At 47.7% G+C, this 72,089-nt stretch overlaps 1 protein-coding gene across 1 annotated transcript; it reads right to left on the bottom strand.

Moving 5' to 3' along the window:
- Window positions 1-20,051: 20,051 nt before the first annotated feature.
- LOC146808664 (C-X-C chemokine receptor type 3-like) lies at window positions 20,052-61,635 on the bottom strand. The gene is made up of 2 exons (XM_085615457.1): window positions 58,867-61,635; window positions 20,052-21,503 (listed from the first exon to the last, which is right to left on the bottom strand). Exons 1-2 carry the CDS (start codon window positions 58,915-58,917, stop codon window positions 20,439-20,441), a joined length of 1,116 nt encoding a protein of 371 aa, XP_085471583.1. The 5' UTR covers window positions 58,918-61,635; the 3' UTR covers window positions 20,052-20,438.
- Between the last annotated feature and the right edge of the window lie 10,454 nt (window positions 61,636-72,089).

Raw genomic sequence — 72,089 nt, 5'->3', positions numbered from 1 at the left:
ATTGGCAATTCCCGCAACAATATCTACCGCACCTGGCTGGGGAAGCAGATGATGCTTACCCAACCCCGCCCGCAGCTATGGTGCTTTATAATAGACCTATGAACTCTAGACTGCAAAAAAGCACCGTGAACAGCACTTCACGTACCTGGAAAGAGTTGTGTGTTAGGGCGGGTGGGGAAAACATATATGCACCAGCCCTGACGGTGGCGGCTCATCCTAACATATCAGTCACACATGAACAAAGGGCACTGGGAAATCTGAGAGAAACTGGTGTAACCACACTGAGTGACCTATACGCTGAGGGCAGTTTATAACATTGGAAGCTCTCATTGCTCAGCAGCCTTACACGACGATGCTAGGTTTTGTATATACTAGACAACGTGCAGCCGTGAGGGTGATATCCCCTGAGTTCCCAAGTGAACCGCTGGTTTTGAATGCACTTCAGATGCTATTGTCCACCGGGGATAAAAAGGGTTTGATAACCAGATTATACAATGCTTTACTCAAGGAAAATTCACTTGATAGTTGCATGAATAATGTAGGAGTGGCCACCGCCCCTGATGTAGCAGTCATTAATAACTAAACTGGGCTAGATGTGCTGTGCGGCACGGTTGGGTAGTGTGAGAAGTTGGCCTGCTATATGATGTTCACTGGTTAAAGTGACCACCTTGTACCATGCCAAGCAACCCTTATGGTGTGGTTGTAAGTCAACCTTTTCGGACTAGCTGCCCTAGTGGTAGCGTAGGCTAAGCAGTCTTTGAGGCTAAACTCGTTAAAGCGTGTTAAGCAAGCTGTTTTACCATATGTAACCCCCCTTTATATCAATGAAAGGACACCACACAGATATATATTTAAAATATATATGTATTTATTACTCAAAGTATCCCCTAGACTCTTTATGAGCACAGGAGCACAAATCGTTAAACAAGAAAGTATTACAATATACAGAAGTTGCACTTTATATGGTTGGGCCCTGGTGGCCACTCAAACCATATACTAAAATAGTGGTATAAGTACCACCACTAGGAAAGGGTAAAGGCCTAGGGCCTCTAGAATCGCTGGGCCTACAAGGAGCTAACTTCAGTTAGTGACCAGGAGGTCCACGGGTCGCGTGTGCAGTGAGGAAAGTTACACGCGGGCTCCCATAGGTTTTCAATGGGTGCGTAAAAGTTCAAATGTTACTGCTAGAAGGGTCTTCTGGATGGGCTACGAACTTAAGACTTAAAACACAGACACTAGAGATGTTTCTCTACACTTGGGCACCGGAGTGCCAGCTTTACCTCACCCACAGGAAGCGGGTGCATAGGTCTCGAAGTGCGTCGGGTTTCGTCTATCTGTTCAATGGGCCCTGATGACAAAGATGCTGCAGGCGGCCGGTCCAGAAGAGATGCGGTGGATCCAAGGGTGGATCGGAGTTGTAGAAGACCTGAAAGCAGAGGGGACAGTGTTCACAGTCACTAGCCAGTGACCGGCGTGGCACCAGGTAGGTACCAGGCGATGTCGGGTGCAAACAGGTGAAGAGGTGCAGCTTGTCTCCGCAGCCACGTGGTCCCTGAAGGTCGACGATGTCCAGGAGTTGGTTCACGAGCTGTCCCACGCAGGCTCTCGCTGTCGGCAGTGTCGGCAACTCGAAGGAAGCAAACAAGCTTTGGCAAAGGCAGGAGTCATGGAAAATGAAGAAAGCTGATTGTTCTAACCAGCAAGGTCAGAGGGGCTGCTCCTTTGGAGGGCAGCAGAGGCCAGGCTGCGGCAACCAGACCAGCATTGTAGTTTTCAAGTTAAGTCACCAAAATGGCCACTAGCCAACGGGCCAGGGACCGGGCAGGCGCGTCGAGATGCAAAGTGCAGAGGGGCCCCACGCAGATCGTGGAGATGCTGGAGGGCTCACCTTTGGTGCAGATGCTGCTCGGCTGTTGGGCTTCTCAGGACCCAAAGCACAACTTGGAGGGAGCCTCTGTTGTTGCGCTTGCAGCTTGTCAAGTGTCTTTTCAAGATGGGTGGCTCCACGTGTCTCGGTGCCTCCACGGGTTCCTTCTTTTCAGGGACTGTGGATCGGGCGGTGAGAGGTCTGGAGGTCTAGGTCTTGTTGGTCTCTGGGCTCGGGCTCCGGCAGGAGGCAGCGGCAAAGCAGACGTCGAGTAGCTGGTTGGTGCTTGCGTTAGCAAGATGGTCACTCCCTGACCATAGGGGAGATTTCCTTCTGTCCTCTGTGCAGCAGAGCGTCTAAGTTCCCGTCTTCTTCCTTGTAGTAAGTTGATTCCAGGATGTCTGAAGTCTTAGGACACAGCTCCTACCTTTAAGTGGTTTCTAGGGGCCGGACTACCTGCTAGGTCCCTCCCTAAGGGTGGGACCAGGAAGGGGGGTGGTTACACCCCCAATCCTTAGTCCAGCTCGCCCCAGGTCCGGGGCTGGTGTGCCCCAGGACCGGTTTGAACTGGCATATGCACCGAGGCTCCTTGTGAGCCTCAGGCATGTCTGATTCTATTCAAGCCCTACCTGACCAATACACAAAATCCTGTCTGGGGTGGTGCACGCACCTCCCCTGGCAGGAAACCCTTTGTCCACGTCTCCCAAGCTGGAAGGACTCCCAGCAGCAGGAGGGCAGACTTGTGTCTGTGGTGGCAGCATCCATTTTGTGGAGCTGAGGCTATGTCTGATTTTACCCGGGTTTCAGGTACTGTACATGTCGTGTCCCTCTAGAAGGGTGGAATGCTAACCCCGTCGCCAGAACTGGCGAGGGGTTAGTATTCCAATTCGTATGACACCTTACTCGACATGTTTTGATAAAGCCAAACCAAAGATAGCATTTAACCGCAAGGTTCATAATGCACTTAAGAGTATATGGTATGGCGATATCTGGAAACGGTAGAAGGAAGTAGTTCCGACCACTGCAGACAGGCTCAACTCATGCCAGAGCACCATCTCACATGGAACCAAGCACTCTGCCTTCAGGATTGTTAAGGCCTGCCATAGGAGTGACTTATAGGTTAACATGTGTCCCATTTAAGGTTAGGTATAGGTATACTACACCTAAGTTAGAGGTGGTTACACCAACTTACCCCAGCTGAGTGATCAGCCAGTTGTGTCAAATTGCTAGGCCAGGCCAGGGGTGGCATAATACATGCTTCAGCCCCTGGTAGGCCTTAGATACACCAATGCCCTGGGTACCTAGTGTACACTGGTACAGGGGCTCACAGGGTGATCCAATTCCAATTGGTTATGCACCTAGAGTGCATATTGTCAATTTAGTAGAGAGAACAGCAGGCTGGGGGTCTGATTAGCAGGCCCACAGCCTCAATATGTCAAAAACCAGTGAAGCAAAAAGCAAAAATTTGGGGTGACCATAGGATAGCAGACCCTACTCTCCTACAGGTAGTTTAATGTATGTTGTTACTTCTCTTATTTTTTTTGCATTAACCTTTGATGCCAAACGCATGTGTATTAAGTAATGATGGAATTAATAAAATAATCATACTTTTAAACAAAGCTCTTCATCCTAAGCATTACTTGATCTACCAATCATGGCGCCCCAGCCTCCAAAGGCTAGTTCACCAGTGTTAGAAGGACATGTTTCACCTGTCTTCTTCCACAGTTCTCAAGCTCTCCATTCTAAGCCTTACCTGATCTATTAGTCATGGCACTCCAGCACCACAATCTTCACAGAACACGGCTCGAGGGTCTTCATCCTAAGCCTTACTTGATCTATTAATCAAGGCACCCCAACCTCCAAAGGCCGTTGCACCACAGTCTTAGAAGGACATGGTTTACCGATCTTAATTTGACAGATTTCAAGCTCTCTATCCTAAGCCTTATTTGATCTACTTGCCATGGCATCCCAGCCTCCAAATGCCAGTCCATCACAGTCCTAGAAGTACACAGTATATCGTTCTTCTTACAACAGGTCTCAAGCTTTCCCTACTAAGCTGTACTTGGTCTGCTAGTCATGGAGCCAAAGCCTCCAAAGGCCAGTCCAACACAGTCTTAGAAGTACAAGGCATCAAGCTCTTGGTCCGAAGCCTTACTTGATCTACTTGTGGACAGAGTTCGCGCAGTTCCACGTTCAGGTGGATGTTTGCTGGCATGCCTGTTCGATTTGTGTTGGGAACACGGAGTGCATCTGCGGGCCTCAAAATCATGCGGGAAAGGCACTATGCAGTCCTGAAATGTGCTTGCGTTCCACATCATATGCTAACACCACCAAGCGGTCCGCATTGGCGCAGCCATCTTGATTTTCTGCTCTTATGGTACGAGGCCTAATTTTTATCTCTTGTTAATCTTTGTCATCCTCCTCCTTTATTACTTTTCTACCCCAAATTTTTACTTTTTACAATAGTGTGTGCCTTTGTGTTTGTGTATTTTATGTTTTTATTTACATTGTTTGTGTTTTTGTGACTTTTTGACATAGTTTATTTACCCTTCTTTCCTTCTTTCTTTCTTCTTCACCTCACCTTCATTTCCCTTCAAAGTTTATTCCCCCATCCAGCGCCATGGCAGCGGGGCATCTTCCATGCGGGCGCCACCACCGCCCAGGTGTGCAGCCCCGGGCGATGTTTGGAGAGAAGGAGGTGGCAGCACTAGTTTTGCTGTGCAGCGCCACCTCCCCTTTATGCTGGCAGCAAGCAGCGGACCCGGTAGCGGCTACTCCCTGAGGGCGTGTCAGCAGCGCTGGGGGCCAGTGTGCTGGTGCGAGCGGCGCACCAGCCAGGTTTGACGTACTGCCCAGCAGATGAGGCATTGCTGGGCAGACATTCTCAACTGGGAACAAGCCCTGCTCGAACTGCTTGGCATCGAGATTCCTGGGCTCAGCGAATTCATTATTTGTTGTGTTTGTGTTCTACAATGAAAAAAAAAAAATCAGAATAGCATGCTGCTCACACTCAGAGGTAAGTTACCAGCTTACGGTGGTATATTATTGTGTGATCCAGTTTTTAGTTTCTGCTAGGCAGGTGCCGCTACCTAATTTATCAGGTGGTCTCTTTGGCTGATTAATTAAGAAGACATTGACAACTGTTATCTTGTCACTTTAGTGAATCACTGAGTAGATCGCTCTCTCTGTGAGCTTGTTTATGTAGCTTGTACAGTTCCATGTTTCTCAATTGAATTCACTGTGATGATGTAAAGTATGTATCTAAAAAGAACTATTGATTGACAGAATGCAGAACAATGTCATACATTCACCCCAGTACAGAGATCTGGGCCTAAATCCATAATTTTTTTGCTCACCATGCCATTCCAGTTTCGACCCAGCCATATGCACATCAGTCTTGACCCTGTGCCCAATGGGAACAGTCCAGCCCGAACTGCCAGGCCAGGTCCTCTATGGACTGGAAACAAGCATCCTAGGACCGGTTTCGGTGTTTCACCCCTCTTCAGCTAAGATAGCTTGATTCCAGTGGCATGGAGAGCACGGGACTCACGTCTGAGCATACCCGTCCCACTCGGAGTGACAAATGCAAAAAGAACTATTGAAGGACAGAATGCAGAACAATGTCATAAATTCACCGCAGTACAGAGATCTGGGCCTAAATCCATCATTTTTTTGCTCATCATGCCATTCCTGTTTGGACCCAGCCATATGCAAATCAGTCTTGACCCTGTGCCCAATGGGAACAGTCCAGCCCGAACTGCCAAGCCAGGTCCTCTCTGGACTGGAAACAAGCATCCTAGGACCGGTTTTGGGATTTCACCCCTCTTCAGCCAAGATAGCTTGATTCCAGTGGCATGGAGAGCACAGGACTCACATTGTGTGTGTAATGTTTCATATTCTAGCCACACAGAGCATCGGTGATGTGACTCCAGTGCCGCTGCCGGCGGAGGCAGCGACGGCTCAGTTCTTACAGGGGGAGAAGCAGCAGCCGGGACGGGCACTGGTAAGTCACATATTTCTTGCAATTACTATGCTCACTAGCTATTGCCATGGTGTCACTCATCGTCGTCATCAAAAATGACTGTGAGGTGAAACCACCCCCAGCGTTACCAGCCACAGCAATGGTTGAGTTATTAAGGACTCTTCTATCTGCAAATGGCTTGAGGGAGACACGAAAGAACGGAAGGTAAATTAAAAGAAAGGAAATGGTATATGAGTGAAAGGGTGGGTGGGCCATTCTTGGCATGTGCCACATTAAAACATGCGATTCCCATGTGAAGTGATTTCAGAACATATATCATAGTTTCCCATAACAGATTAATTTACACTTGTTCTGATTTTTCCCTTGTGAATTGAACCGCGAGTAAATAGGCCAAAGATGATGAATCGATGATCAGTGCAGTGGCCCCTCTATTATATATAAAAAAAGGTCTACCCTACCTGTCAAAATCCCTCTACCCTACCCCCTGCAGTAGAGCAAATCAAGTTTCCTTTCCTTGGTTCCTGTCCAGAAAATGAAATTCTAAAACGCGATGGCGGGCGTGGCCACAGAATAAAGTGGGAGTAAATGCATGATTTGATATCAAGTTTGAGATATGGGATAAACTGTGACAAATGTGCAACTAAAATCTATATAATCCGTTCCTCTGCCTGTAGTGCAGTCCATTGGGTTCAATTTCCTCAACGTCTAATTTAATGCAGACAGGATAGTATATTAATATCCGCATTTCATACATGAGGTGTGTGACTGACGTAGTATCTTATTTATTATTCATCTACCTCTTTGGAGACAGGATAAAAAGAGAAACACATTTGGCGAAGAGCAGGGCCATTGGAAGTAGCTAATTGTGAACTACAGCTGCAGCCAGTAGCAAACTAGCAGAGGCGCTGGCTAGCAATGAGCATGGCTTCATTGTTTTACCATCACACACAACTTTTACTCCATAATAGTAAATAATGCTTGACACATCAATGGATAGAAAAATAAATCCAATCACTATTTTTTAATCCTGTGATGTTATTCTCTGCCAGTCTGCCTGTTACTTTTCTACCACACAGTCACTGCTTTCTAATGTTTGGCAACATGTTTGGGTAAAATAAAATAGAAAATTGGCCGTGTGATTCTCCTAATCATAATTTTCACATCAAATAAATTCCAATGGCCCCAGGGGACCAGCAATGTACTGCTACTGTGCCACCCAGTTATTTAAAACAATTGTTTGCCCAGAGCATTCTTTACAATTTGTCTTTTTTATTTTTCTCAATATAGCTGCTCCTGCTGGTCCAGTCGGACCACCTGACAGGCAGGAGAGAGTGGCCCGTTTGTGGTAGCAGAGGCTGGATCATATCCATTTGGAATACCGGTGGCCGGTGGTCCTAGAAAAGGAGGAGGTTAATGCTCAGCGCCAGGGTTCCAGTGCAGCCGGGCCCCCTCAGCCTCCAGTCTCCCAGCCATCCCACCGCCAGGGCCGCTGCCAGCCAACTGCTGCCAGCCCCACCAGAATGGCAACAGGCCATTTCTAGCCACACCCTGCAGAGGCTGGACAGTATCGAGGGCTGGCTCACCTCAATGGAGCAGAGCATGGACCAGCTCCGGACCGACGTTCATAATGCCCTCTTCTGACCCTTTTTAAAAATATTTTGTTTTGGAGGGAGGGATTTGTTATTTGTTGGGGCTGGGTGGGGTGGATGGGAAGGTTGTGGGACTCAAGAGAGTTTCTTGGAACATTTTAAGTTTTGGGGCTTCGGTCAGTTTTGTTTGGGAGAGGGGTGGGCATGTTGTTTGGGTGGAGAGGGTGGGTAAGTTTGTAAATAAATAAAAGGGGAAACTATTTTTTATAATCAATATGTATGCCTGAAGCAGTTTATTTTACTTTTACTTTCCACTGCTGCTTTCAAGTAGTTTTTCCGCAGCCTGTTTATGTGCTTGTAATTTCACTTACTCACTTCGGTATTCACAGAAGTTAGGAGTCCTAAATGCCTTCTGTGAATACTGAAAGTCTTCAAGTTAGGATTTTTCTCAGTTTAGGAGTAGTAAAGTTAGGACTCCTAACTTCAAGACTTTCGGTATTCACAGAAGGCATTTAGGAGTCCTAAAGTTAGGACTCCTAACTTCTGTGCATACCGAAATGAGTAAGTGCCTTCTGTGAATACCGAAATGAGTAAGTGCCTTCTGTGAATACCAAAATGGTAGTAAGTTTAGGATTTTGTCTTAAGTTAGTTCTGTGAATCGGGCGCTAACAGTTGAAAAGTGAAAATGAGTTGAAAAAAACAGCCGTTTGTGCTAACGTTTTCACATGTAACTTGTTCTAAATATGACAGCTGTGTGAAAGCAGTATACCGTTACATCCGCTGGACCTTTCTGGTTGTGGTGATATATAGGACTTGGAGGTCCCAGAACCCGAGGAACCCAGAGCCAATAACTGAGCAGCGTCTTGCAATGGTTTTTCATTGGGTACCGGGTATATAGCAAGTCATTTGGGAAAATATAAAGGGTGAAAAATAGGTATCAAGGATACCTATGTATTTATGAAATGGGAACAAAATATAGAGTTTAGAAGCAGTAGCCATTTGCACAAATCAGAAATTGTGGGTACCCATACTAGCATGTGAATTATAGGACATATTTCAAAGTGACTTCTTTTTTTACACATTGTTGTACATTTGGAAGGCAGAAATGCAAAGAAAGTAATTTGGTAATAACACTTGTTCTACTATTCTGTGTTCCCCATAGTTTCCTGATAAAAATGTTACATCACTTGTGTGAGTAGACCTAGTGCCCGCGACAGTATACGGGTCAAAACGCAACGTGGACACACAACGTTTTCATAATGAAAACTGACCCTTTTTTTGCAAAGTGTCTAGCTGTGGATTTGAACCCTAGCTCAGCTGGCACCTAAGGAAACCTACCAAACGTATACATTCTTGAAATTTAGATACCCAGAGGAATCCAGAATGAGTTGACTTGAGTGGCTCTCATAAGGTTCAAACTTTGTAAAAAAACAACAACATGTTCCTCACATTTCTGTGATGGAAAGTTCTGGAATCTCTGTGGATCCACAAAATTCTACCCACCCCTCATTTCCCAAAGTCTTCCGCTAAAGATGATACCTCACTTGTGTGGGTAGGCCTAGTGCCCGGAACAGAAAATGGACCAAAACGCAACGTGGACACACCACATTTTTACAGTGAAAACTGACCCTTATTTTTCAAAGTCCTAGTTGTGGATTTTGAACCCTAGCTCTGCTGGCACCTAGGGAAAACTAGCGAACCAATACATTTTTTTAAACTAGACACCCAGGGTAATCCAGTAAGGGGTGACTTGGGTGGCTATCTCAAGGTTCTGTTGCCTAGAATCCCTTGCAAACCTCAAACTTTGTCACAAAAAACACATTTTCCTCACATTTCGCGTTGGAAAATTCTAGAATCTGAGTGGATTCACACAATTCCACCCTCCCCGCATTCCCTAAATTCTCCCAATAAGAATGGTACCTCACTTGTGTGGGTAGGCATAGTGCCCGTCACAGGATATGGGCCAAAACGCAACATGGGCAGACCACATTTTTAAACCTGACACTTTTTTTGCATAGTGCCTAGCTGTAGCTTTTGAGCCCTAGTTCTGCCGGCACCCAGGGAAATCTAGTAAAGATATACATTTTTGAAAACTAGACAACCAGGGGAATCCAGGATGGAGTGACTTGTATGACTCTCACCAGGTTCTGTTACCCAGAATCCCTTGCAAACCTCAAGCTTAGTCAAAAAAACACATTTTCCTCACATTTCTTTGATTGAAAGTTCTGGCTTGAATCTGTGTGGATCCACAAATTTACACACACCCCGCATTTCCCAATGTCTTCCAATAAAAACGGTACCTCACTTGTGTGGGTAGGCTTAGTCCCCGCGACAGGAAACAGTCCAAAACAAAATGCGGACACACCACATTTGTACAGTAAAACTGACCCTTTTTAAGCCGAGCCTATTGCGGCAGTGCTCATGTGCTGCTCGTTCTGTGAGGCATGCAGTAATGGAGCATGGAGTGGAAGCTCCGCCCACTCCCCGCCCATCTTTTTCATTGGCTTGTGTCTTTGTCCTTTCTAAATGTTGCCTTCCAATTGGTTTATAGGCTGTTAGTTCCCCCTTATGACAGCCATGTCGTCATTTGTATCCTTCCTTGGTTACTGGCCCCTTTACTTCGAGTGTTGATGGTATGTGTTATTTAGATTGTGGTAAATTTAAGAGAGAGACCCCTTTACAAGCCAAAGGGATAGGGTACTCTTACCAAATAAAGTGCAAATTCCCTATGGGACTAGTTTATATGGCATAAACCGTATATATACTACAGAACAAATACACCTTATTTCATAAAAAAAAACTTCAGCTCATATAGCCAAATTAACACCAACACAAGATCTAAAAATATATTACACATTTTTTCTTTTAATTGGAATAAAAATCATTACATTCGTCCTCTGCTATCGTAACGGGCTCCGCAGCAGAGGAAGAGGTGCAGGACGCAAGCAGCACATTAGTAGCACAACACGGAGGTAATAAGACGGAACTGTCCCTCGTGTTATTGGAAAAAACAGAGCTGAAAACAAGTAGCTCTACGAGAAACACTTTAAGGGGTAAAATTAGGAGCCTCTATTAAAACAAGTACAGAGACGGGATACAAGTGGAAATAACGCGATCAAAAGGTGATAACTCCATATTTTATAAAATCAATTTTTTTAAAGAAAGATCATCACACGGCTCTGGAAAAAGAGATACAACTGAAATTGAATAAAACGGACTATTAAGAATCAGAAAGTAATATATAGAGAGAACTTTATTGTTTGTCCTGAAAAAGATGGAAATGATTGGATAAATCCATCGAAACGCGTCGACGCAACTTGGAACACACAATCTCTATTGGAATTCGGTCCTGTTATTACACAAATAGAAGTTGAAAACGGACTCATAACTTATCGCTATAGTGGATGTGTACAGCTAAAGACTAACGATAGTAGTCTATAACTACATTTTCTCTTGTGTGTGTTTTTTACATGATTTGATGTCTATGTGAATTGGTGTATATTTGTCCTAGGAAGAAATATGTCTTTTTAATTGTGTGAACACAGGAGGAATTAAAACTCCTGGTGTTATTGTATATAAATGTAATGCTTTTTATTCCAATTAACAGAAAAAAAATGTAATATATTTTTAGATCTTGTGTTGGTGTTAATTTGGCTATATGAGCTGAAGTTTTTTTTTATGAAATAAGGTTTATTTGTTCTGTAGTATATATACGGTTTATGCCATATAAACTAGTCCCATAGGGAATTTGCACTTTACTTATTTAGATTGTGAGCACTATTTTTTTCCCATGCCTTCTTGCCCCCCCACCCACCCGCACTCCCGTTGTTTGTGCCTTCTTGTCCTCCTGCCCCCGCCCACGCGCACTCCCGTTTGCAATGCAATAGATCTCGCGTAAATGCGATTCCTATTGCATTGCAAATGCTTGTTTTATTGGCTGTCAGTGGTGGTTGCGTATTCCTTGACGTCAATGTCCCTGTCTCAAGGGCTCCTTCCTGCAGTCAGCGAGCTGAGGGGAACTGGACCCGGATGCAGGAAGTAGAGGTGTCAGCTGCTGGAGTGGAGCTCAATCCAATATCATTTGAGGACAAGGGCACCGGGAGGACTTTAGGGCCAGTGAGTCAGAAGGCACCAGTTTAAGAGTAAGACGGTGAAAGGACACTCGTGACTGGAGGCGGCCGTGTCGCATTTGTACAGCCATGACTGTAAGATGCGTGCGGAACGTGGAGCGTTGCCAGGCCCTTCCCAGCACCCTTCCACAGGAGGTAGAAAAACGGACGAGTGCCGACTGCGGAGCTACGGGTGGGTGTAAGCTGTCCACCTTGTCCACCCTTGGGACCCTCGCGACCCATGTCTTCTCATTCGAAACAGAGAATCGATACTCCCATAGGACATCTCTGAACCCAGAGCCCAAATTACCGGAATAACCGCACCCCGCTGTCAAGAAGCGCTAGCAGTGCCCAGTATATAGGACTCAATGCGGATCCCTTACTCCGGTGTTGGCTTCGCACACGGGTGACCGGTTTTCCCACTATGGGTACTGTACTGTTCTTTTGCGTCTCACTTTTGTATGTGGATTTAAGGGTAGCTTGACGTAACTTTCATACGAGTGGGCGCCCTACTTGGACTATAAGCCCTTCTAATAGTGAGGGCGTTCTTCGTTCTATATTGTGGGGAAGAAATATACATCGTTGTTATGTTTCAATAAAAGACATGCTTTAGATGCTACGCCTATAGTTTCTTCACAGTATCCCCTGTCACTGCAGGGGAATCAATAGAACATATTACCACACATGGCCGGTCCCATCACTGGAAGAGAACCTGGTAACCTCAGGCACCTGCTCGGACCCTCAGTGAGTTAAAAACACCCATGGCCAGTCCCATCACTGGAAGAGAACCTGGTAACCTCAGGCACCTGCTCGGACCCTCAGTGAGTTCTAAACACCCTTAGCCAGTCCCATCACTGGAAGAGAACCTGGTAACCTCAGGCACCTGCGAGGACCCTCAGTGACCTAAAAACACCCATGGCCAGTCCCATCACTGGAAGAGAACCTGGTAACCTCAGGCACCTGCTCGGACCCTCAGTGAGTTAAAAACACCCATGGCCAGTCCCATCACTGGAAGAGAACCTGGTAACCTCAGGCACCTGCTCGGACCCTCAGTGAGTTCTAAACACCCTTAGCCAGTCCCATCACTGGAAGAGAACCTGGTAACCTCAGGCACCTGCTCGGACCCTCAGTGACCTTAAAACACCCTTAGCCAGTCCCATCACTGGAAGAGAACCTGGTAACCTCAGGCACATGCGAGGACCCTCAGTGACCTAAAAACACCCATGGCCAGTCCCATCACTGGAAGAGAACCTGGTAACCTCAGGCACCTGCTCGGACCCTCAGTGAGTTAAAAACACCCATGGCCAGTCCCATCACTGGAAGAGAACCTGGTAACCTCAGGCACCTGCTCGGACCCTCAGTGACCTTAAAACACCCTTAGCCAGTCCCATCACTGGAAGAGAACCTGGTAACCTCAGGCACCTGCTCGGACCCTCAGTGAGTTAAAAACACCCATGGCCAGTCCCATCACTGGAAGAGAACCTGGTAACCTCAGGCACATGCTCGGACCCTCAGTGAGTTCTAAACACCCATAGCCAGTCCCATCACTGGAAGAGAACCTGGTAACCTCAGGCACCTGCTCGGACCCTCAGTGACTTAAAAACACCCATGGCCAGTCCCATCACTGGAAGAGAACCTGGTAACCTCAGGCACCTGCTCGGACCCTCAGTGAGTTAAAAACACCCATGGCCAGTCCCATCACTGGAAGAGAACCTGGTAACCTCAGGCACCTGCTCGGACCCTCAGTGACCTTAAAACACCCTTAGCCAGTCCCATCACTGGAAGAGAACCTGGTAACCTCAGGCACCTGCTCGGACCCTCAGTGAGTTAAAAACACCCTTAGCCAGTCCCATCACTGGAAGAGAACCTGGTAACCTCAGGCACCTGCTCGGACCCTCAGTGAGTTAAAAACACCCATGGCCAGTCCCATCACTGGAAGAGAACCTGGTAACCTCAGGCACATGCTCGGACCCTCAGTGAGTTAAAAACACCCATGGCCAGTCCCATCACTGGAAGAGAACCTGGTAACCTCAGGCACATGCTCGGACCCTCAGTGAGTTAAAAACACCCATGGCCAGTCCCATCACTGGAAGAGAACCTGGTAACCTCAGGCACCTGCTCGGACCCTCAGTGAGTTAAAAACACCCATGGCCAGTCCCATCACTGGAAGAGAACCTGGTAACCTCAGGCACCTGCTCGGACCCTCAGTGACCGTCCCAAAGATGAGTTCGTGCTCAACATTGGAAAGACGTAATAAGCTCCTTCCGATCTCACATTAGCTTGTGGTTCAGTTGCACTAGTGAGGTAAATACATCCCTCTAGCCCTCTCGGTCAGGGGCCCTTCAACCCTTCATGAGTCCCGATAATCTTTCGTGACACAGAAATGTGCTATACGTTCACTGTGTAGTGCACTGTAAATAGTGAAATCACAACTTACGAACAGACGTCGGAATAATGTCCCATAATGCACCTCTCTGTTCCACCTCTGTGTTTGCTGATGCCAGTGACCCCCATCTGAGCCTGCAGAGATGTGGAATCGGGGCTGCGGATGACTGCTTGTGTGGATAGGAACCTCCTGTTTGGAAGTAAGAGGCCGAGCCCTCATCGACCTGTAACTCTCCCTTGGGTTCGGGAGCCCTTGGTTACTCGTCACGCTTCTCCCACTTAATGGTCACCTGTGAACTTCATGTCCACCAACTCTGCTCTGTCTCCTGCAACTTCACGCCTGGTGCAGATGGACTCCATGCCATCCAGAGTTTGAGGGTGTTTGCATTCCAGTATCCCAACGAGGCTTGGTGCCTGCTGTCCAGCTCTTGGGCCCCGAAAGGACCTGCTCATTCTTGTCCAACATAGCACAGCGGATTAAGGGTTACCACACTGCTGCCCTTTCATGAATGATGTAAGCTAGTGGTTCTTGACGTTTTTACTTCTGTGACCCCCCAGTCAATCATTATTGGGTCCAGTAGACCCCCACGGAATCATTTTTGCAGTGAGGGGACTCCCACTGAGTCATTACTGGAAGCCGGGGATCCTGACCTAAGCAATTTCAATGATTTGAACCACAAAACAATACACACAAATTCAGAAACAAGCATTCGTCAAACAAATACAAAAAATATGTATTTTATTTGAATCACAAACAAATATGAACATGTCTAAATGTATTTAAAGGGAACATTGCGGCTTTTCCAAATTCAGTCGAGGCCTCCCATTGTCCATGCTTGTCTGTTTGATGTTCTTGCCCTACTCTCAAAAATCAATTTGAGGATACCAACTTAATTACTAGCCTCCAATTTAAGATTTTCAAGTCTACATTTTGTTTGTTTGCTTATGTACACTTTATTAATCTATTATTATTTAACTTTCCAAGCGTAGGTGTCACAGACCCCCAGGGGTCCGGGGACCACAGTTTAAGAACCACGTGTAAAGGTCTTTGTGGCCATGATACAACGAAGTCTACCCTTCCCTTAAGGAATGAATTGTCAATTTTACTCAGGAAGACTAGGTTGCCTTGACCCTATTGATTTCTGCGTGAAAATCCTTGATTGGTTTCCGCCCTGATTCTGCTCCAGTCATTCACTTATGACCGAACCTCTCGAGAACCATAGAGCAAGCCGTTATTCCTGTGATCCTATCTCCTGATGCCAGTATATAGGCCCACAACTCCTGGAACTGTACAACTGGATCTGTGGGCATTGTCCATGGCACCCAAAGCCCACCCTCATCACCTCCACATCAGTGTATTACATTCTGTGAGGTAATAATCACCCTGCATGGGAGGAGGCTGAGGCCGGCGCCATAAACATCGAGGACAACAGTCTCCACTCACATATAGAACTCACTCCATTGCTTATTTACATGACATAACTGTACTCTCATGGCACCTGCCCTCTTTTTAATCTTCTTGAATATCATCTAATTCACAGACAGCTATATTTTCATCTCTGATCTCTCTTTTATATGTTGACCTCCAGCAGTCTTGCACCAGAGGTCGTGGGCGTGTTCGCATGATCAGTGAGGGTGCGGGTTGTGATGCTTTGTAAAGGATGCAGCTAGTTTTGAAGATTGTGCGGCCCACCAAGGGGGGCCAATGGATTCCATCTGGACTGGGGTGATGTGATCATACGTCTTCAGACCCGGGATGAGACCTGCTGCAGCATGATGGACACCTGTTCGGGGCACCAGCGTGGTGACCGGGAGGCCATGGAGTAGGGCATTCCCTTTATCCATATGCGAAAGTTTGAGGACTTGAACAGCAATTCTGAAGTCAGTTTCTGGAAGAAATGGTTTAACTTTCATTAGAAGAGAGAGCTGGAACCAGGCTGTCTATGCTTTTTGGCCGTGTGCTCCTTGGGGGTAAGGTTAGTGTCCAGAGCAAATCCAAGTGACTTGTCTTAAGTGAAAGTTGGGGTTCAAAATAATCGCGGTTCATGTCATTGAGCTCAATTTGTACTGCCTCAGGTTTATTGTTCTTGGCAAATAACAGGAACTTTCTCTTGATTGGGTTGATCTTCTGGCAGGCACTGGACATCCAGAGCTGGATGGTGCGCAGGCGCTGCTGGAGGAGTTGGATGTCTGAAGCAGAGGGGGCTTCAAGGGGAGCTGTGCATCATCAGCCTATCGGTGAATCGTGATTTCTGTTACCTGCGAGTCGAACTCCAAGCAGCTCCATGTGTAGGTTGTAGTATGGAGACCTGGGGGGCCTGATGGATTCTGAGAACTTTTTGTGACCTTGACATGCTCATGTGAACAAACTGATATTGGTTGAAACGATAGGAAGAGAACCAGTAAAGGACATTGTCCGTGAATGGCATGCCAGACTCCCAGGTGCGAATGAGCGTGAGATGGTTGACTGTGTTGAAGGAAGCAGAGAGGTCCAGCAGTATCAGGAGGCAGGGATCATCTTCAGCTATGGTCACGAGGGCATACTTTAGGATGTGTCTTGTAGCAGTTGCTGTCCACATATTTTAGTTTGACACCTTTCTTTGTTCTTCGCACCTTCCTTATTCTATCTCTCCCCTGCTTTTTTTTTTTATTTTTTGCTGGTTTTTCAGCGGACTGACACTTCCTCAAATTTTGTGTGCCGAACTCTAACAAATGAAACTGTCTTCTTCCTGTCCTGTGTTCAAAGTAAACCTGCAGTTGGCCTGAACTTCCACTACCCTACTCATTGACTCAAGAAGGTCATTTTAAGGTTGGCCTAAAAGCAGCGTGCATGCACTGCTCGCTCTGCGAGGCATGCATATTAGGGTATGCACCGGAAGCCCCCGCCACTCTCTGCCCATATTTTCCATTGCCTTGTGTCGTTGTCCTTCGTAAATGCTGGCTTCTGATTCGCAAGTAGGCTCGTTCGTCCCTCCTTGGTACCACCTTATCTGGATTTGTTACCTCCCATAATGACTGGACCTTTTACTTGGCCTGTTACACAGTCTGCATTCTAAGTGGGTGAGCACTATTTTCTTTATTTACTAATGGGGGCAATAGTGGCTGCTTTTTTTGTTTCTGCAGCACGCCCACACATGACAATGGTGGCTGCTTTTCGTATTGAGCCTTATGCCGCTCTTACTTTAAAAGTGGTTGCCCCCTACATCCACAGCACTCGCAGCACAATGGCTACGTTCTTTCACCTTTTATTCATTTTGTTTTTTATAAATTTGCATGTTCAGTGCGGCACCCCCTTTAGGGACACCGAGCTTAGTTTCATTTTTTTTAACTATAATGTGGAGCGTGGCGCCCGCTTCAGCAACACCGTTCTCTGTTTTTTTCTTTTTTCTTTACTTAATTAGTGAGCGTGGCGCCCGATTTACATACCTCTACAATGCAATAGGTCTTACTTTTGCCAAAGTTTGACCTATTGGTATTGTAAATGACAATGCCTTTTAATATTATAAAAGGCATTGCCATTTACAATGCCAATAGCTCAAAATCTCGTACTCGTGAAACCTATTGCATTGTAAATGCTTTTTTCAAAGTGCCTGGCTGTGGATTTTGAACCCTAGCTCAGCCAGCACCAAGGGAAACCTAGCGCACCTATAATTTCTTGAATACTAGACACCCAGGGGAATCCAGGAGGGTGTGACGTGTGTCTCTCTTTAGGGCTCTTTTACCCAGAATCTCTTGCAAACCTCAAACTTTGTAAAAAAAACACATTTTCCTCACATTTCTGTGGCGGAAAGTTCTGGAATCAGCGTGGATCCACAAACTTCCACCCACCCTGAATTTCCCAGTCTCCCGATAAAAATGGTACCTCACTTGTGTGGGTAGGCCTAGTGCTCTCAACAGGGAATGGGCCAAAACGCAACATGGACACACAACGGGCCTGATTCACAAGGATAAACTTAGACCTAAAGTCTAACTTTACTACTTAAGTCACTGAGGGTCCGAGCATGTGCCTGAGGTTACCAGGTTCTCTTCCAGTGATGGGACTGGCCATGGGTGTTTTAAGGTCACTGAGGGTCCGAGCATGTGCCTGAGGTTACCAGGTTCTCTTCCAGTGATGGGACTGGCCATGGGTGTTTAGAACTCAGTGAGGGTCCGAGCAGTTGCCTGAGGTTACCAGGTTCTCTTTCAGTGATGGGACTGGCTAAGGGTGTTTTTAAGTCACTGAGGGTCCGAGCATGTGCCTGAGGTTACCAGGTTCTCTTCCAGTGATGGGACTGGCTATGGGTGTTTAGAACTCACTGAGGGTCCGAGCATGTGCCTGAGGTTACCAGGTTCTCTTCCAGTGATGGGACTGGCCATGGGTGTTTAGAACTCAGTGAGGGTCCGAGCAGTTGCCTGAGGTTACCAGGTTCTCTTTCAGTGATGGGACTGGCTAAGGGTGTTTTTAAGTCACTGAGGGTCCGAGCATGTGCCTGAGGTTACCAGGTTCTCTTCCAGTGATGGGACTGGCTATGGGTGTTTAGAACTCACTGAGGGTCCGAGCATGTGCCTGAGGTTACCAGGTTCTCTTCCAGTGATGGGACTGGCCATGGGTGTTTTAAGGTCACTGAGGGTCCGAGCATGTGCCTGAGGTTACCAGGTTCTCTTTCAGTGATGGGACTGGCTATGGGTGTTTAGAACTCACTGAGGGTCCGAGCAGGTGCCTGAGGTTACCAGGTTCTCTTTCAGTGATGGGACTGGCTATGGGTGTTTGTAAGTCACTGAGGGTCCGAGCATGTGCCTGAGGTTACCAGGTTCTCTTTCAGTGATGGGACTGGCTAAGGGTGTTTTTAGGTCACTGAGGGTCCGAGCATGTGCCTGAGGTTACCAGGTTCTCTTTCAGTGATGGGACTGGCTATGGGTGTTTGTAAGTCACTGAGGGTCCGAGCAGTTGCCTGAGGTTACCAGGTTCTCTTTCAGTGATGGGACTGGCTAAGGGTGTTTTTAGGTCACTGAGGGTCCGAGCATGTGCCTGAGGGTACCAGGTTCTCTTTCAGTGATGGGACCAGCCATGTGTGTGTTTTAGGTCACTAAGGGTCCGAGCATGTGCCTGAGGTTACCAGGGGGCATATCATTAACGGCCAATGATAATTATCACTGGGCGCTCTTAGCGTTAAAATGTTTAACGCCGGCTGTCGCAGATAATTATCGCCATGCTAGCGCTCTATTAACAACGCTCAGCGCAATGGCGATAAATATCCTAGCAATAGCGATGTTTTCCATGGAACATCGCTAGTTTTCCAGCGATGTTCCATGGAAAACGGCAATACCCTTGATAATAGGGGCCTGTGGTCTTAGCCACACAATCCACCCCCCATGTTAAGTATGCCTTAGTCAGGAATTTAACAGACGTTAAATTCCTGCGTTAAGGCATACTTAGCGCGATTTAAATAATCGCTTCCCCGCATTGTAAATATCACGAAGCTGCCTTTGTGATATTTACCCATGTTGTTTCCACAGACACGCCTACTTTGCATCTCATTAACGATGCAAAGTTAGGCATGCTGGAAACGGTAGCAAAATCAGCAAAACACGCGACAGCGTGTCTTTGCTGATACGGCGATAAAATTATCGTCGCTTTTCGGCCGAAAACGGCCGCAAAAGCAGCGATAATTTGTTATCGCCGCATTGTTAATATGCCCCCAGGTTCTCTTCCAGTGATGGGACTTGCCATGTGTGTTTTTAGGTCACTGAGGGTCCGAGCATGTGCCTGAGGTTACCAAGGGGCATATCAACAAGGGCTTTATCTCTGCTTTTTTGGCTTTAAAAGCCAAGAAAGCAGAGATAAAACTAGCGCCCTATCAACAACAGGGTGCTAACATGCAAATTTGCATGTTGGCACCCTTTTACTCTACGCTTCCCCTTGCATCTCTAATGAGATGCAAAGGGGGCATTCCAGAGTAAAATAATAGGAGAAATGTCGCTAAGCGACATTTCTCCTATTATCAAGAATGTCGCTAACCCTGTTAGAGACAAAAAAAGCAGCGCTAACCGCGGTTAACGCTGCTTTTTTACGTCTGGTATTTTTCTGACTTAGCCATGATATACTATGGAAGGAGGATATCATGGCTAAGTTTGCCTGTCCCTATCAACAAGGTAACGTGAGATTATCGCTGGGTTTCCAGCGATAATCTCACGTTAGCCACTTAGTGTGAGGATTTTTATCGCTATTGAGATAAGCGTTGCTAATAGCACGCTATCTCAGCGATAAAAATCCACGTTACCCGGCGATAATTATCCTAGCGCTAAGTGCGCTTAGCGATAATTATCGCCGGTTGTTGTTGATATGCCCCAAAGTTCTCTTTCAGTGATGGTACTGGCCATGGGTGTTTTTAAGTCACTGAGGGTCCTATCATGTGCCTGCAGTTTCCCAGGATTGCTTTTGGCAGTGCAGAAGGCCCTGTGTGTAGCTGAGTTACAGAGGGTGCTATCATGTTCCGAAGGTTACCCGGGTTCGCTGTTAGGCGTCTTCACATTAGGATTGGGTGGATGGTGCTTGTGTCCTGCTCTACAGATGAAGTGACTGTCTGCTCCCTGCTGCTTTGACGGCCAGTGGAAGGAGTCAGATTTGGGCTTTGGCTTTGGGACCTGCTCTTCTTGAAAAACTTGACAAGTTCGTGCCTAAATTTAACACCTATAAATGCATAAATGATGGGGTTCAAGCAGCAGTGGGCGAGTCCCAGGCACTCCGTGATGGTCACCCCAAAGTCAAGCACCTGCTCCAAGTAGCAGTTGCGACTGATGTAGCCCAGTCGCTGGAGGCTGTCCACCAGCAGGAAGGTGTTGTACGGAGCCCAGCAGAGGACGAAGACCAGCAGCAGGGCCACCACCACCTTCAGAGACTTGTGCTTTGCAAAGAGGGGGGAGCGCCGCAAGGAGCAGAAGATCCGTGAGTAGCAGAAGACCATGACCAGCAGCGGGACCAGGAAGCCCATGATCATGTTGGTCAGGCGCAGCGCAATCCTCCATCTGAGAGCTTCACTGGCTGTGAAGGCATTGTGGCAGTAGAAGACCTTTGTCTGCACAGAAAACTCCACCTCCCTGAAGAAGATCTCCACCCCGGCGAAGCCCAGGCAGACGCACCACACGATGAGGCAGAGCAGGCGCGTATGGAAGGGCCGCTGCTTCCGGTACAGGTCCACGGCATGGACAATCGCCAGGAACCGGTCCATGCTGATGCAGGCCAAGAAGAAGACAGTGCTGTACATATTGAGAGTGAAGAGAGCCCCCAGCAGCTTGCAGGTGATGTGGCCGAAAACCCACCCATTAGCAAACTGAGTGACCCAGAAGGGCAAGGTGAGGCAGAGGAGCAGGTCAGCCAGGGCCAGCTGCAGCAGATAGTGGTCAGCCAGGTGCCAGGGCCGCTTGCGTAAGCAAAGGACCAGCAAGACCAAGCCGTTCCCCACCAGACCAAGCACGAAGATGAGCGAGAAGCCAACAGGAATGAAGATTGTGTTGAAGCGGCCGATGGACTCTGTCGTGCAGGGCGCGGTGTCATCGGAGAGGTCTGGGAGGTGCGTGGGCAGGGAGTAATACTGAAAAACAGAAAATGGAGTTAGTTCACATCTCACAGTGCAAGCTTCTTCCTAGCAGCCTGACCCTGACATCTGAAGTCTGAGCATCTGAAGGGGCACCATACCTTCACAGTGAAAGCTGTCAGAACTAGAGGGCGCTCAACCAGACCTACATATCAGAGTCTGAAATTCCAGGGGTGCCGAAGAGAGTCTTTATATCACAGTTCTGAGTATCTGTGGTGCACAAGTCGACCTTTTTAGTGATATTTCTCAAAGTAAGAGGGTACACAACCAGAAATGTATTTCAGAATTCCTGAGATTCCGTTGGTGAACAAACAGACATTAATATTAGAGTTCTGAGCATCTGGGTGAACAAGCGGATCTTATATCAGAGTTCTGAACATCCGAAAAACAGGTGAACCTGACCCTGTCCCAATATTTGGTGTTGCACCCCACTCAGATGGGATTCCAATCCCAACACAGCACAGAGTCTGCCCTGCTGGTGATCACAGAGGAATTAAAGAGAACCCTAGACCAGGGGGTATTGCAGCCATCCTTAGAGCGGCTTCGATACAGTGGAACACTGCGCTCTGATCCGGAGGCTAAAGGAAGCAGGTACTATAGGCTCGGCGCTAAAATGGATGACCTCTTTTTTAGAAGACAGATCCTTCCAGCTAATGGAAGGAGAACATCTATCTGACATCCTACAAATCTCGTGCGGAGTCCGAAAGGGATCCGCACTGTGTCCAACACTATTTAACTTGTACATGCAACCACTGCAGAGATAGTGCAAGAATTCAGACTATCAATAGTATCATATGCTAATGACCCCCAGCTGATACTCTCAGGGCCCGATTCACAAAATCTTAAAGTTACTACCATTTTGGTATTCACAGAAGGCACTTACTCATTTTGGTATTAACAGAAGGCACTTACTCATTTCGGTATTCACAGAAGTTAGGAGTCCTAACTTTACTACTCCTAAACTGAGAAAAATCCTAACTTTAACACTTTCGGTATTCACAGAAGGCATTTAGGAGTCCTAAAGTTAGGACTCCTAACTTCTGTGAATACCAAAATGAGTAAGTGCCTTCTGTGAATACCAAAATGGTAGTAAGTTTAGGATTTTGTCTTAAGTTAGTTCTGTGAATCGGGCCCTCGGTCACAGAGGGCCCCCATTCCGTATTTGACAACATAACATAACATGTGTATTTGTAAAGCACACATTTACCACTACGGGCATCTTGGCGCTGAATAACAGATGTTTGCTGTTACCCAACTCAATGGTACTCATTTTATCGACCTCAGATGGATGAAAGGCTGAGTGGATATGCTGGGATTTGAACCTGTGACCATGAGGTCGAACACAGGCCCCTGCAGTAGACACATTAATCCACTGAGCCACCGAACCTGGCCAACCTGGGGCCTTGCATGGCACAAGTTGCTGAGTGGATGAAGAAGTGCAGCCTTAAACTGAATGAAGATAAAGCGGAGCTCATGTTCCTGGGAAACAAGGCGGTCCCAAGAAACATTATCGGCTGGCCTCCAAAACTGGGAGAACCCCTCCCCCAAAGAGGTGATAAAAAACGTAGGAATCTGACTAGACGAAAGTCTCTCTATGGAAACCCAAGCCAGAAAATTATCAGGCACATGCTTTGGAACACTGAGCATGCTTCGGAAAATTCTTCCTCTCTTATTTATTTATTTATTTATTTTTATCATTTATTAAGCGCAAACAAATGCCCACAGGCGTCTCGGCGCTGTACTGTTATTACTCTCCCAGTAATCTTATGAGTTGTTAGAGGTTAAATAACCAGGTCTTCAATTTCTTCCTAAAGGACATTAAGTTTGAGCAAGATCTTATGGTTTGCGGGAGTGTATTCCATAGTCTTGGGGCGACTACTAGGAAGCGCCTGTCTCCCCAGTTGACCAGCCTAGTCCGTGGCACTACAAGATCATGTAGTTTTGCTGATCGTAGCGTTCGAGTGGGGACATATGGAACCAGATGGTCACACAAGAATTGAGGCGCTTGAAGGTGCAGTGCCTTGTAGACAATGCATAAAGTTTTGAATTTGATTCTGTTCCTAACAGGAAGCCAGTGGAGAGTCCTCAAAGTCTCAGCCACTGGCGCAAATTTAGGAATATCAAGAAGAAGTCTGGCTGCTGCATTTTGGATTGTCTGCATTTTCTTGATAATCCTGACTTGCGCATTCCCAAACAAGCCATTGCAGTAATCCAACGCTGACAAAACCAAGGCGCTGATCAATGTTTTTCCCACGTTTTTTGGAAGAAAAGGGAGAATCTTCCTAACCAGCCGTAATTTATGGAATGCCGTGGAGGCCGTTTGATTGGCATGGGCCATGAAATTTAGATTGTCATCAAAGATGACTCCTAAGTTTCTCACCTTTGTGACCGGTTTAGGTACCGCTCCGAAGGAAGAAGGCCACCAGGTTGGGGACCAGCTAGGATTGAGGTGGCCAAAAGTGACCACCTCGGTTTTATCAGAATTAAGTTTCAAACTGTTTGCTGACATCCAGTTACCTATGGCGAGCATACCAGTTCTGAAACGCTCCGCCACTGCTTCCCCATCATTTCTGACAGCCAGTATCAGCTGTGTATCATCTGCATATGAGGTAAGGTTCATCCCATGCGCTTTGATGGTTTTTGCGAGGTCCGACACATATATGTTAAATAGCGTCGGACTGAGGGATGAACCTTGAGGTACCCCACATGGCAGCGATAACTCAGCGGATTCAAACTGGCCCAGTATGACAGACTGGGATCTCTCTGCCAGAAAAGACGCCAATAGATTTTTTGCTAGGCCTTGCACGCCCATTTTTTCGACACGGTTGACTAAGATCTTATGGTCAACCGTGTCGAAAGCGGCCGATAAATCTAGAAGCACCAAGAGTGCTGTACCGCCTTGGTCTCTGATTAATCGGATGTCATCCGCCGCTTTAATGAGCGCTGTTTCCGTTCCATGAAACTTGCGGAATCCAAATTGTGATTCGTCGAGCAGATGATATTGCTCGATGAATTCCGCAAGTTGGATATTCATGGCTTTTTCGACTATTTTAGCCAGAAAGGGTAAGTTCGCAATAGGCCTATAATTTTTTAGTTCTGCTTTATCTAAGCCAGGTTTTTTCAGGAGGGGTTTGAGTAAGGTCTTTTTTAATTGGTTTGGAAAGATGCCAGTGCAAAACATGACGTTACATATTCGTGTGATAACTGGAGTAACAGTGTCCATTAGTGAACCGGAGTCTACCCGCAGGACCGTGGTCCAGGCACTAGTAGTGTCAAAACTGGAGTACGGCAACTCTCTGTATCTAGGTGCACCAAAATACGTTACAAACTGGCTGCAGGGAGACCAGAACGTCGCAGCACGGCTGTTGCTGCGAATCCCTAGACAACAATCAGCTAGGGCAGCCCTGAAGAAGTTACACTGGCTCTCAGTTCAGGCAAGAGTTAAGTTCAAGACACTTTGTATTGCCCATGAAATAATGAATACCAAAGGTCCGGCCTTAATAAAAAAGCTTGTTACACAATATATTCCAGGTAGAAAATCTTAGATCCTCAACAGACCTACTCATGAATTCGACCAGGATAAAGAGACCCAGATGGGGAGGGAGATCCTTCATGCACCTGGCCCCTGGACTATGGAATACCCTGCCTCTGGAACTGCGCAGGGTAACCAATGAACTGCCATTCAGGAAAGGACCTAAAACCTGGCTCTTTCTCTAACTCCTGTGCTCCTTGACTACCTCTTTCTCCTTAGCGCTGGGAAGCCCCTGGGCAGCCATGCGCTCTATAAATCCCCTAAACATAAACATAAACATCTGTGGTGCACAAGCAGACTTTGTATCAGAGTTCAGAGCAGCTGGTGGTGCACAATCAGGCTTTGTTTCAGAGTTCTGAGCAGCTGGGGGTGAACACGCAGACTTTGTATCAGAGTTCTGAGCAGCTGGGGGTGCACAAGCAGGCTTTGTATCAGAGTTCTGAGCAGCTGAGGTGCACACGCAGACTTTGTATCCGAGTTCTGAGCAGCTGGGGTGCACAAGCAGACTTTGTATCAGAGTTCTGAGCAGCTGGGGTGCACAAGCAGACTTTGTATCAGAGTTATGAGCAACTGGGGTGCACACGCTGACTTTGTATCAGAGTTCTGAGCATGTGGGGGCGCACAACCTGACTTTGTATCAGAGTTGGGAGCAGCTGGGGGTGCACAAGCAAACTTTGTATCAGAGTTATGAGCAGCTGGGGTGCACAAGCAGACTTTCTATCAGAGTTATGAGCAGCTGGGGTGCACAAGCAGTCTTTGTATCAGAGTTCTGAGCATGTGGGGGCGCACAAGCAGACTTTATATCAGAGTTCTGAGCACGTAGGGGCGCACAACCTGACTTTGTATCAGAGTTCGGAGCAGCTGGGGGTGCACAAGCAGACTTTGTATCAGAGTTCTGAGCAGCTGGGGGTGCACAAGAAGACCTTTGCATAAGAGTTTGGAGCATTTAGGGCAAATTATGTCTAGGGTGCACTTTCCCTGCTTGCGCCACAACGCACCTTAACACAGGTGCTCTGGGCTCAAACTAGGAAAGTACACCCTTTCATATTGAATGAGTTGCCCCATGGCAGCTGCTAAATCGCGGTGCCCTGGGGGCAGTGCATTCAAGTAAAATATGGAGCAGCTTTGAAGCCACTGCTCTGTGTTTCACTCTGCAGGTGGTAACCAGGACCCCAACGCATGTGATTCTATGTTCAAGCCCAACAGCCAATCGGGCCGGATAGACCAGTCAGGAAGAATCCACGCACATTGTTGAAGAGGAGTGACATAGGGCAATTTGGTTTTCCTCCGTCCCCTTGGGCAAATGAGTCTTGAGGTGCTTGCTGCATGCTTTTGATGCAGCCTCTGCTGATGTGAACATGTGTGTCAAGCTGTCCAGGGCCAGGACCTTCAGGCAGGCGGGTAGAGCATGGCGTACCTGAGACCCCTGAATCGCAGAACAATTCAGTGTGTCAGATGTCTTTCTGGCCTCATGTGCCAACACTTTGAAGTCAGGGTAGATGGATACAGTGGAGCCTCCACTCTCTTGCCAGACGCACCTCAATAGTCCTGTCACAGAAATTTTGCAATCATTCAACCATTAGGCATAATGGTGTACCAAGAGGTGGTCTGGAACCCAAAGAATGGTGAGAATGTTCTACTATGAACGGTTCAGAAAGAGTTCCTCCAAAGAGTTCAGAAAGCAAAATTTATCAGGTCACCCCAGTGGATTCTGGAACCCCCTTGATGCGGATATTGTTCCACCTGGAATCTGTCTCTAGGTCTTCATTTTTGGTGGCGATCAGTGCCAGCGTCTTCTCCATTTTCAATACTTTTTCACTTGTTGCATCTGTGTCAGCGCCCAAATACCCCTAGGGGTGATAGTACTGTTCTTTAGAAATGATTGATTGATTGTTATCCTCAAGGTCTGAGATGCGTCTTTAAGCTCCATCTATTCTCTTATTCTGGCAGTCAAGACGTTCTGATATCCTGTCCAACCTAGAAGCAACAGAATCAATTTTAGGGTCAATGGACACCAGACCTTGCTGAAGTCTGTTTGATATTGCCTGTGATGGAGGCCACCCCCTTTTCTGTGACCATGCTCTTCCAGTCTCTGTCTTGGCTAAAGTCTGCTTCCTTTCAGAAGGCTTTTGCCTATCGAAGACAATCATTCTTCTCCATGTTTTCCATGGAGGAATGTGGGTATATGGCAGTGCAGATGAGCTGGGGAGGCGAAGCAGTGGGGTTGTGGCTGGTAGTCCATCCCTGCACTGATTGGCAAAATCACGCATCCCCCGGTTATCGAGCCCTCACATACCCGGTCTCAATTCCTGTGTGAGATGTCCTTGACAGCTTCAGCTCATACGGTCCACAGCAGCCTCAAGTGGGTTCCCGGTGTCACCATCTTGCTGTCGGTCCAGCACCACTGGACCGACTCGCCACTCGCAACAGTGCCGTCTTCAGAAAGGCATAAGTATCCCTTCCAATCTGGGACGCCCACGGTGTAGGGATGAGGCCTACGTCTCCAATAGGATAATATTGGGTCGCCTTATTCCATTTAATATGAGCTAACGTTTGATTGGGGGCAGGTAAGAATTTCATGTGTGATTTCTAAGAAATTTTAATTTAAACTCCTCTTCAAAGGTGGATTTTAAGTTACTGCCCTAACTATTTGGTGCCTGCAGCCTGTTCCTGGGTCACATGACTGGGTGTAATTGGCAGCTGGACTTTGTTTATTCCTCTTAGATAACCACATAATAGATAGATTGGTGGTGTGTCTGGATGGGCTACCACTGTCAGGATGGAGGGGTTGAGCTGGGCACATCCACCATTGAAAATCAATAGGCTGTGCCCTGCCTTCACACAAAGGACTTCTCCCCCACTTCATTGGTCAAGCAGCCAGGCTGGAGCCAGGGCGGGGGAGGTAGGGAACTCCAAGTTCTTCAAAGGGAATTTGCCAGAAACTTCTCCTACTTAAAGAAGACACCAGGTCTCTCAGCCACACTCTTCCGTTAATTGTTTGGACCTGCAGAAGGGCTCTCAGAGGATTGCCTTCTGTGATGGTCTGCTGTGGGCTCAGAGGACTGCTTTGCTCTTCCTGGAAGGACTGCTCAGCTGCCTGAAGCCCACCGTAAACCCTCGGATGCCGCCCTGCTGCTTGAGCTCGGTTCCATTTCTTGAACCCAGGACTACCAGAGTTGCTTTGGCTTACTGATCTGAGGGACTCGTTAATATGCATGTAGCCCAAAAGCACATCTTTGAAACTCATGATCTCATAGCTAAAAAGGGATTCCACATGTCCGTTCTCACTGAGAACTGTCTCAAGGACAAACCGGCCTCAATCATGGATGTCCTGATCCCTGCACGTGTTAAACGTCTACATCAAAAACAGGAAAAACAGAAAGGGAGGAGGAGCTGTTCTGATCTATTCCACACATCTCACCTGGATGGAAGCACCCAGCAAATCATAAGATTTATTTGAATTCTAGCCAGCGTGCGGCACAATTTGACGCTCCTGTCCTCCATCATAGTCACAATATATCATTCTACAGTCCCCCTTCTTTGAAGGAATCCTTGAGCTGGGATTCGATCTGTAATCCTGACCCCAACACATGCGATCAGTAGTCTCTAGGTTGATCAACCTGATGGAAAGCCTTGTTTCAGACTTATTTGAAAACTTTGTGTTTTCACAGTCTGCAAGCATCACTGCACTTGTGGGAGCCCAACCCCAATATTTTAATGAACCCCAAAACTTACCTCTGGCAGCTCATCTCCTGAACCCTTGATCTAGCGATAAGAACTAACCCCTTTTTAGGTCTCGCGTAGGCAGCACTTGCGCTGTCTCGTTGAGACATGCAGTATACACTATAGCAGGGAAGCTTCATGGAAGCTCCGCCCACTCTCCACCAATTATTTTCATCGGCATGTGCCTTAAATGCTGCCTTCAGATTGGTTGTAGGCTTGTTAGTCCCTCCTTATGATGGACATGTGTTCATTTGTGTCCTTCCACGGCTCTTGGCCCCTTTACTGCAGACTACTTTCTTCCTGTGCTTCCTCCCCCTCCAATGCCTGGTTTGCCATTATCACCTCGGAGAAAAAAAAATTCATAAGCGTGAACAGTCGAGTTAAGCTCCATCACAAGTGCCTGGTTTGCCTTTATCACATCAGAGTAAATTTTTGGGGGGCAGATTTATATAGCGCGAACGGTCGAGTTATTGGAGCGCTTTATACGAGCACCAGTTACCGTTATGCAAGGACACATTCATTATTTGGAAGGGCGGGCAGATTAAGTGATTTGCCCAGAATCACGTGACGTTGAGCCTACGCCGAAGCTCGAACTCAGTTCCCCAGTGCCTAAGTTTAGCAGTCTAGCTCTCTCCTGATTTACCCAGAATCACGTGAAGTTGAGCAGACGCCGAGGCTCAAACTCATTTCCCCAGCGCCTAAGTTAAGCAGTCTAGCTCTCCCCTTTCAAGAACTTTGAAGATACGGGGATGATAGTGGTAGGCGTATTTTTGAAGGAAAAAGGGGTGGAGAGAGAAATACTATGTTCTTGTGCAGAACATGAGTAGGATACTACAAACTCATTTGTTACTAAGACCAGGAGGCATTAGAGCTCCAGCGGCAGGAGATCTCAAGGGCGGCAATTCTCTTATTCCGCGAGAGCACCAAGCCAACGAGCCCGGACTTCCATGTGGAGATGCTGCTGGCTGTGCACCGCACCAAGAACGCGCCGGCCAGCGCGCAGCAGCGTCACACCACCATGGGGAACAACCTTTACAACGCAACTTTTACAACGCACTACCTTTACAACGCATTTTTTACAACGCATAATCCATTACAACGCATGACATTACAACGCATACCATTACAACGCATTTTTAAAAACTACCTTTACAACGCATTCCATTACAACGCATACTACCATTACAACGCATACCATTACAACGCATAATATTACACTACACTATCCAACACTTACCCTACTGTTGCACCCCCTGGAGTTAGAATAGTAATTTTTACCCCTATACTATCCAACACTTACCCTACTGATGCACCCCCTGGAGTTAGAATAGTAATTTTTACCCCTATACTATCCAACACTTACTCTACTGATGCACCCCCTGGAGTTAGAATAGTAATTTTTACCCCTATACTATCCAACACTTACCCTACTGATGCACCCCCTGGAGTTAGAATAGTAATTTTTACCCCTATACTATCCAACACTTACCCTACTGATGCACCCCCTGGAGTTAGAATAGTAATTTTTACCCCTATACTATCCAACACTTACCCTACTGATGCACCCCCTGGAGTTAGAATAGTAATTTTTACCCCTATACTATCCAACACTTACCCTACTGATGCACCCCCTGGAGTTAGAATAGTAATTTTTACCCCTATACTATCCAACACTTACCCTACTGATGCACCCCCTGGAGTTAGAATAGTAATTTTTACCCCTATACTATCCAACACTTACCCTACTGATGCACCCCCTGGAGTTAGAATAGTAATTTTTACCCCTATACTATCCAACACTTACCCTACTGATGCACCCCCTGGAGTTAGAATAGTAATTTTGTACCCCTATACTATCCAACACTTACCCTACTGATGCACCCCCTGGAGTTAGAATAGTAATTTTTACCCCTATACTATCCAACACTTACCCTACTGATGCACCCCCTGGAGTTAGAATAGTAATTTTTACCCCTATACTATCCAACACTTACCCTACTGTTGCACCCCCTGGAGTTAGATTAGTAATTTTTACCCCTATACTATCTAATACTTACCTTAAATGTAATTTAATATTATGCGTTGTAATGGTATGCGTTGTAAAGGTAGTATGCGTTGTAATGGTAATGCGTTGTAAAGGTATTTTTTAAAAATGCGTTGTAGTGTCATGCGTTGTAATGTCATGCGTTGTAATGGATTATGCGTTGTAAAAAATGCGTTGTAAGTGCATGCGTTGTAAAAGTGTGCGTTGTAACGTCATACATCCCACCACCATGTAACTTTAGGGAGTAGTTTTACTCATTTAATTGTGGCGTTGCTTGCGAAGGGTGGGAGTTATTCTGCTCTGTGGTGAGATTTTATGGGGGTGGAGGGTAGCTTGGTGAGATGTGACACCGTGTAGGGGTTGATCCTGGTTCCGTGTCGCCGACGTCAGATCGGCAGTCGTCATTTGGAGCGGTGAGTCCGAGCTCTTGGGGCAGTCTGTGCGTTCTCTTGAAACGCTCTCTTGGGGCTGGATGCCCCTGCCCATAGGCATATATAGTCAGAGCTCACCGCTGCCCCCCTCCGCTATCTCAAATAAGGTTACTCGGGGCAAGGGGGCAATGTACGGATGTAGAACAGCGCGGCGAGTGTAGCCACCAGTCGGGGGCAGAGACGACATTGCCAACATGTGCAGAGGTAACTGGCCCACCATCAGCAAAACCATCTCGGGAGTAGGTCCCGCTCTGAGCAGTTAATAGATGGCTCTCCGACTGGTTTTGCCGTCTCCGTGTCGTGGTCCGGAGGTACCACAGGCGTTGCGTTGCCCTGGTGAGTGCGGGCCTCTGATCGTGTGAATCAGAGGGGGTGGTAAATCAGCAGCACGGGGCTGGACACGCTGTCCAGGCATGCAGCGAGATGAGCAGAGGCAGCCAGTTTCGGTTTTGAGGCTTGAGGAGAACAGTCTTGGCGTTTTCAAATCTCGGATCAAGCTTATGCGTGTAGCGCTTCAGAGCGCCGGTAGGGATAGGTTGAGGGTCATTCCGCTGTGCAAGTTCAGTGGTGCGTCACATCAGCGTTGATTGCTCCGAGGGGGCTTGTCTGCAAGGCCATGAGGCATGTGTTGCAGCTGCAGGCAGCTATATCAGGGGCGAGGAGGTAGCATAACAGCCAGAGCCACCTAGTTTGGCCCAGGAGGCTTCCACATCTTTCATTATAGGGGAGGAGATTGCACCCGCCGCATAATAACTCGGGGCCTGACCACCTAAATCAAGATTCAAGGTCATTGTGGGGAACTTGTGCAAGGTTTTCTCTGTCTCTTGCAGCGGCGCCAATATAACTGCTTTCCTTACTGTTCTATAGTTTTTTCTCCCGAGCGCCTTCCGCTCCTCGCTCTCATCCTCTGCCGGTTGGTCACTGGAGCGGGTTGGGTGAGCTCGCCATCTTGGACGCTCTGGGGTTGGCGGTGCAGTCTCTTGGCCCCTCCCCCCCTGGCTGGTATATCTGTTGCCTGGCTACCCCTTCGGCCAGCTTGATTGACGTCACCGATCTCCCGACGCGACTCCGGGAGCAACGCTTGCCTCCAGCTTTGTTTTTACACGGAACCTTGGCAGTTCCTTTGCCAGCGCTGTGGACTCTGCGCACTTTTAAAACAAGTACTGCACGTTCCTACCTGCCTGCACTCCCGAGCGCCTTCCGCTCCTCGCTCTCCTCCTCTGCCGGCTGGTCACTGGAGCGGGGTGGGTGAGCTCGCCATCTTGGACGCTCTGGGGTTGGCGGTGCAGTCTCTTGGCCCCTCCCCCCCTGGCTGGTATATCTGTTGCCTGGCTACCCCTTCGGCCAGCTTGATTGACGTCACCGATCTCCCGACGCGACTCCGGGAGCAACGCTTGCCTCCAGCTTTGTTTTTACACGGAACCTTGGCAGTTCCTTTGCCAGCGCTGTGGACTCTGCGCACTTTTAAAACAAGTACTGCACGTTCCTACCTGCCTGCACTCCCGAGCGCCTTCCGCTCCTCGCTCTCCTCCTCTGCCGGCTGGTCACTGGAGCGGGGTGGGTGAGCTCGCCATCTTGGACGCTCTGGGGTTGGCGGTGCAGTCTCTTGGCCCCTCCACCCCCTGCCACGCCCTGTCTCTGTCATTGGTGCCTATAACATGCCCCTTTTTTCTCGGCAGCGCAGCGGACGAGCACAGCGGGCGCGACGAAGGCGCGCCGAAGTTGCGCCTAAGTTAAGCCCGTCTGCGCCCGTCCGCGACGGGCCGGGACCAGGGGCCATGGACTCTGCCTCTCTGCAGGTGTACACCTCCGCTCAACTGCACTCCTGTAAACTTGTTCAGCCTCTTGCACCCTCACTGCTGCTACACTTGGACTCGCTCGGTATCTTAGTTTCAGACCCCCCCCCTTTGCTAGTTCCCTCTGTACCGTCTGTTTCTATCTCTCCCAACTCTGCCTCTGCTCTCTTAATTAACACTCGGTCAGCTGTGAAACATCAATTGGAATTATTTAACCTTTTGCACACTGAGTCTCCTGATTTTCTTTTTCTTACTGAAACTTGGTTTTCGTCCGACTCTCTCCCGGACGTCCTGGCCATTCTCCCCTCCTCCTATTACGCCCTCCGGTCGGATCGCCCTGACGGCAAGATGGGTGGCGGTATGGCCATGATAGTTCGTTCCAGTTTACAGTTTCAGCTTCTCCCTCACTCACCTATACCCAATGTGGACTTTCTGGTTGCCCGTTCACTTAATCTCCCTGCTCCTCTCACGGTTGTCCTTATGTACCGCCCTCCCCAGCACATGCCCTTGTTTGTTGCCACCCTTCAGGAACTCCTTGCTACACTTGTGGTTAACAATTCCTCGGTTCTCCTGTTGGGGGACTTTAATTTCTGGCCGGGTGACGCTAAGGAGGACTCCTCCTCCAAGGATTTCTCGGCTACTCTTCAGTGTCTTAATTTTCATCCCCATGTCGCTAGTCCTACCCATGTCCAGGGTCATACACTTGACCAGATTTGGTCTTTAAGTTGTACGCTCTCTCCCCCTAGTATTTCTCCTTGCACCTGGTCCAACCACTCTCTTATTTCCTTTTCCATCACTCTTGGTGCTCCCGTCAGGCCCTCCCTACCCAAAAACCTTGTGGTTCGAAACTGGAATCGGGTCGACCTCAACTCTCTTTCTCTCTCTCTTGCTTCTTCTACTCCTGATCTTTCCGAACTCTCTTTGGATTCCCAAGCTGATGCGCTTAACACCTGGCTGTCCTCTTCTTGCGACCTGGTCGCCCCGCTTGGGAAAACTAAGGCCGTTCGTCCCTATGACGCTCACAAGTGGTTTAATACCGAGCTCAAAGCGTTGAAATTAGATCTGAGACGCTCTGAGCGTCATTGGAGACGAAATTACTGCCCCGTTCTTCGGGCCCAATATAAACGTCTCCTCCTGGAATACAAGCGGGCCGTCCTCCTGGCCAAAACAAATTACTTTTCTGAGAAAGTGGCTCTCTCTGCCAATAAATCCAAGGAGATTTTCTCCTTGGTCAAAGACCTGGCTTTCTCGAATCGTACCAACTCCACTCCTATTCCTTCTCAAGACCTCTGCTCCTCGCTTAATGAATTCTTCATCGAGAAGATCATTAAGATTAAAGCTAACATCCCTCCGCTCCCTCCCCCTACCCCTTCTTCCTCTTTTTCGGTTCTTTCTTCTTCTTTTGATTCTTTTCCCTCTATTTCTTTGGACATATTTCTCACTTTGCTCGCTAAGATCAAGTCAGGCTCTCCAGCCGACTGCGCTCCGGCCCGGATTTTAAGAGCTTTATTTACCAATTGTCCCTCTCCCCCTCTTTCTTTTCTCAATGCTTCTCTTGCCTTGGGCTTAGTTCCCTCTCCTTTCAAATCTGCTATTGTTCTGCCCATTTTAAAAAAACCTGGCCTTGACCCTTCACTTCCCTCTAATTTCAGGCCTATTTCCCTTCTTCCCTATCTTGGCAAGGTCTTAGAGAGCTATGTCACCTCTTGCCTCTCTGCTTACATTGAGGAGAACCATGTCCTGGCCTCTCATCAGGCAGGTTTCCGTCGAGGCCACTCCACTGAGTCAGTGGTTTTGGCTGTCCTCGATGAGCTGAAACTCAAGCCCTGGTTCTCCTTGATCTATCCGCTGCGTTTGACACGGTCGATCATTCCATCCTTCTTGACCGTGTCAGCGCGGCGGGCATTCGGGGCCTTGCTTTCTCTTGGCTTGCCTCCTTTCTCTCTGGCCGCTCACAGGCTGTTCATCTCTCTGGCTTCTCTGCTCCCCCCCGCTTGGTTTCTTGTGGTGTTCCCCAAGGCTCCTCTCTTTCTCCTCTGCTATTTAATCTATACATTTACCCTCTTATCTCTTCTCTTCTTGCTCAGGGGGTCTCCGTGTACAACTATGCCGACGACCTCCAGCTTGTCTTTGATCTTTCCTCTTCACCTCTGTCTTTTTCTAAATTTCGCTCTACTTTGGTCTTTATCTCGGATTGGATGAGCTCTAACCATCTCAAGCTTAACCCGGACAAGACCGAGTTGGTCTTGACGGGCGGCTCTTCCAGTCCTTGGTCTTCTGCTTTTTGGCCCTCCTCTTTTGGCCCTCTCCCCACTCCCGTCTCTTCAGTCAGAACTCTGGGTATTCAGGTCAGTCATGATCTCTCCATGCATGCACAAATCAGCTCTGTTGTTTCCTCTTGTTTTCTTTCCCTTCGACTTATTCGAAAGATCTCCCGCTTTTTTTCTTCAGATGCACTCAAAATCATCATCACGGCTCTGATTACCTCCCGTCTTGACTACGGGAATAGCTTGTACGTGGGCATTCCTGCCTACGAATCACGCCGCTTGCAAGCTATTCAGAACCAGGCCGCCCGTCTCATTTTTCACCTTCCCAAAACCCATCATATCACTCCCGTCCTCAGGTCTCTTCACTAGCTCCCTGTCCTTCAGCGATCTCTCTTCAAAATGGGTTGTCTGGTTTTCTTGGCCCTTGCCCGATCTGCCCCTGCATTCATATGTTCCCTTATTTCTTTTCACACCCCGGCTCGTACTCTTCGCTCTTCTTCTTTGGCCCTTCTTACTGTCCCCCGTTTCCGCAAAACCAGAACTGGAGGCACACGCTTTTCTGTTTTGGCCCCCCGTTTCTGGAATAGCCTTCCCCTTTCCATGCGATCCATTCCCATTTACTCCCATTTTCGTAAATCTTTGAAAACTTTTCTGTTCTCTCAGGCGTACTCCGGCTAACTCCTTCGGGCTGTTTCTGTGACTGTTGCTCTTGCTACCAGCGCCAGGAAGCCGCTTGGCCGCAGTGCGCTTAATCAAATACTTTTTTTCATTTCATTTCATTTCTTGTCTGGTAGCCAATATATGATCTTGTGTGTAAAACTCGACTCTAGGGTTGTTTGGTAACTGGCTTCCATAACAGGCGGCATGGAGTAGGGCAGGAAGATGTGGTTACAGCCTTTAAACTATTAGCCGACACCGGGCGGTTCCAAGGGGCATATTTACAAGCAGGCGTTTAAAAATTATCGCCGAAAAGTGGTGATAATTTTATCGCCTAATTAGCAAGGCCACGCTAACGCGTGAAACCTTGCTTTAGCGTGGGGATTCCTAACGCCCAGCTTTGCATCTCTAATGAGATGCAAAGTGGGCGTTCCTGACCTGACATGACAGGAGAAATGTCGCTAAGTGACATTTCTCCTATCATCAAGCCCCACGCTATGAAGCATAGCGGCAGGAAAAGTAGCGATAACCCCTGTTATCGCTACTTTCCTTACGCCTGCTTCAGGACTGACTTAGCCATGATATCCTATGGAGGGTGGATATCATGGCTAAGTTTATGAGTCCCTTTCAGCAAGCTAACGCCACATTGCGTGAGATTATCACTGGGTTTCCAGCGATAATCTCACGTTAGCCAGTTAGCGCTAGGATTTTTATCGCTTATGAGATAAGCGTTGCTAATAGCACGCTATCTCAGCGATAAAAATCCACGCTAGCCGCCGATAATTATCCCGGCGCAAACAGCGCTGAGCGATAATTATCGCCGGTTGTTGCTGAGATGCCCCCAAGTCTTTACACCGGGCTCATCTCTCAAATGCCTAGGAAAGCATAAGGTGTGATTTCTCGGAATCTCCGGGAGAGTTCACCTGCACGGGTGTAGGGCAGAAAGAGGCAAACCGATGTATGACTAGGGGCGGTTTTACAAAGCGAGTCTGTAGGTTTGATTTCGTTGGCCGGGCTTTCATGGCACTAATCCCACTTATCAACGATACGCAAATGGGCCTCCCCCTTCCACATATAGGCACTATGAAGCTGGGCAGTGACCCTCACAGTGAACATTTGTAAACAAGTGCCAGATGAAGCTCCGCGGTGCTAACCGCGCTCTCTGTCCCCCAGGGCCAAGGACATGGAAAGCCGCCTGAGCCTGCTCCGGAGGAGGAGTGAGTCCCCGGGAGTCAACCCCGGGAGCAAGCTGGACAGAGCCAGAGGGACCGTCAGGTAAGTGCCCCCCCCGCCCCCTTCCTCCTGTGCTTCTGCTCAAGATGTCGGCACTGTTCAGAGTGAAGGAAGCATATTTCCGTCTGCTGAAGCCGTTTTATCGATTATCCTTGCACCCTCACTTCTGCTGATGTGCGCATGTGGCTGTTAAACGTCCGTAGCGCGGCGCATCTTGGCGCCCTGTGCCTCGGTCCGCGCACTGTTTGTGCCGGGTGTAGGTACTCCCTCTGAGTGGTGCGTTCTTTCGACCCTCACATAAACACCCTCCGTGGTACTTGTTCTGCGTGTAAGTATGCCCCCTCTTGCTACAGCAGTGATACCACTTTTTCTAAGCATGTCCGATATATCGATATATCGATTCTTGTGAGGACTCTTCAGCAGAGCTCTAAGAGCTGCTCTTATGAGTGGCATTGCTTCTGATGAAAGCGTTATCGGCTCTTTTAAGACTTATTTTGATTACTTTCTCTTTGTTGTGCACTGTATGACACATATAAGTTGGCTAATGCACTGGCGCGCGCACATTCCTGCGTCCTGTAAGCCTCTGGTTCAAGTTAAAGCAGGGTAGGCTCGTCCTTTCATCTTAGAAGGGTTCTAAAGATGAGCGCTGTTGCCTTGAATGGTCTTTTAGGCAGCCGGTGCCGCTGCTCCTGACCTGGTATATAATAAATGATCCTCGCTGTTTCTGGTAAGGATGCTGTCTGCCCCAGAAGGCTGCTGTTTGCACCAGGTTGGCCAGTGTGCCACAGTGCCCCAGAAGGCTGCTGTTTGCGCCAGGTTGGCCAGTGTGGCACAGTGCCCCAGAAGGCTGCTGTTTGCGCCAGGTTGGCTAGTGTGGCACAGTGCCCCAGAAGGCTGCTGTTTGCGCCAGGTTGGCTAGTGTGGCACAGTGCCCCAGAAGGCTGCTGTTTGCGCCAGATTGGCCAGTGTGGCACAGTGCCCCAGAAGGCTGCTGTTTGCACCAGGTTGGCCAGTGTGGCACAGTGCCCCAGAAGGCTGCTGTTTGCGCCAGGTTGACTAGTGTGCCACAGTGCCCCAGAAGGCTGCTGTTTGCGCCAGGTTGGCCCGTGTGGCACAGTGCCCCAGAAGGCTGCTGTTTGCGCCAGGTTGGCCAGTGTGGCACAGTGCCCCAGAAGGCTGCTGTTTGCGCCAGGTTGCCTAGTGTGGCACAGTGCCCCAGAAGACTGCTGTTTGCGCCAGGTTGCCTAGTGTGGCACAGTGCCCCAGAAGGCTGCTGTTTGCGCCAGGTTGCCTAGTGTGGCACAGTGCCCCAGAAGGCTGCTGTTTGCGCCAGGTTGGCTAGTGTGGCACAGTGCCCCAGAAGGCTGCTGTTTGCGCCAGGTTGGCTAGTGTGGCACAGTGCCCCAGAAGGCTGCAGTTTGCGCCAGGTTGGTAGTGTGGCACAGTGCCCCAGAAGGCTGCAGTTTGCGCCCGGTTGGCCAGTGTGGCACAGTGCCCCAGAAGGCTGCTGTTTGCGCCAGATTGGCTAGTGTGGCACAGTGCCCCAGAAGGCTGCTGTTTGCGCCAGGTTGGCTAATGTGGCACAGTGCCCCAGAAGGCTGCTGTTTGCGCCAGGTTGGCCAGTGTGGCACAGTGCCCCAGAAGGCTGCTGTTTGCGCCAGGTTGGCTAGTGTGGCACAGTGCCCCAGAAGGCTGCTGTTTGCGCCAGGTTGGCCAGTGTGGCACAGTGCCCCAGAGGGTTGATGAAGTGCTCACAGACGCTCTGTTCCTAGTCTTACTGTTCTCTCCTCACCCCTGCAGGCCTCTGCCCCAAGATGCTGTCAAGAGAGGTTTAAATAAACAGAAGTTTATGGCGAATGTTTTAATGCATAAAAGACGGTCATCCCATCATGCAGGCCCTGTCACTCTCGACTACCTGCTCCTACTTCTCGCCCTACAATACCCATTTCATATTCAAGCTAGTAAATTACGAAAAATGTTCTGTAAGAACCGTTGCGTGGCTACATTAAAAGAAAAATCTTGCGGAAGCACTTTAACCCTTCTTGTTTCTCTTCTCCAGCCCCCGCCCCCCCCACACCCGGCCCCAATGGTACAATATAAAGATGGCAGCTAAAAAGCAAAAACATTTTCTTTGGCGGATGTCGGTACCTGATCCAGTCTTGGTGGCCGCGTGCGCCTAGTACCGATGCAATAGGTCTCGCATTTACGCAAGTTTAAGCTATTGACATTACAAATAACAATGCCTTTTATTTTTTATTTATTTTTTAAAACATAAAGAAAAAACATTGTCATTTACAATGCCAATAAAACCTTTTACATTGCACGTAGATTAAAATATGTTTTTCAAATATTGTATTTTCAGTGATGTGGCCAGCGAAGGCCCTGATTCTATATTAAAAACACAGCATTTCCCGATGAAAGGCAATATTTCTCTTCATGTGATCCCATACCTGACGTGTCACGCAGTTTGGTGCTTACTTTCCCTACATGTTAAAGAACAGTAGATGTTTCAGCACCCAGGCAATGTGGTGCATAGCTAAATACATATAAGGCCCCAAAGGCGAGACCGATTGCATTGCAAATGCTTGTTTTATATATACAGCCCAACGGATTAGCAGAGGAAATACAAATCGTGACTGGGACCATTCGAAAACTGAGGGCCAGATAAATGAGTATTTAAAGAGTTTTATTACATAAACAAACAAAAAAGGCATTAGAGAAAAGTGTAGAATACAAGCCATAAACTCTTGGAGGCTGAATCGGTCATTAGAAATCAACAACAGAACCATAAGGGAACTGGACGGGGTCCTATGGGGGAAAGGAAAGTCTCTTAAAACATCGACAGCATCACGGGAGAAAGGGAAACATCTCCCTGCACACGCCCAAGAAGGTGGCTTCTAATTCACATGTTAATGCATCAACAACAAGCAAAAACTGTGAATTTGTCATGGCATGGCTAGTGATAACACATATTGGACAGATCAGTATGCTGATCACACTAGCATTCCTAACACAAACCCATTCTAAGGCAGAGGAAATCTTCCATTCGTTTCCACAGCAACCGCGCAGTGTAGAGATGTACAACACAACGTGACAGATTCTCAAACAAAGACTCATACATCAGCGTGCTAGCGAGCCAGCGTCGGAACTTCCAGTGGGTATGTATATAACATATATAGCGTCTCAAAGACACCAGCGTGTTAGCGAGCCGGCATCGGAACTTCCAGTGGGAATGTATATAACATATATAGCGTCTCAAAGACACCAGCGTGTTAGCGAGCCGGAGTCAGAATTTCCAGTGGGTATGTATATAACATATATAACGTCTCAAAGACTCATACACCAGCGTATTAGCGAGCCAGCATCGGAACTTCCAGTGGATATGTATATAACATATATAACATGTCAAAGACTCATACATCAGCGTGCTAGCAAGCCGGCATCGGAACTTCCAGTGGGTATGTATATAACATATATAACGTCTCAAAGACTCATATACCAGCGTGTTAGCGAGCCGGCATCGGAACTTCCAGTGGGTATGTATATAACATATATAACATGTCAAAGACTCATACATCAGCGTGCTAGCGAGCCGGCATCGGAACTTCCAGTGGGTATGTATATAACATATATAACATGTCAAATACTCATACACCAGTGTGCTAGAGAGCCGGCATCGGAACTTCCAGTGAGTATGTATAAAACATATCTAACGTCTCAAAGACTCATATACCAGCGTGCCAGCGAGCCGGCATCGGAACTTCCAGTGGGTATGTATATAACATATATAACGTCTCAAAGACTCATATACCAGTGTGCTAGCGAGCTGAAATCGTAACTTCCAGTGGATATGTATATAACATATATAACGTCTCAAAGACTCATATACCAGTGTGCTAGCGAGCCGGAATCGGAACTTCCAGTGGATATGTATATAACATATATAACATCTCAAAGACTCATACACCAGCGTGCTAGCGAGCCGACATCGGAACTTCCAGTGGGTATGTATATAACATATATAATGTCTCAAAGACTCATATACCATGGTGCTAGCGAGCCGGCATCGGCACTTCCAGTGGGTATGTATATAACATATATAACATGTCAAAGACTCATACATCAGCGTGCTAGCAAGCCGGCATCGGAACTTCCAGTGGGTATGTATATAACATATATAGCGTCTCAAAGACACCAGCGTGTTAGCGAGCCGGCATCGGAGCTTCCAGTGGGTATGTATATAACATATATAGCGTCTCAAAGACACCAGCGTGTTAGCGAGCCGGAGTCAGAATTTCCAGTGGGTATGTATATAACATATATAACGTCTCAAAGACTCATACACCAGTGTGTTAGCGAGCCAGCATCGGAACTTCCAGTGGATATGTATAAAACATATCTAACGTCTCAAAGACTCATATACCAGCGTGCCAGCGAGCCGGCATCGGAACTTCCAGTGGGTATGTATATAACATATATAACGTCTCAAAGACTCATATACCAGTCTGCTAGCGAGCTGAAATCGTAACTTCCAGTGGATATGTATATAACATATATAACGTCTCAAAGACTCATATACCAGTGTGCTAGCGAGCCGGAATCGGAACTTCCAGTGGATATGTATATAACATATATAACATCTCAAAGACTCATACACCAGCGTGCTAGCGAGCCGACATCGGAACTTCCAGTGGGTATGTATATAACATATATAATGTCTCAAAGACTCATATACCATGGTGCTAGCGAGCCGGCATCGGAACTTCCAGTGGGTATGTATATAACATATATAATGTCTCAAAGACTCATATACCATGGTGCTAGAAAGCCGGCATCGGAACTTCCAGTGGGTATGTATATAACATATATAACATGTCAAAGACTCATACATCAGCGTGCTAGCAAGCCGGCATCGGAACTTCCAGTGGGTATGTATATAACATATATAATGTCTCAAAGACTCATATACCATGGTGCTAGCGAGCCGGCATCGGAACTTCCAGTGGGTATGTATATAACATATATACCTTCTCAAACAGAGACTCATACACCAGCGTGCTTGCGAGTCAGAATCGGAACTTCCAGTGGATATGTATATAACATATATAACATCTCAAAGACTCATACACCAGCGTGCTAGCAAGCCGGCATCGGAACTTCCAGTGGATATGTATATAACATATATAACATCTCAAAGACTCATACACCAGCGTGCTAGCGAGCTGGAATCGGAACTTCCGGTGGATATATACATAACATATATAATGTCTCAAATACTCATACACCAGCGTGCTAACGAGCCAGAATCGGAACTTCCAGTGGGTATGTATATAACATATATAACGTCTCAAATCAAATCAAATCAAAAACAAAACTTTATTCGGTTGAAGACAAACAACCATAAAAGTACAAAGCAGTTCAATCTATAAATAAAAATGAAGAAAATAAGACAATATAGCAGAGCATATTGAATACAGCCATAGAATGAACATAGAGAAAGCTAGCCACGATTCAAAAGCAAAACTAACAGGCAATTCCATTATCCAAAATATTTTTTTTTAATTATTAATCATTAACAGGAGTTCCAGTTAATGAGAAATAAAGGATAAGTGGAATCTACAAATTCTGTCTATGCCTCAGGACTAATTTAAAAAAAGTGACTACCAAATTGGCAGATAGCTCAGTGTCCAAGAATTGGAGAGCCAAAAAGGCAGGACGACATCTGCGGAGGCCCCAGATCCTTAGAAGCGGGCCAAGCCAACGTTTCTGCAGGTCGTGATAAAATTTACAGAACAATACTGTATGAATCGTGAATTGAGAGGAAATCTCATCACAAGGGCAAGGTTGAAGTGAATTTTCCCAGATATTAGACTTTGGGAAAGTGACCAAGTGATGGAAAATGTTAAGTCTAAATTTTGTTAGAAGGAGTCTCTCAAAATCCGTGCAGTTGTAAGTTAAATAGGGCTGGATGGACAGGGTTGTTTGGACCAACAACGAGTGTTGTACAGTTGGTTTGACGAACTCATTAGTCATTCTCAGGGATTCTAAGTGAGCCATACACATCTTTTTAAGTTGTTTCCTCGGTAATTCGGCCAGTGTCAGGGGACAGTGGAAAAAGCGTGCCATGCCTAAACCATCGAGGAATCTCTTTATGTAAGAGATCCAACCAATCTTATGTGCATGGTCTAGAGCTATACAGTCCTTAATGAACCCCTGGGAAAAAGTAGTGGCGTTCGACGTCCAAATACGATGCCATAAGAGTAAGGGTTGAGTCCTAATCAGGTCTGTGAGATAGGGCAGACCCAGCTCTAAGTGGCAAACGTAAGTCGATGTAGCCCGGGGGGCAGCCAGGAGAAATCTCAAGAAGCTGTTCTCCACCCTTTGAACTTGCTCGACTTTTGCATAACCCCAAATGCCAGCCCCATAGATACCACTAGATATACATTTTGCCCTGTAAATCTCCAGGAGTTCAAACGTTGGCCTTCTGCCCAGTTTATTCGCAAAATTAATCAGTGCAGCTGTGGATCTTATGAAGGTGAGTTTCCTAGACTCAATGGCACGTTTCCATGAGCATTTGTGATCGAATACTATGCCCAGATATGGATATTGAAGAGTGCTCTCTACTTTTTGGTTGTCGATAATGAAGGTCTTATTATTCTTTTTCCTTGATCCTATGGACATTACAAAGGTTTTTTTGGTATTAATCCTTAGGTCAAGGTCAGCCATAAAAGTATGGTATTTCGTGAGAGCACGCTGTAATTCATTGGGAGTGCGTGCTAGGATAACAGCATCATCAGCGTAGAGTAGTGCCGGTATAGGACGGTTGTTTATGCAGGGAATGTCCTGAGCCCCCTATAACATGGCTTTTTCCAAGCCATTGGTATATAGGTTGAATAAAAAAGGGGCCAGGACACAACCCTGCCTTACTCCGCGCTCTACTCTAAAAGACTTTGTCACCTCGCCCCCCAGTCCGTATCTCACACGGGCTGTGGCGTCTGAGTATAGTTCGCGCAAAAAACTTATAAGAGGCGCTTCTATACCCATACTTTCTAAGATGTCCCACAGCTTAGAGTGATTAACGCAGTCAAATGCTGCAGAAAGATCTACGTATGCTAGGTAGAGCGCACCCCCTTTTGCGCTAACATATTTGCGAATTATTAGGGATAAGTTGAGGGCTTGCTCGGTGGTACCCAAACCCTCACGAAACCCGAACTGAAGATCAGAGAGGGCTTTGTTATCAAAAGCCCAGAGCTGGAGGCGCTCCAGGATTACACGCCCCGCGACTTTCCCTAAGGAGTCTAATAGGGAGATCGGTCGATAACAAGATGGCAAATGACGGTCCCCCTTTTTAAAAATAGGGACAAAAGTTGATTGGGACCAAGAGTCTATAGGCCCCAATGCACAGGATGCTTGAAGGACCCTGGTTAGTATTGGAGACCACAGGTCCATAGTGAATTTGAAAAAATCAACTGGGACCCCATCGGGGCCCGGAGCTTTACCATTTTTAATAGTCGTTAGGGCGTGCTCCACCTCCTCATGGGAAATACTTATTGGCAAAGGAAAGGCAGCTGTATTTAACCTAGTAGAAGTTGAGAGTGTGGTGGTTGAAGGAAGGCTGAACATTCGCTCAAAATAGTCAAGCCATGTTTGTTCATCAATCGCCACCTCAACAGTAGGGTTTACAGATGATTCCGTAAAAAAGGGGGACTTCACGACCTTCCAGAAGGCAGCACTATCTCTGAAAGCACATGATTTGTGTAGTTGGACCCAGAGGTCATTTTTCAAATTGTCCTTCCGACACTTTAGAGCCTGCTTGTAATAATTTACAAGGGCTGCAACCTCCTTTCTATCTCTTGGCTTGTTGCGTAGGACTACTTTCAAACTCTGATAGGCTTTTGTGCAGGAAAAATCAAACCAGCCCTTAGAGTTGGCCTTACTATTCTTAAGCTCTACGAACAGTGTTTCCTTTATCGCAACCAGCAACAGAGCGAGGTTTTCCATAATTCCCTCGTGGGAAATAGTGGGATCAAGGCAGTTATTAATCGCTGTGGCCATTCTTGTAACAATGGATACAGTTATGCCCTTCGGCTCCACTTTTTCCCACCTTAAGGAATATCCATTTAGTCTCTCTATTGTTAATTTGGTTTGAGTTAAAGCTAACTCAATATCAGGGCTCTCGTGTTTCTTAAACAATTTTAATGTAAGACTAATTGGATAGTGGTCGCTGATGGCGATATCGTGGGTCTTACAAGTGAGTAGATTTTTAACCCATAGAGTGGAAGAAAAAATAAAATCAATTGTAGTTGACCTGCCTCTGCCAAAAAAAGTTGGGGCTAGAGGAATGGGAGGGTTGACCATATCATTTACAAGTGCGAGGTCTAAACCAAACAAAATCTCATTCAGTATATAACATATATAACGTCTCAAGACTCATACACCAGCGTGCTAGCGAGCCGGCATCGGAACTTCCAGTGGATATGTATATAACATATATAACGTCCCAGAGACTCATACACCAGCGTGCTAGCGAGCCAGAATCGGAACTTCCAGTGGGTATGTATATAACATATATAACGTCTCAAGACTCATACACCAGCGTGCTAGCGAGCCGGCATCGGAACTTCCAGTGGGTATGAATATAACATATATAACGTCTCAAAGACTCATACACCAGCGTGCTAGCAAGCCGGCATCGGAACTTCCAGTGGGTATGTATATAACATATATAACATCTCAAAGACTCATACACCAGCGTGCTAGCAAGCCGGCATCGGAACTTCCAGTGGATATGTATATAACATATATAACGTCTCAAAGACTCATACACCAGCGTGCTAGCGAGCCAGAATCGGAACTTCCAGTGGGTATGTATATAACTTATATACGTTCTCAAACAGAGACTCATACGCCAGCGTGCTAGCGAGCCAGAATCGGAACTTCCAGTGGATATGTGTATAACATATATAACGTCTCAAAGACACATACACCAGCGTGCTAGCGAGCCAGAATCGGAACTTCCAGTGGGTATGTATATAACATATATAACGTCCCAGAGACTCATACACCAGCATGCTAGCGAGCCAGAATCGGAACTTCCAGTGGGTATGTATATAACATATATAACGTCTCAAAAACTCATACACCAGCATGCTAGCGAGCCAGAATCGGAACTTCCAGTGGATATGTATATAACATATATAACGTCCCAGAGACTCATACACCAGTGTGCTAGCAAGCCGCCCTCGGAACTTCCAGTGGGTATGTATATAACAGATATAACGTCTCAAAAACTCATACATCAGCGTGCTAACGAGCTGGAATCTGAACTTCCAGTGGGTATGTATATAACATATATAACGTCTCAAAGACTCATACACCAGCGTGCTAGCAAGCCAGCATCGGAACTTCCAGTGGGTATGTATATAACATATATAACATCTCAAAGACTCATAAACCACCGAGCTAGCGAGCCAGAATCGGAACTTCCAGTGGGTATGTATATAACAAATATAACGTCTCAAAGACTCATACACCAGCGTGCTAGCAAGCCGGAATCGGAACTTCCAGTGGATATGTACATAACATATATAACGTCTCAAAGACTCATACACCAGCGTGCTAGCAAGCCAGAATCGGAACTTCCAGTGGATATGTATATAACATATATAACGTCTCAAAGACTCATACACCAGCGTGCTAGCAAGCCAGAATCGGAACTTCCAGTGGATATGTATATAACATATATAACGTCTCAAAGACTCATACACCAGCGTGCTAACGAGCCAGAATCGGAACTTCCAGTGGATTTGTATATAACATATGTAACGTCTCAAATACTCATACACCAGCGTGCTAGCAAGCCGGCATCGGAACTTCCAGTGGGTATGAATATAACATATATACCGTCTCAAAGACTCATACACCAGCGTGCTAGCAAGCCGGCATCGGAACTTCCAGTGGGTATGTATATAACATATATAAAATGTCAAATACTCATACACCAGTGTGCTAGAGAGCCGGCATCGGAACTTCCAGTGGGTATGTATAAAACATATCTAACGTCTCAAAGACTCATATACCAGCGTGCCAGCGAGCCGGCATCGGAACTTCCAGTGGGTATGTATATAACATATATAACGTCTCAAAGACTCATATACCAGTGTGCTAGCGAGCTGAAATCGTAACTTCCAGTGGATATGTATCTAACATATATAACGTCTCAAAGACTCATATACCAGTGTGCTAGCGAGCCAGAATCGGAACTTCCAGTGGGTATGTATATAACATATATAACGTCTCAAAAACTCATACACCAGCATGCTAGCGAGCCAGAATCGGAACTTCCAGTGGATATGTATATAACATATATAACGTCCCAGAGACTCATACACCAGTGTGCTAGCAAGCCGCCCTCGGAACTTCCAGTGGGTATGTATATAACAGATATAACGTCTCAAAAACTCATACATCAGCGTGCTAACGAGCTGGAATCTGAACTTCCAGTGGGTATGTATATAACATATATAACGTCTCAAAGACTCATACACCAGCGTGCTAGCAAGCCGGCATCGGAACTTCCAGTGGGTATGTATATAACATATATAACATCTCAAAGACTCATACACCACCGAGCTAGCGAGCCAGAATCGGAACTTCCAGTGGGTATGTATATAACAAATATAACGTCTCAAAGACTCATACACCAGCGTGCTAGCAAGCCGGAATCGGAACTTCCAGTGGATATGTACATAACATATATAACGTCTCAAAGACTCATACACCAGCGTGCTAGCAAGCCAGAATCGGAACTTCCAGTGGATATGTATATAACATATATAACGTCTCAAAGACTCATACACCAGCGTGCTAGCAAGCCAGAATCGGAACTTCCAGTGGATATGTATATAACATATATAACGTCTCAAAGACTCATACACCAGCGTGCTAACGAGCCAGAATCGGAACTTCCAGTGGATTTGTATATAACATATGTAACGTCTCAAATACTCATACACCAGCGTGCTAGCAAGCCGGCATCGGAACTTCCAGTGGGTATGAATATAACATATATAACGTCTCAAAGACTCATACACCAGCGTGCTAGCAAGCCGGCATCGGAACTTCCAGTGGGTATGTATATAACATATATAAAATGTCAAATACTCATACACCAGTGTGCTAGAGAGCCGGCATCGGAACTTCCAGTGGGTATGTATAAAACATATCTAACGTCTCAAAGACTCATATACCAGCGTGCCAGCGAGCCGGCATCGGAACTTCCAGTGGGTATGTATATAACATATATAACGTCTCAAAGACTCATATACCAGTGTGCTAGCGAGCTGAAATCGTAACTTCCAGTGGATATGTATCTAACATATATAACGTCTCAAAGACTCATATACCAGTGTGCTAGCGAGCCAGAATCGGAACTTCCAGTGGGTATGTATATAACTTATATACGTTCTCAAACAGAGACTCATACGCCAGCGTGCTAGCGGGCCAGAATCGGAACTTCCAGTGGGTATGTATATAACATATATAACGTCTCAAAGACTCATACACCAGCGTGCTAGCGAGCCAGAATCGGAACTTCCAGTGGGTATGTATATAACATATATAACGTCCCAGAGACTCCTACACTAGCGTGCTAGCGAGCCAGAATCGGAACTTCCAGTGGGTATGTATATAACATATATAACGTCTCAAAGACTCATACACCAGCGTGCTAGCGAGCCAGAATCGGAACTTCCAGTTGATATGTATATAACATATATAACGTCCCAGAGACTCATACACCAGCGTGCTAGCGAGCCAGAATCGGAACTTCCAGTGGGTATGTATATAACATATATAACGTCCCAGAGACTCATACACCAGCGTGCTAGCGAGCCAGAATCGGAACTTCCAGTGGGTATGTATATAACATATATAACGTCTCAAAGACTCATACACCAGCGTGCTAGCAAGCCAGATTCGGAACTTCCAGTGGATATGTATATAACATATATAACGTCTCAAAGACTCATACACCAGCGTGCTAGCGAGCCAGAATCGGAATTTCCAGTGGGTATGTATATAACATATATAACGTCTCAAAGACTCATACACCAGCGTGCTAGCGAGCCAGAATCGGAACTTCCAGTGGGTATGTATATAACTTATATACGTTCTCAAACAGAGTCATACGCCAGCGTGCTAGCAAGCCGGAATCGGAACTTCCAGTGGGTATGTATATAACTTATATACGTTCTCAAACAGAGTCATACGCCAGCGTGCTAGCAAGCCGGAATCGGAACTTCCAGTGGATATGTATATAACATATATAACGTCTCAAAGACTCATACACCAGCGTGCTAGCGAGCCAGAATCGGAACTTCCAGTGGGTATGTATATAACTTATATACGTTCTCAAACAGAGTCATACGCCAGCGTGCTAGCGAGCCGGAATCGGAACTTCCAGTGGAAGTCACCTTCAGAAAGTGCATTAGGAATATGAAGGGAAAGGTTCATTCCAACGCATACTCTCTGTGGCGAATAAATAATAGCTTCACTGTCCTGCGAAAACTGTGGGAAGAAAAGACTTACAGAGGGAGAGGAGGAGAGCAAGGGCAGAATAAAGAGAACTGCTACACCGACATCCATTTTAATAAAACGATGTCTCTGGAAAAATGTGGAATAACTGAACTACTTCAATAAATACACTTCTAAAAATCTAGACAAAATAGTTAGTTTCAAGTGTAATATTATTAATTCAACAATTACAACTATATTCATTATGGAAATCATTAGTAGTCAAAAATAATTTGTCATCCAAAAATGCACATTTCGCGAAAAAGCTTCAGGGATCTTAAAGCAGCTTAAGATAGGACGAAGCGATGGGATGGAGCGATAGGATGGGATGGAGCGATAGGATGGAGCGATAGGATGGAGCGATAGGAGGGAGCGATAGAACAGAGAGATAGGACAGAGCGATAGGATGGAGTGATAGGATGGAGCGATGGGACGGAGCGATAGGACGGAGCGATAGGACGGAGCGATAGGATAGAGCGATACGGTGGAGCGATAGGACAGAGCAATAGGATAGAGCGACAGGGTGGAGCGATAGGACGGAGCGATAGGACGGGGCGCTAGGATAGAGCAATATGGTGGAGCGATAGGACGGAGCGATAGGATGGAGAGAAAGGACAGAGCAATAGGACGGAGCGATAGGACGGAGCGATAGGATAGAGGTATAGGGTGGAGCGATAGGACTGAGCGATAGGATAGAGTGATAGGGTGGAGCGATAGGACTGAGCAATAGGACGGAGAGATAGGATGGAGCGATAGAATGGGGTGATAGGATAGAGCGATAGGGTGGAACGATAGGATGGGGTGATAGGATAGAGCGATAGGGTGGAACGATAGGATGGGGTGATAGGATGAAGTGATAGGACGGAGCAATATGACGGAGCGAAAGGACGCAGTGATAGAACGGAGCGATAGGACGGAGCGATGGGAAGGAGAGATAGGACAGAGCGATAGGATGGAGAGAAAGGATGAAGTGATAGGTTGGAGTGATAGGACGGAGCGATAGGACGGAGCGATAGGACGGAGCGATAGGACGGAGAGATAGGATGGAGCGATAGGACGGAGAGATAGGATGGAGCGATAGGACGGAGAGATAGGATGGAGCGCGAGATCCTTGTGAAGAGACTGAAAGCCTGAAAGAGGCCCTCAAGGTGTCCTTTCCATCGTCCATCACAGGAGCCGAGAGCCCACTGAATCAAAGACTCCTCGGGACTCAGGGTGACATGGGGTGTCCCATAGGAGTACTCCTTTTTTTCATAACAAACTTTATTGAATTTTGCCGCCAAGAACATGCTCCAGGATCCATGTTATACATATATGACATAATGTTGGCGTACATATGGAAAATAGCACTTTTGTACATTGAAAACATGAACGGGAAAAAAGAAAACTAGCTGCGAAAGCAGAAGGAAAGGAATAAAGTCTTGAAATGATGACCTTGTCCCTAGATGCTGTCTCTGCGATCATACTCCTCATCAACACAATAGCGGTGCATGTGAATGTGACGCTACACATGAGGCAAAGCCCCGGGGTTCGACAATGTGGGTTGTGAGGTCGGTGGTATAATGACAAGTCCCCTGAAGTCTGCCCAGCGTTGCCATGTGCATATGTGTTTTTGTGGGCATCCCAGAGCCCTAAAGACCGCTTCTCCAACCTCATACAAAAGTCTGACCCCCTCCTCCAAACCCTCAACAGGGTAGAGGGGTGTGCCTTCCAGGCGCGGCTGTATCTCGCTTAGCCAGGGTCAGACCAAGAAATAGTAAGTGACCACTATATCTGTTGCCCCCATGCCTTCTATGATGTGTAGTAATGCAAGACATGGTGCACTGTGTATTGTCCACCCTAGCACCTCAGATAAACATCTATGAACGCCTGGCTAGAACCTGTCCAGCACCGGACATGCCCAGACCGTGTGGATGAAATTGGCTTCTTCCAGCCCACAGCGTAGACACACCGGGTAAGCAATGAGACCTGCCCTGTAAAGCTGCACCCGGGTAAAGTATGCCCTGTATAGGTATTTTAGCTGTATCAGGCGCAGGCGCATGGAGATGGCAGCCAACCTGGGGCATTGAAGGGCCTCCCTCCAGCCATCGTTGTTGATGGGACCTATATCTGTTTGCCAGTTCTCCCGGAGGGATTCAAGTGTTGACGCGCTGTGAGTGATCAGCGTTTGGTAAATCTGAGACATTTTATGGTCATGCGGGTCACCCATGAGAAGCCACCCCTCTAATGGGATGAATTTAGGAAGAGCTGTGAGGTCCTTCAGATGTGGGGCCAGTGCGTGGCAAAACTGCAAGTATTTGTAGAATTGAGAGCGCGGCATAGAGTACTCTTCTTGGAGGTCCGTAAAGGATTTGAGGGTCAGACCTCAAAGAACGTCTCCCAATGTAGAGAACCCAATCCGGTCAGAGCCCTGGAAACCCTGTAAGTGTTGCAAGTGTGGAAGCATGTGACTGCACAATAGCAGGGCCTCAACCGTGAGCTGCTTCTGCCAGACAATACGGAGAAGAGACTGACGCCATACCGCCAGCAATACATTGGTAAATGAGTACTCCTTTTAACATCGACTGTTCAAAACTAACTGTCTTTCACTGCACACGTCCACAGCAGCACATTATCTGTTTCATATCTATGTGATTGTCACCTAAATTCACTACTGACTGGACAGCAGTTTGGAACCTCAGACTCACATCTCGGACCCCTTAGACCATACACCCCATTGGACGAAAGAGAATTGCACCAGCCTCACTGCAGGTAAACAGGGACCCTGGTGCGGGGATCACCTGGCCACTACAGGCTTCTGTTTGAATGAATGAATCAATCAATCAATCAATGAGTGAGTTAATTAGTGGATGTATGAATGAATGAATGGGCTTATAGAGAACACAGCTACTTGAGGAGTGTCTGGGCTCTAACTTCTGTTTGAGTGCCAGGGTGCTCACACTCTGTAGATAGCACAACTCTGAAACCAGGCACCAAACTCTGTCTCAGCCTAAGAAAATAAAAATGCAAACCAGGTCTAGAAAGCCCGCACTCGCTTCCATTGCAAACTAGGATCACCTTCAAAGGGGTCACATTTGAAGAGATCACATTAACAGGGGTCAGAATTGAAGAGATCACATTCACAGGGGTCACAATTGAAGAGATCACATTAACAGGGGTCAGAATTGAAGAAATCAGCTTCAAAGGGGTCACAATTGAAGAGATCACATTTACCCATTCACGAGGGTCACAATTGAAGAGATGAGATTCAAAGGGATCACATTCAAAGGGATCACAATTGAAGAGATACCATTTAAAGAAATCACATTCAAAGGGGTCACAATTGAAGAGATCACATTCAAAGAGATCACATGCACAGGTGTCTCAATTTAAGAGATCACATTCAAAGGGGTCACAATTGAAGAAATCACATTTACCCATTTACGCGGGTCACAATTGAAGAGATCATATTTAAAGAGATCACATTCAAAGGGGTCACAATTGAAGAGATAACCTTCAAAGAGATCACATTCACAGGGGTCACAATTGAAGAGATCACATTTAAAGGGGTCACAATTGATGAGATCAAATTTAAAGGGATCACATTTGAAGAGATCACATTCTAAGAGATCACATTCAAAGGCGTCACAATTGAAGAGATCACATTCAAAGGGGTCACAATTGATGAGATCAAATTTAAAGGGATCACATTTGAAGAGATCACATTCTAAGAGATTACATTCACAGGGATCACAATTGAAGAGATCACATTGAAAGAGATCATATTCAAAGGGGTCACAATTGAAGGGATCACATTCAAAGAGATCACATTCAGAGGGGTCACAATTGAAGAGATCACATTCACAGGGGTAACAATTGAAGAGATCCCATTCAAAGAGATCACATTCACAGGGGGTTACAATTTAAGAGATCACATTCAAATGGGTGACAATTGAAGAGATCACATTCAAAGGGGTCACAATTGAAGAGATCATCTTCAAAGAGATCACATTCATAGGGGTAACAATTGAAGAGATCAACTTCAAAGGGGTCAGAATTGAAGAGATCACATTCAAAGGGGTAACAATTGAAGAGATCACATTCAAAGAGATCACATTCGCAGGGGTCACAATTTAAGAGATCACATTCAAAGGGGTCACAATTGAAGAGATCACATTCAAAGGTGTAAAAATTGAAGAGATCCCATTCAAAGAGATCACATTCACAGGGGGTTACAATTTAAGAGATCACATTCAAATGGGTGACAATTGAAGAGATCACATTCACAGGGGTCACAATTGAAGAGATCACCTTCAAAGAGATCACATTCAAAGGGGTCACAATTGAAGAGATCACCTTCAAAGGTGTCAGAATCGAAGAGCTCACATTCAAAGAGACTACATTCAAAGGGGTTGCAATTGAAGAGATCACCTTCAAAGAGATCACATTCACAGGGGTCACAATTGAAGAGATCACATTCACAGGGGTAACAATTTAAGAGATCACATTCAAAGGGGTGACAATTGAAGAGATCACATTCACAGTGGTCACAAATGAAGAGATCACCTTCAAAGAGATCACATTCAAAAGGGTCACAATTGAAGAGATCACCTTCAAATGTGTCAGAATTGAAGAGATCACATTAACAGGGGTCACAATTTAAGAGATCACATTCAAAGGGGTCACAATTGAAGAGATCACATTCACAGATGTCACAATTGAAGAGATCACCTTCAAAGAGATCACATTCAAAGGGGTCACAATAGAAGAGATCACCTTCAAAGGTTTCAGAATTGAAGAGATCACATTCACAGGGGTCACAAGTGAAGAGATCACATTCAAAGGGGTCACAATTGAAGAGATCACCTTTAAAGGGGTCAGCATTGAAGAGATCACATTAACAAGGGTCACAATATAAGAGACCATATTAACAGGGGCCACCATTGAAGAGATCCCCTTCAAAGGGGTCACAATTGAAGAGATCACATTCAAAGGGATCACATTCACAGGGGTCACAATTGAAGAGATCACCTTCAAAGGTGTCAGAATTGAAGAGATCACATTTACAGGGGTCACAATTGAAGAGATCACATTTAAAGGGATCCCATTCACAGGGGGTCACAATTGAAGGGATCACATTCACATGGGTCACAATTGAAGAGATCACATTCTAAGAGATCACATTCAAAGGCGTCACAATTGAAGAGATCACATTCAAAGAGATTACATTCACAGGGATCACAATTGAAGAGATCACATTGAAAGAGATCATATTCAAAGGGGTCACAATTGAAGGGATCACATTCAAAGAGATCACATTCAGAGGGGTCACAATTGAAGAGATCACATTCACATGGGTAACAATTGAAGAGATCAACTTTAAAGGGGTCAACATTGAAGAGATTATATTCAGAGATCACATTCAAGGGGTTCACAATTGAAGAGATCACATTCAAAGGGGTCACAATTGAAGAGATCAACTTCAAAGGGGTCAGAATTGAAGAGATCACATTCAAAGAGATCACATTCAAAGGGGTCACAATTGAAGAGATCACCTTCAAATGGGTCAGAACTGAAGAGATCACATTCAAAGGGGTAACAATTGAAGAGATCACATTCAAAGAGATCACATTTGCAGGGGTCACAATTTAAGAGATCACATTCAAAGGGGTCACAATTGAAGAGATCACATTCAAAGGTGTAAAAATTGAAGAGATCCCATTCAAAGAGATCACATTCACAGGGGGTTACAATTTAAGAGATCACCTTCAAAGAGATCACATTCAAAGGGGTCACAATTGAAGAGATCACCTTCAAAGGTGTCAGAATTGAAGAGCTCACATTCAAAGAGACTACATTCAAAGGGGTTGCAATTGAAGAGATCACCTTCAAAGAGATCACATTCACAGGGGTCACAAGTGAAGAGATCACATTCACAGGGGTAACAATTTAAGAGATCACATTCAAAGGGGTGACAATTGAAGAGATCACATTCACAGGGGTCACAATTGAAGAGATCACCTTCAAAGAGATCACATTCAAAAGGGTCACAATTGAAGAGATCACCTTCAAATGTGTCAGAATTGAAGAGATCACATTAACAGGGGTCATAATTTAAGAGATCACATTCAAAGGGGTCACAATTGAAGAGATCACATTCACAGATGTCACAATTGAAGAGATCACCTTCAAAGAGATCACATTCAAAGGGGTCACAATAGAAGAGATCACCTTCAAAGGTGTCAGAATTGAAGAGATCACATTCACAGGGGTCACAAGTGAAGAGATCACATTCAAAGGGGTCACAATTGAAGAGATCAACTTTAAAGGGGTCAGCATTGAAGAGATCACATTAACAAGGGTCACAATATAAGAGACCATATTAACAGGGGCAACCATTGAAGAGATCCCCTTCAAAGGGGTCACAATCGAAGAGATCACATTCAAAGGGATCACATTCACAGGGGTCACAATGGAAGAGATCACCTTCAAAGGTGTCAGAATTGAAGAGATCACATTTACAGGGGTCACAATTGAAGAGATCACATTTAAAGGGATCCCATTCACAGGGGGTCACAATTGAAGGGATCACATTCACAGGGGTCACAATTGAAGGGATCACCTTTAAAGGGGTCAGCATTAAAGAGATCACATTAACAGAGGTCACAATTGAAGAGATCACATTAACAGGGGTCACAATTGACGAGATCACATTCACAGGGGTCCCATTTAAAGGGGTGGGTTCTCTAGGCCCAGTGCTGCAGCTCTAAGAATCACCACCAATGGACCTTCTGAAGCGGTGCGTTGACGTCAGCTTAGGTTTTAAGATCTATTGTGACATCATTCATTGAATGTCCCCTTTACAATCCTCTGCACCAACCACAAGCCTGGAAAGTAACAAAGGCCCTGACAACCTTTAAAAGCTGTCCCCATGTTACATTTTAACCAGGACCCTTTGCTTAACATACACAGTTACCCAACAATGTTTCTTCAAACAACAACAACATGGTTGTCACCCTGCGACCAGAGTCTCGGGGTGCCTTACACCCCAGTCTAGTAGCAGAGGCAGACCACCTCCAGGTCAGCAATGTCCCAGAGACGTCACTCGTCAGGCAGTCACTGAGTGATCGCGTGTGTCTATGTTGCAACAGAACACCTTAATTTCAGGTGGACACTGCCTTCTCTCTGCACCTTTATTTCAACTCTACATACTACCCTCTTGGTGCTCTACGGGCAAAACATCTAAATAAATATATAACAAACCAACATAACACAATATAAGAAAACAATACACAAAACGCCAACACAACCAACCACAAGACAGCAACCCACCAACACAAAACAATGACAAACCAGCACAATACAAAAAAACAACACAACCAAACACAAGACATCAACATACCAACACAAAACAATACCAAACAATATCACACATCATCAACAATACAGTTGTGTTTCTGTTTTAGGTGATGCTGTTTTGTTGAGCTTTGTGTCGAGTGTTGTGTTGTGTGTTTAGTTAATAATAATGTGCTTTTATTTTGTTATATTTTATTGTTTGGTACATTCATTTTTGAATTGCTGTACCTTTGCTTTGCAGTGTTGTTGTGTGTTACATTGTTGTGTTGTGTTATTCTTACATACTATTGTGTTATGTTATACTGGCTTTGTCATCACTGTGTTCTCTCGTGGTTATTTTGTTGTTGCTTGTTGCTTTGCTGTACTATTATCTTGTTTCAATGTTTTATTGTCTAGCTGTTGTTTTCTGATGTTGATATGAGGTGTTTTTCCCTATGAACTGAACGAAATGCACCAACTTTTGAAAGGAATTGATGTACAATACAGTAGAGTTCATGTCTGTACAAAACAGTCAATCACCACGGCCATGTATGATAACCTACCACCTGCCCAGACACACGGTACTAGTAACAGTCAATCACCAACCCAGACACACGGTTCTGGTAACAGCCAATCACCAACCCAGACACATGGTACGGGTGACAGTCAATCACCAACCCAGACACACGGTACGGGTAACAGGCAATCACCAACCCAGACACACAGTACGGGTAACAGTCAATTACCAACCCAGACACACAGTACGGGTAACAGGCAATCACCAACCCAGACACACAGTACGGGTAACAGTCAATCACCAACACAGACACACAGTACGGGTAACAGTCAATTACCAACCCAGACACACAGTACTGGTAACAGCCAATCACCAACCCAGAGACACGGTACGGGTAACAGGCAATCACCAACCCCGACACACAGTACGGGTAACAGTCAATCACCATCCCAGACACACAGTATGGGTAACAGTCAATCACCAACCCAGATACACAGTACGGGTAACAGGAAATCACCAACCCAGACACACGGTACTGGTAACAGCCAATCACCAACCCAGACACACGGTACGGGTGACAGTCAATCACCAACCCAGACACACGGTACGGGTAACAGGCAATCACCAACCCAGACACACAGTACGGGTAACAGTCAATTACCAACCCAGACACACAGTACGGGTAACAGGCAATCACCAACCCAGACACACAGTGCGGGTAACAGTCAATCACCAACACAGACACACAGTACGGGTAACAGTCAATTACCAACCCAGACACACAGTACTGGTAACAGCCAATCACCAACCCAGACACACGGTACGGGTAACAGGCAATCACCAACCCCGACACACAGTACGGGTAACAGTCAATCACCAACCCAGACACACAGTACGGGTAACAGTCAATCACCAACCCAGATACACAGTACGGGTAACAGGAAATCACCAACCCAGACACATGGTACGGGTAACAGGCAATCACCAACCCAGACACACAGTACGGGTAACAGGCAATCACCAACTCAGATACATGGTACGGGTAACAGGCAATCACCAACCCAGATACATGGTACAGGTAACAGTCAATCACCAATCCAGACACACGGTACGGGGAACAGGCAATCACCAACCCAGACACACGGTACGGGTAACAGGCAATCACCAACCCAGACACACGGTACTGGTAACAGCCAATCACCAACCCAGCTACACGGTAGGGGTAACAGTCAGCACTTCCCAGACTCACTGACGGACTTGAATGAAAACTTACCTCAGACTCGTACTCGTCGACCTCCTGGTAACTATTGCTCGTCGCATCCATCTCCAAGAAGCTTTGTAGAGGAGGGGTGTCAGTCCTCTGTGGCCTGGAGCTGCGCCTGTGGATCAGTGCTCGTTGTATGCACACAGATGTCGTTCCTTTGTGGCCAGGAGCTGCATCTGTGGATCAGTGCTCGTTGTGTGCACACTGATGTCTGTCCTTTGTGGCCAGGAGCTGCGCCTGTGGATCAGTGCTCGTTGTGTGCACACTGATGTCTGTCCTTTGTGGCCAGGAGCTGCGCCTGTGGATTAGTGCTTGTTGTGTGCACACTGATGTCTGTCCTTTGTGGCCAGGAGCTGAGCCTGTGGATCAGTGCTCGTTGTGTGCACACTGATGTCTGTCCTTTGTGGCTTGGAGCACCGTCTGTGGATCAGTGCTCGTTTTATGCACACAGATGTCGTTCCTTTGTGGCCTGGAGCTGCGCCTGTGGATCAGTGCTCGTTATGTGCACACTGATGTCTGTCCTTTGTGGCCTGGAGCTCCGTCTGTGGATCAGTGCTTGTTGTATGCACACAGATGTCGTTCCTTTGTGGCCAGGATCTGCATCTGTGGATCAGTGCTCATTATGTGCACACTGATGTCTGTCCTTTGTGGCCAGGAGATGCGCCTGTGGATCAGTGCTCATTATGTGCACACTGATGTCTGTCCTTTGTGGCCAGGAGCTGCGCCTGTGGATCAGTGCTCGTTATGTGCACACTGATGTCTGTCCTTTGTGGCCAGGAGCTGCGCCTGTGGATCAGTGCTCGTTATGTGCACACTGATGTCTGTCCTTTGTGGCCTGGAGCTCCGTCTGTGGATCAGTGCTCGTTGTGTGCACGCTGATGTCTGTCCTCTGTGGCCTGGAGCTGCGCCTGTGGATCAGCGCTCGTTGTATGCACACAGATGTCGTTCCTTTGTGGCCAGGAGCTGCATCTGTGGATCAGTGCTCGTTATGTGCACACTGATGTCTGTCCTTTGTGGCCTGGTGCTCCGTCTGTGAATCAGTGCTCGTTGTATGCACACAGATGTCGTTCCTTTGTGGCCAGGAGCTGCATCTGTGGATCAGTGCTCGTTATGTGCACACTGATGTCTGTCCTTTGTGGCCAGGAGCTGCGCGTGTGGATCAGTGCTCGTTATGTGCACACTGATGTCTGTCCTTTGTGGCCTGGACCTGCGCCTGTGGATCAGTGCTCGTTATGTGCACACTGATGTCTGTCCTTTGTGGCCTGGAGCTCCGTCTGTGGATCAGTGCTCGTTGTGTGCACACTGATGTCTGTCCTTTCTGGTCAGGAGCTGCGCCTGTGGATCAGTGCTCGTTGTGTGCACACTGATGTCTGGCCTTTGTGGCCAGGAGCTGCGCCTGTGGATCAGTGCTCATTGTGTGCACACTGATGTCTGTCCTTTGTGGCTTGGAGCACCGCCTGTAGATCAGTGCACGTTGTGTGCACACTGATGTCTGTCCTCTGTGGTCTGGAGCTCCGTCTGTGGATCAGTGCTCGTTGTGTGAACACTGATGTCTGTCCTCTGTGGCCTGGAGCTGCGCCTGTGGATCAGTGCTCGTTGTATGCACACCGATGTCGTTCCTTTGTGGCCAGGAGCTGCATAATGTGGATCAGTGCTCGTTGTGTGCACACTGATGTCTGTCCTTTGTGGCCTGGAGCTCCGTCTGTGGATCAGTGCTCGTTGTGTGCACGCTGATGTCTGTCCTCTGTGGCCTGGAGCTGCGCCTGTGGATCAGCGCTCGTTGTATGCACACAGATGTCTGTCCTTTGTGGCTTGGAGCACCGCCTGTAGATCAGTGCTCGTTGTGTGCACACTGATGTCTGTCCTCTGTGGTCTGGAGCTCCGTCTGTGGATCAGTGCTCGTTGTGTGCACACTGATGTCTGTCCTCTGTGGCCTGGAGCTGCGCCTGTGGATCAGTGCTCGTTGTATGCACACCGATGTCGTTCCTTTGTGGCCAGGAGCTGCATAATGTGGATCAGTGCTCGTTGTGTGCACACTGATGTCTGTCCTTTGTGGCCTGGAGCTCCGTCTGTGGATCAGTGCTCGTTGTGTGCACGCTGATGTCTGTCCTCTGTGGCCTGGAGCTGCGCCTGTGGATCAGCGCTCGTTGTATGCACACAGATGTCGTTCCTTTGTGGCCAGGAGCTGCATAATGTGGATCAGTGCTCGTTGTGTGCACACTGGTGTCTGTCCTAGATCAGTGCTTGTTCTCTGCGCACTGATGTCTGTCCTCTCTGGCATGGAGCTGACGTCTGTAGATCAGTGCTTCTCCTCTGCGCATTGACGTCTCTCCCCTGGGCACTGATGTCTGTCCTCTGTGGAGTGAATCTGACGTCTTTGGTCTTTGTATCAATGCTGCTTCTCCGCGCACTGATGTCTGTCCTGGATCAGAGGTTGTCCTCCGTGCACTGATGTCTGTCCTCTGTGCACTGATGTTTGTCCCTTGTGAACTATGGAGGGTCTCTGAGTATTTGTGCTTGTTATCAGTGCTTTGATGGCTGTCCTGGATCAGTGCATGTTCTTTGAGCACTGATGTCTGTCCTCTGTGGCGCGGGGCTTCCCTCTTGTAGATCAGTGCTTGTTCTAAGTGCACTGATGTCTGTCCTGGATCAGTGGCTGTCCTCTGTGCACTGATGTCTGTCCTGGATCAGTGGCTGTCCTCTGTGCACTGATGTCTGTCCTCCGTGCACTGATGTCTGTCCCTTGTAAACTATGGAGGGCCTCTGAGGATCAGTGCTTGTCTTCTGCTCATTGATGTCTGTTCGCTCAGGGGCGCAGCTTGGGCAATGAGATTGGGCGGGGTGGGGGGAAGGGGAAGCTTCACATTTCTCAACAGCCCCTCCTTCCTGCATGTAAGAAATACTCTCACGAGATGAAGTAGACGGAGAGAGCATTTATTGAGTATGGATCCTTCAGTGCCCGCTCATTGACTGTCGATCCCAACATTCTAAGTCAAGCTTCACCCCAAGATTCCACAACAAGGAAGTACCATTTCAAGGGGAAGGGGGGGGGGGAGAGGAGGAGAGGGGGGAAATGGGAAGTTACAACACTGCACATGACCAATCATTGCGTTTTTCTGTTTCCATGTGTGCTGCACTGCACAAGGCATCACACATGGAAACAGCAGGAACGAGGAGAAATAAAGCATTTCTCCTCGTTTCACCTGGCCTTAATGTGTGTGCTGCCTCCTATGAACGCCACCCTTGTAAATCGGGGGCAGCGTCAAAATCAATGGGTGTTGCGGTGGAACGCCCACCACAACACCCACTGCCCACCCCTTTCACGCTAAGCGTATCGTGAAAGGGGGCCTCATGTACAAGGCAGCGCTAAGCCACGAGAAGGGGCTTAGCGCTGCCTTGTAAATAAGGCGAGGCCCCTAGCACCACCACGTGGTGGCTACAGGGGCTTGTACATTTGCCCCATAGAAACAGCAAAAGGTCATTGATTTCTTATGTGCAGGAAGGCGCCAGCGCAGGGGGAACGCAGAGCTGCACCAGTCTTGTAAATATGGTGCACTCATGCGTTTCAGAAGTGGTGGAGCACGGCGTTAAGCCAAGGGGACTAACGGGTGCACTCTGTCACTTCGTAGTATGCTCCCAAGATTTTGAAAAAGTAACCAAGAGGGAGAGAGTGCGCGCTTCTGTCTGTGTGTGGAGACACTCCCTGGTGAAATCCGCAGGGCACACACCTCGCCACATCCGATTGAAACCACTTGTACCGGACTACTCCTCACAAAATATATTTATTGGGGTGGCGAAACACTCATAACAGCCCAACTGAGGCAACACCCCTGTTTGTTATCCTGGGATTGATGTCTGTCCTCTCTGGCATGGAGCTGAAGTCTGTGGATCAGTTCTTGTCCTCTGCGCACTGATGTCTGTCCTCTCTGGCATGGAGCTGAGGTCTGTAGACCGGTGCTTGTCCTCTGTGCACTGATGTCTCTCCTCTGCGCACTGATGTCTGTCCTCTCTGGCATGGAGCTGACGTCTGAGGATCAGTTCTTGTCCTCTGCGCACTGATGTCTGTCCTCCCTGGCATGGAGCTGAAGTCTGTGGATCAGTTCTTGTCCTCTGCGCACTGATGTCTGTCCTCTCTGGCATGGAGCTGAGGTCTGTAGACCGGTGCTTGTCCTCTGTGCACTGATGTCTCTCCTCTGCGCACTGATGTCTGTCCTCTCTGGCATGGAGCTGACGTCTGAGGATCAGTTCTTGTCCTCTGCGCACTGATGTCTGTCCTCCCTGGCATGGAGCTGAAGTCTGAGGATCAGTTCTTGTCCTCTGCGCACTGATGTCTGTCCTCTCTGGCATGGAGCTGAGGTCTGTAGACCGGTGCTTGTCCTCTGTGCACTGATGTCTCTCCTCTGCGCACTGATGTCTGTCCTCTCTGGCATGGAGCTGACGTCTGAGGATCAGTTCTTGTCCTCTGCGCACTGATGTCTGTCCTCCCTGGCATGGAGCTGAAGTCTGAGGATCAGTTCTTGTCCTCTGCGCACTGATGTCTGTCCTCTCTGGCATGGAGCTGAGGTCTGTAGACCGGTGCTTGTCCTCTGTGCACTGATGTCTCTCCTCTGCGCACTGATGTCTGTCCTCTCTGGCATGGAGCTGACGTCTGTGGATCAGTGCTTGTCCTCTGCGCATTGACGTCCCTTCTCTGCACACTGATGTCTGTCCTCCCTGGCATTGAGCTGACATCTGTGGATCAGTGCTTGTCCTCTGCGCATTGACGTCCCTTCTCTGCACACTGATGTCTGTCCTCTCTGGCATGGAGCTGACGTCTGTAGATCCGTGCTTGTCCTCTGCACATTGACATCTGGCTCTTCTTTTTGGATTGATGTCTGTCCACTGTGCTTGATGTCTGACCTCTGCATCTTGATATCTGTACTGTCAACGTTGATGTCTGCAGTCTGGGGATTGATGGCTGCTCCCTGTGGGTTAATGCCTCTCTTCTGTATCTGCATGTCATGCCTGCTGTCTCTGAATTAATGCCTGTGACAGTCTGTCCTCTGTGCATTGATGTCTTTTTTCAATGGATTGAGGCACTCCCTCCATGAATTGACACCTGCCCTCTGTGGACTGCTTGACAGGCAACTATCCATCCAGACTGACACCTGTCCTCTGTGGATTGAAACCTGTCCTCTGCGGATTGACACCTGTCCTTTGTAGATTGACACATGTCCTCTGTGGATTGACACCTGTCCTCTTTAGATTGACACCTGCCCTTTGTGGATTGACACCTGTCCTCTGTGGATTGCCACCAGCCCTCTGTGGATTGATACCGGTCCTCTGTGGATTGACACCTGTCCTTTGTGGTTTGACACCTGTCCTCTTTAGATTGACCCCTGTCCTCTGTAGATTGACACCCGTCCTCTAAGGATTGACACCTGTCCTCTCTGGATTGACACCTGCCCTCTGTGGATTGACACCTGTCCTCTGTGGATTGACATTAGCCCTCTGTGGATTGACACCTGTCCTCCGTGGATTGACACCTGTCCTTTGTGGATTGACACCTGTCCTCTTTAGATTGACACCTGTCCTCTGTGGATTGACACCTGTCCTCTAAGGATTTACACCTGTCCTCTGTGGATTGACACCTGCCCTCTGTGGATTGACACCTGTCCTCTGTGGATTGAAACCTGTCCTCTGCGGATTGACACCTGTCCTTTGTAGATTGACACATGTCCTCTGTGGATTGACACCTGCCCTTTGTGGATTGACACCTGCCCTTTGTGGATTGACACCTGTCCTCTGTGGATTGCCACCAGCCCTCTGTGGATTCATACCTGTCCTCTAAGGATTGACACCTGTCCTCTCTGGATTGACACCTGCCCTCTGTGGATTGACACCTGTCCTCTGTGGATTGACATTAGCCCTCTGTGGATTGACACCTGTCCTCCGTGGATTGACACCTGTCCTTTGTGGATTGACACCTGTCCTCTGTGGATTGACACCTGCCCTCTGTGGATTGACACCTGCCCTATGTGGATTGACACCTGCCCTCTGTGGATTGACCCCTGTCCTCTGTGGATTGACACCAGCCCTCTGTGGATTGATATCTGCCCTCTGTGGATTGACATCTGCCCTCTGCGGGTTGACAACGATCCTCTGCGGATTGACACCAGGCTTCTGTGGATTGACACCTGCTCTCTGTGGATTGACACCTGCCCTCTGTGGATTGACACCTGTCCTCTGTGGATTGACCCCTGTCCTCTGTGGATTGACACCTGCCCTCTGTGGATTTATACCTGCCCTCTGTGGATTGACCCTGTCCTCTGTGGATCGAAACCTGCCCTCTGTGGGTTGACACCGATCCTCTGCGGATTGACACCAGCCTTCTGTGGATTGACACCTGTCCTCTGTGGATGGACACCTGCCCTCTGTGGATTGACACCTGTCCTCTGTGGATTGACACCTGTCCTCTTTAGATCGACACCTGGCCTCTGTGGATTGACACCTGTCCTCTATGGATTTACACCTGTCCTCTGTGGATTGACACCTGTCCTCTGTGGATTGACACCTGTCCTCTTTAGATTGACACCTGACCTCTATGGATTGACACCTGTCCTCTGTGGATTGACACCTGCCCTCTGTGGATTGACACATGCCCTCTGTGGATTGATACCTGTCCTCTGTGGATTGACACCTGCCCTCTGTGGATTGCTTGACAGGCAGTTATCCATCTAGACTGACATCTGCTCTCTGTAGAGAGAAGTCTGTAAACTGCTATTGACACCTGTTCTTTGTGGATTGAGACGTGTCCTCTGTGGATTGGTGTCTTTCCTCTGTAAATCGATGCAAACGGCAAACACTTCGGGCCCGATTCACAGAAGAAACTTAAGACAAAATCCTAAACTTAGTACCATTTTGGTATTCACAGAATGCATTTACTACTTCTGGTATTCACAGAATGAACTTACTACTTTTGCGATTCACAGAATAAACTTACTACTTTTGCTATTCACAGAATGGATTTACGACTACTAACTTTACGTCCGAACTCGGGCCGTAAATTCTGGCCCGGAGGCGGAGCTTCCGGGCCGGAAGCGGGGCTTCCGGGCCGGAGGCGGAGCTTCCGGCCCGGAGGTGGGGATTCCAGCCAGTGGCGGAGATTTAGCCATGGCCAAAATGGCTGTTTCACTATGGCTTTGCTCGCGTATGCGTACCCATAGTGATATGCCCCGTACACGCGCGTGTACGGGCCATTTCACTATGGCTTTGCTCGCGTATGTGTACCCATAGTGATACGCCCCGTACACGCGCGTGTACGGGCCGTTTCACTATGGCTTTGCTCGCGTATGCGTACCCATAGTGATACGCCCCGTACATATGCGTGTACGGGCCGTTTCTCTATGGGTAGGCCTACGGCAGCACTCCCATAGTGATGGGGAACGTACACACGCCCTCAGAGCGCATGTACGGTGCATTCCACACCTGACAGTGGTGACAGGCAGCACACAGAAAGGAATAGAGCTGACATACTTGTCCAAGTCTGGACATCAAGGCATTGTCTGTGCAGTACTACATGTGTGGGGCACAGGTGTGTCAGGCTGTAATGTGGCACATTACTCCTGAGTTGTGAAGGCAATAGATGTATGATGAGATGTGTACAGATGTCATGTGTGATGGTGGACTATGTGCCAGACATCCCCTTCACTCCTTTGACATGTGTGCATGTAGTACAGAAAACTTGTGAAAAGCGTCACTGCCATGGCACAGTCAACAACACACGCAACTGTCCCCTGATGCCAGCTACAGGGGTTTTCACACCTGACATGTGACCACCCGCGTTGCACGATGTGACTATGTCATGTATGTGTCGTGTGTTCCCATTAGCTTGCTGTAGGTGTTTGGTCAAATGCAGTTGCTGCAACCAACATGTGTCTGTGTGTAGATGGCCATGGCACAGTGTTACGCATACCAGGCCACATGTGGAATCCGACGTAAGGTGTGTGTGTATGCATCGACACGGAGTTTCAAAACAAGGACATATCTGCATACTCTCAATGTATGTGGGATCGTTCTTGAAATGTAATCCTTCATGGCAAGGTGTGTGGTCTGTCCTTTTTCCATTACATGTGACCTGTGCCTCTAGTGTTTCGCAACCTGTCTGTACAATGAACATCCTTCCTCTGCACATATTTGGTTGTCTGTAACTCCTTCAATGCGTCTGCCTGCTCACTTACACTGGCCCACAGCTCGTTTCATGGCATGGCATTATGAGGTTGAGAATAAACGTTTGGAGCTGTCTCTTGGTAGGAGTGTCACATGGCTGGCATACGTGTCCAGGGCATATTACACAGACCTGACTCTGTATGTAGCATATGTGTATTGCCTGTTGACCATGTGCTCAGTACATTGACATTGGTGGTGTACTGTACTCACTCTTCGTTGTCCCTTCTAATTCACTGCAGGGCTCCGCCTCTTCCTCGAGCAATTCCGGACTTGGCTGACATGCGGGAAAATGACTGTATACGCTGCTACCGCTTCCCCCAACGTTTGATTGAGGACTTGACGACACGGCTGGCAGCACACCTCCAACAGCTACACAGGTATCCTGGTGCACTGACACCCAAGGTGAAGGTGATGGCAGCCCTACATTTCTTGGCCACGGGTACCTTTCAACATACCATTGCCCATGTGGGTGGGATGTCCCAAACCATGATAAGCCGTGTTCTGCATGATTTTTTAGAGGCCATGTTGGAGCACCTTGATGAGTTCATAAAATTCCCAACTCCTGAGCAGTTGACAGCTGTCAAGCGTGAGTTCTATGCCCTGGGAGGGATGCCCCATGTCATTGGGTCCATAGATGGAACACATGTGGCTTTGGTACCACCACAGGCACAGGAGGTAGCCTTCCGTAACCGCAAGCATTACCACTCCATTAATGCCCTTGCGGTGTGTCTTGCCAACATGGTGATTTCACATGTCTGTGCTCGTTTTCCAGGATCAGCACACGATGCGTACATCATGAGGCGTAGCAGGGTGCCTGAAATGATGCTGCAGCTGCGCAACGAACGAGCATGCATTGTTGGTGGGTATACTCTGGCAGTCCTGTATTTAACGTCATCTTCCTGTCTTACTGCTTCTCCTGACCCACTCTTGTCCATGATGTTTCCATGTAGGGGACGCTGGCTATCCCAATATGCCATGGCTGATCACGCCTCTCCGCAACCCCAGCACGGCTGCCGATCACCACTACAACAACGCCCATGGGCGGACCCGGCGAGTGATAGAGAGGACGTTTGGCCTCCTGAAGAGCCGATTCCGTTGCCTCCACAAGACCGGTGGCGCACTCCCATATGCACCGGTGAAGGTCTGCAAGATATTCCTCATGCGCTGCATGCTGCACAACATGGCAGTGGAGAAAGCTGTGCCACTCATCCTGGATCCAGATGAGCAGGACCATCCACCCGTGGAGGATGAAGGGCTTGGGCACGAGGCAAGTGATGTGGAGGAGGAGAAGGCGGTGGAGGACATGCGGAGTCGGCTCATACGCGACTTCTTTGCTTAGTGGTGAGTTCCAGTGTCTGAGTGTGCACGCATTGGGCTGTGTGTGGCATGTGTTGCAATGTGTGTGTCCATCTACATGTCTTCCAAGTGAGTCTGAGGTGTGTTTGAATGTGTCACTCGAGTGATGGTGCAATAGAAGAATGTTTTTCCAGAGTCATCATTGTCACCTAGCATGTTGACAACCTAATACGTGTCGAGTACATGCACATGCATGCGGATGTACTTCTTTTGGCTGACTTCTGGTGTGTCTCCCATCCACAGGTACTTGCGCATGCTGTCTGCTGGTGGCATTGTTGTGCTCCTGCTATTCCTCATGAACACAGCAACATGTGCTGAATCAGCGTCACATGCACGGACAAGTTTGAAAATCTCCTTCGGGTAAGGGATGCAGCACGGCTTTTTGGGAGTGGTATTTGTTTTGAATGTGTGTGCACTGCTCCTGTTCATGTTTAGTTACTTTGCATACATGTAGAATCACCATGGGGCACATGACCTGGAGCAAAATTCACCTGAATTGATGGTCAGACTTGGTGACAGTCATCTGTAATGGGATTGTGATGGAGCCATCAATGTGTGTGACACTGGCCTCGGAAACATACGGGTTGCACCGGGTTGACATGGTGTGTGAATTCCCCATTAGGGGCTCAATGGTGTATAGCAGGCTCTCCGTGAGCAGCAGGGGGTGTTTAGCTGTAACCCGTCACTTGTGTGCCAGTGCCATGGATTTCCAGCATCTGTGGTGCAAAGGGGGGTTCCAGTGTTGGTCCCACGTCTTCATCCACATGACCTGTGTATGTGTAGACAGAGTTGCATTAGCATTCCGACACACATGACTAATAAAGGTGTCCCTCTGCCTCCAAGGTGCCTCATCTCTGTCAATGGTGGTCTGTTGCCACTGTGCATGCGGCATGTCTGGCATTGTTCTCAGAGATGGTGCATATGAGTCTATGTGTAGAGTAGCAAGATGCAAGCTGTTTGTCAGGGATTAGATTCTGTATTGTGCATGATGTCCATGGCTGTGTAGGTTTTGTGGCCTGTCAGTCTCCACGACGGCCACTGTGCCGCATGTGAATCCATTGTGTGTGTGTGTGCCATGTTGAACCAGACATTCCTTCCTTAACATGCACCTTTTGCATGGTTCCTTCCTGAGATCCTTGTCTTTGTGTGCTACTTGTGGCATTGTTTCCTTGACATGGCGCATGCTGCTGCAGGCCCTGCTGCAAGGGCACCCAGTGTCCACGCAAACGAGCTGGTGTCCATCATGGATTGCTTGCTGACATGTGCTATGCTGATCAGCAGCATCTGTGCCTCATGCGGCAGCACACTCTGCATTATGCACAAGATCCCCAGTTCCATCCACCTCAAGGCAAGAGGGAGACCATCCCCCAGGTCAACTATGACATCCGTGTCTACTCCTACCCTGCACTCTACGGACATGTGCGTTAGAAATGCCATGATACTTGTCCACATTCAGGGTGCATCTGCACAGCTCTGCTACTGCATCCGGCGACCAGGCCACATCAACGTCCAACAGAGATGGGGGGAGTGGATCACTGCCAGCTGCAGGATGACCTTCTCAATCCACGCACAACCTCAGGATGCAGCCCACACCCACAACACAACCTTGTGGCACTGTGATCCAACACCCAATTGTGCCATCTCCATGCATCCAACCTTGGCTGGCCCACCATTCGCCACATCCACCTGACTCAAGCATGCAGGACATGGTTCTGCCACGTGTTTACACATACCTGGGACTCCCACCCCAGGACACTCCACATGATCCCTGACCTCTGTGAATGACTGTTGCTCTTCTAAATAGGTCTGTGGGCACAGTTGTGCGGGCACCCCCTCAGCTGGTTGGGCCCATCACGGGTGAGTATGGTGCTCCATGTCTGTCTTGGATGGTACGTTGTGACCCATGTGTGTCCTGTGCCAGACTCAGACCCCAGGGTATGGTGGTTCGGACTGAATTCAGAAATCAGGCATGGTTTGACTTTACAACACACACATGTAGTGGAATAATGCAAAATGACGGCATCATCTTGTGATTGTGATGAATTTTATTAGTGCTGGGGTACGTGTTTGGGGGGGTGACAAGAGGTGCTTGGCGGGAGTGTAGAATCCAAAGTTCACAGGGGGAGTTGGTGTCCTTGCCATTGACAGTCATCAGAGTCTGTGCCACAGTCTTTGTCAACATTGGTCAGACAGTGACCAGCAAGGCCATGTGGCAGAGAATGTCCTTTGCTGCTGTGCTGCTGTTGGGCCATAGGGCCAGGTGCCAGGCCAGGTGACCTGGGAGATGGTGATGTTCCGCTGACTCTCACGGTCTCTTGCGTGGACGACCCACCTTCCTGCGGGGACCCTCAGACGCCTGGCTTGACGGTGCAAGGGACACTCCGTCAGATGATTCCTCCTCCTCCTCCCTCCCTGAGGCTGGTGCTGCTCTACGCCTGCTGGCACAGGGAGGGTTTGCCAGGCTTTGGCCGATCTGACGGAGGGATTGGCTCATGTCCCTGTGCACCGCCAAGTGCTCTGCATGTCTTGACTCCATCCTGGCATGATGCTCAACCTACAGGGCCTTCATCTCATTGAGGGTCTCCACCACCTGGGCGATGCCTCTGGAGTCACGCCGGTATGCGTCCAGGATGGTTCTGACGTGTGCCATAGCCGGGTCCTGAGCCAACAGGGCAGGTTCGGGCCTCCGCCTTCCTCCACTCCCACCACCCCTGCCCACTTGCGCCTGGCCTGCCGTTGTGGGCACATCGAGTCTCCGGGACCCCTGAGGGATGGCATTTGCGGTGTCACCTGCCTCCTCCTGGGTGCCCGAAGAACCTTGTCCCTCCTGGACAGACTGGCTGCATTGTTGTGTTGCGGGCTGGGCTCCTGGGTGTCTCCTGGGATGTGGCAGGAATGGGGGTGGTGGTTGGCACAGTTGTACCTGACGCAGGTGCTGCAGGTGGTTGGACACCAGAGGAGCCAGGTTGGTCTGGGTCATCCACGGAGTGGTGAGAGTCATCGCTGCTGGTGGGGTCCTCTTCACACAGAGCCTGGTCCTGTGAGTCTTCCCCCCAGTGTTGGGGGGAGATCGACGACGTTGACCTGTGTGTGGGAGAGACAGTGTTAATTGTTTTACATGCGACATCCATGTTTAATTCATTTTGAGTTGGCACAGTTGCTCTGTGTGGGTGGATTTGGCTTGCATTCCTCTCACAGTGCACTCGTGCATGGGTATGTCCCTTGGCCAGAGCTTTCGACACTTTACCTATGTGTGACACAATCTTAGTTGATGCATCTTTTGGGAACGCAGTCAGCAGTGTAGTGAGCGGGCGTAGCAAGCCATGCAGAGCCGCCTTACGTGTTGCACTGTACGTGGCCAAATGTTGTTTTTTCCATGCTATTTGAGAATGCAGGTAGGTAACTTAACAATTTGTGACAGGGTTCTGACGAACACAGTGGGTAGGTATACTGGGTGTACGGTTCTGTTTGTGCCTGCAGCACGGATGTACTCGTGCACAGATTGACACATGGCCTAGTGTTTATCAAAGGTTGAAGGGGGGGTTAAGGCACTGCCAAACCTTGTCTACATGCACACAGTCCACCTGCTGACGAGCGGACATGGCCACACCACCCAAGGGTGATTTGGTCTCCCTCTGTCTCCCTTACTCCCTCCCTCTGTCAGCCTC

This window comes from Triturus cristatus, chromosome 7 (genome assembly GCF_964204655.1).
Source record: "Triturus cristatus chromosome 7, aTriCri1.1, whole genome shotgun sequence".
Classification (NCBI taxonomy): Eukaryota; Metazoa; Chordata; class Amphibia; order Caudata; family Salamandridae; genus Triturus; species Triturus cristatus.
This window is presented reverse-complemented; position numbering and strand designations above follow the sequence as displayed.

Coding starts and splice junctions, on each gene's coding strand:
- LOC146808664 (XM_085615457.1), bottom strand. CDS start 58,917: ATGGATGCGACGAGCAATAGTTACCAGGAGGTCGACGAGTACGAGTCT. Junction 21,504..58,866: donor TCGACGAGTACGAGTCTGAG/GTAAGTTTTCAT, acceptor TCTGTTTTTCAG/TATTACTCCCTGCCCACGCA.